This window comes from Nipponia nippon, unplaced genomic scaffold, assembly GCF_047370975.1.
Source record: "Nipponia nippon isolate SJK-2023a ecotype South Korea unplaced genomic scaffold, ASM4737097v1 scaffold_40, whole genome shotgun sequence".
NCBI lineage: Eukaryota > Metazoa > Chordata > Aves > Pelecaniformes > Threskiornithidae > Nipponia > Nipponia nippon.
The window spans coordinates 118,533-182,610 of record NW_028262359.1 but is presented as its reverse complement, the minus strand read 5'-3'; the positions used below and the strand labels follow the sequence as shown (position 1 = coordinate 182,610).

Here is a 64,078-nt window from a genome sequence, read left to right as displayed (position 1 = left end):
CCCGCCGGGGAGAATGGCGGCTCTGTTCGGCCTCCGGCTCGGTGGCGCTGGCGGCGGGGGCCCCCCGGGAGCAGCGTGGGGCTGTGGCAGAGCCCGGTCGCTTCCTCCCCCCCGCCACACACACACCCATTATAGCACGGGGAATGTTTTCAGGGTGCAAATGGACGTTAAAAAATGTTGGATGTTGCTGCTTCCCGCCGCCGAGACCTGCTTGAGGCTCCTGGGACCGCTCTTGGGCAGCCCGGCCTCGGAGCTGGGGACCCCAAAGAGGGGCTGGGGGTCCCCGGGGAGGTGGGGACTCCAAAGAGGGGCCGGGGATCCCCAGTGCAGCACCCCCCGGGGCTCACCCGCAGCGGCCCCCCGGGGATGCCGCGCCTGGCGGAGGGCGAGCGCTGGCACGCGAGGTCAGGGGACGGACGCCTGCCGTCGCGTTTCCTCCTGTGCCAGGTTTATTTTGTCAGCTCCTGAGCGGCCCCGGGGCAGGATGGCGGCCGCAGACCAATGGCGCTGGGCCGGGGCCGGGGGGGAGCGGGGGCCAAAGGCTGTTTTCGTTCTTAAGACTATCGCAAATGACGCAAGTTCCCAAAAGAGCCGGGCAAGGGGGGCGGCGGGGGATGTGTCAGCGACCGGGAGGCAGCCAGATGTGCTCCAGCAGCTCCAGTGCTGCTGCCCCATGGCGATGCCCCATAAGCCACCCCAGGGCGGTTTGCCCCAGGCTGGCATCGCCAGGGTCCCTGTCCCCACACTGTCCTGTCGTGCTTTTAAGTGTCCCTTCAGTGTCCCCCAGGCACCCAGGCTTTTGGCTGCCCCGGGGACCAGCCCGCGTGGGTCTGGTGGGGAATCCGGGGCCGCTCCTGGGAAGAGCACCCTGGGGCGCAAGCTGGGGCAGGTCCCCAGGCTGCCACCCCCCCAGCACAGTCTGGGGTACGGGTACACCCCAGGGGCCAGCCCGGGGCCCGGGGCCGAGCGTGGGGGCACCTCCAGCAGCAGCGGGGCTGTCCTGGCCCCAGCGCCGAGGACCCCCTGGCCGAGCCTGGGCTCCGGGGTCACGTCTCTCCCGCCTCCTCGCAGCTGCGCGGCAGATGGGCCCGGAGGAGCCCCGGCTTGGCGAGGGGCCGAGTGCCCGGCGGGAGGAGCGGTCCCCGTTGGGGGCCCAGGCCGGCCAGAGGCCAGAGGGGCCGGGTACATCCCCGGCCAGGAAAAACAGAGGCCCCAGGGCCGGGCGCACGGCGGCCCCGTCGGCGCACACCGCAGAGCGCTGCAATAACAGCCCCGCCGCCCGCTATCAAAGGGCCCTTCTTCTGCCCGGGAGGCAGGCCGGGGGCCCGGCGAGGGCTGGCGGCGAGGGGAGCTGCTCGGAGCGGGGACCGGCTGCACCCAGCCAGGCGCCGGGCCCGTCCGGCCCCGTCACCCCGGGCCAGGCCCAGATGGCGGCGGGTGGGTGGCTCGGGTCGAGCCACGGGGAGCGCAGGGCACGTCCCGCTGTCCCTGCCCGGGCACGGCGGCGGCCCCGGGGCTGCGGGGCCGGGCTGGGGGGTCCTTCCTCGGGGCTGGGGCCCAGCCCGGGCCCGGCCAGGTTCCCTCAGCGCCTCCTGCCCCGGCCACGCCCACTTGCCCCGCTCACGCCTCTCTCCTTTCGCCCTGGCCACGCCCCCTCCACGCCAATCTTGCCCTTTTGCCCCGCCCCCGTGGGCCGCGCCCCCTCCCCCTCCAGGCTCTCCGCCAATGGGAGGTGCGCACGAAGCCGGCGCCACCAATGAGCTTGCGGCGGTGGGCGGGGCGCGGCTGGTGTTTACTGTCTCCATGGTGACGGAGCGGCCTCACCCCCCCCCCCTCCCGCGCAGGCGCCATGGAGGAGGGAGTGCGGCGGCGGGGGACCGAGAGCCCCCCAGGGTGGGACCGGGCCGGGGGGGCACTAAGGGGGGTAGGGCTTTAGGGTGATCCCCGAGGGAGGCATCTGGGGGGCGGGGGCCGGGGGGGGTGGGGGACAGGGCCTGGGGAGCACTGGGGGGCGATAGAAGATGGGGACACTGCGGGGGGTTGCTGCTGGGCGCGGGGGGAGAGGGGCGTTATGGAGGGGGGACCCCTCCGGAGCACAGACCCAGCAGCAGGCACCGCTGCCGCCCCCCGAAGGGAGGGGAGGCCCCTGTCCCCCGCCCCGGGGTGGGGGTGACACGGTGGGTGTCCCGGGGTCCCCAGCCATGGGGACCCCACACTGGTGGGTGCTGGGGACATGGCGGGCACGGGGGGGGGGTGAAGGATGCGCCCCACCGCCCTTCCTCAGGGACTGTCCCCACCTGCAGGGTGGCTCGGATGGGCCACACGCCCCCCGTGCGCCCAGGGGGGAGGCCACCGTGCGTGGCCGGGGCCCGGAGCGATGTCCTCCTGCCTGAGCTGCCCACAGAGGAGCCCCCGTGCCACGGGGAGACGCTGGCGGCCACGACTGGGATACCCCAGGAGATGGCCGCAGCTGAGGTGCCCCAGGAGATGCCATTGGCCACAGCCGAGGTACCCCAGCAGATGGCTGCAGCCAAGATACCCCAGGAGATGCCATTGGCCATGGCCGAGGTGCCCCAGGAGATGCCATCAGCCACGACCGAAGTGCCCCAGGAGATGTCAGCCACAGCCGAGGTGCCCCAGGAGATGCCGTCAGCCACAGCCGAGCTGCCCACCAAGGCCCTGCCCAGCGTGTTGCCACCCGCCAAGGCTGGGAAGGATCCCTGCCTGGTCAAGCTGCCGCCCTGCCCTGGAAAATGGGGGACTTGCCCCGGTGAGGTGCCCCCCATCGCGGTGCCGGTGCTGCCCGCCTCCCTGCAGATGCCGGCAGAGCAGCCCAGCCGGTTGGTGCCCCGGGGAAGATGCTTGATCCACAACTGGCAGGAGGAGGTAACTCTCCACCACCACCTTGGTGGGCCATAAGGGGCAATGCCCCTCAAAACCCACCCCCTCGCATCCCACATGCTGATCCCGTGAAGCCTCCCGCTCCTGGGCAGCTCCCACTCTTTAAATAGCCGCCTTTGGCCGAGCCAGAGCTCCCTGGATGACCTTGAGCCCAGTGGGATGGAAAGGGGATGAAATTCAATAGCACAAAAGGCATGGGCAGGCAGGTGGGGAGCAACAGCGAGGCTTTGGGAGGAGGGCCGGGAGCTTGCCGGCTGGGGCAGCGGGAGCTGGGTGTCAGCCCATTGCAGGGATGCGGGAACGCCTGCTTGGGTGAGCACGGCTGGGGGGGACATGGGCCAAGGCGTGCCACAGCCGTGGGGACCGCACGGTTTGTTCAAGTGCCGTAAGAGTGCTTGCCTAGCTGTAGGGACAGCCTGAGCACCTAGGGGCCCAAGCCACAGTTGCCCCCACTCCACCTTTCCTGGGGAGCTGGCTGGAAGGACCGTCCCACCTTTTTGCAGCTCGTGCCTCTGCAGCTGCTCCCAGGGCTGGTCTCAGGCAGCTGCCTGCGCAGCATGGCCTTAGGTATGGGGCAGTGCCCCCAATTTGCGAACGCTCAGCATGAGAGGGTTACTCACCGGCACCTCCCAGAGCCCCATGGGACTATCGAAAGCCCAAAGGCTGGGAGCAGGCACGGGGCACTGCAGGGTGGGCTCCTGCCCCCTTCCCACAGCTCCCGCCGTTCGTCCCCAGAGAGCCACGAACCACCTGGACCTTGTGCCGGGGCAGGAGCTGGGCAGCGAGGGTTTTATCCATCGGCACGGCCACCACGGGCTGCTGGCCCACGAGCCCCTCTCCTGGCCCACCGACAGCACCACCATGAAGGACGCCTACCGCCCGCCACACAGGGCCCTGCTGCTGGGGCGAGGTGAGGTTGACCGCCCCCCTCCCCCCAAGCCCTGTGCCCCCCAAAAGGCAGCAAGGAGATCTTAGCTGTGGGGCTGATGGCCCTCTCCCCACCGCAGGGCAGCGGGAGGCCATGCTGGAGGCCATGCTCTACCAGAAATACAGGCAAGCCTGCGCCCCTGCAAGCCACCCACCCCTGGAGCCATGCCTTGGAGGAGGGGACCCTGCTGTGGGGGGCACCCCAGAGCTGAGGGGTGCGGGGTCTGCTCTGCCAGCAGGAAGGAGATGCTGGAGGAGATCTGTCCCCCCCAGACGCCCGTGGAGTCGGTCTCCACCATGCACCAGGACTACCACACCGGCTGCTGCCAGTTCACGCCACTGCCCGCCACCCAGGTACAGGCAGGGGACAGCCCCCCCCACCAGCCTACGGCAGCCCCCAGGGAACCCACAAGGCTCCCGTGTCCCCCCCGGGCATGCCGCCCCCCCTGCCCACTGTCACATTGCTTCCACCCGCAGCCCCACAACTACTGCACGGAGCAGCCCTGCAGCTTCTGGCTGGAGCAAGCCCGCAGCCTGCCTGTAAGCCCCCCGGCACCCTGCCCTGCCGGCACCCGGGGGACTCGGCTGCTGACAGGGACCTCTCCGCTTCCCTCCCCTCCAGGGTGTCACCAGCATCCGCAGCGGGGACAGTCCCTTCCGGAGGAACGCAGCCTTCTCCACTCCCATCACTGAGTACCTAGAGCAGCCCCTGCCCTGTGCCCCCCTGAGCAGCTGGCTCCAACCCCTCAAGCAATAAGGAGCAGGGGGGCACAGGTGGTCCCAGCGTCCTTGTCGCCCCAGGGTTGTTCTCAGGTTGGGCATTTGGAAGGGAAGCGCCGTGTCCCCGGCATCCCGATCCCCATAGGGCTGTGCAGCGCAGGCGTGGGGACACCCTCCAGCCCCTCTGTGAGTCACTGCTGCCCCAAAACATGCTATGGCCCCAAGCCTCCCTCCCTGGGCACGGAGGGAGAGCCCCTGGCACAGCCGCATCCCCTGGGACGTGCCCTCTCCTGGTGACACGCAGCGGGTGACACGTGGCCCCTATCCCGGTCCCCAGGCACAGATGGGTTCCAGTAAGAGGCGGTGGCAGCGCGGCCAGAGCATGAGGTCAGAGGAACGCGCTGCAGCCCTCATGCCAAAGCAAACCCCACCACGGCGGCCCTGCCTTCCCAGCACCACCCCGAGCCCTCGCCAGCCACCACTGCAGCTGCCCTGCAGTGGCTCCCTGTGCCCGGACCCCCACACCGCAGCCAGACCCCCAGGGTACGATGCTCCGGGATGCTCCAGCAGCCATCCCCAGCACAGGCTGAGCTCCATGTTGCTCCTGCTCCGGGGCAGGGCAAAGCAGAGATCAGGGGACAGAGGGATTTGGGGAAGTTTGTATTTCAACAAAATAGTTTGGAGCGACTCCTATATTTACACCTGGGGAGGGGGGGTATTTACATGACCCGGTGGGGCTATATACAGGGGAGGGGGAGACTGGGGAAGGGGGAGCCGCGGCATTGAAGCCTGCCCTGGCCAAGGGGTCAGTCCCAGCAGGAGCCCCCCGTTTCCCCCCGCCCCGGGGAGGGGGTGACATGGGCACCAGGTACTGGTGGGCCGGGGGCCAGGTACTGAAAAGAGACGGCAAAGTGCCCTGCGGGGCAGCCAGGCCCCGGGAGCAGCTCAGAGCCAGCTGAGCCGCGGGGGAGAGGGCAGGGGTGGCAGGACCCCAGAAGGTGGGGGGAGAGGGGGGACCCCCTGGGCTGGATCAGGGCTGGTTCCCGCCCTCCAGCAGAGGCTGCGGCGGGAGGTGGGCTTTGCTGGTGCCGATGGAAGGGGGCAGGCGGTGCCGTGGCCGCTGGCCCCTCCGTGCCCGAGCCCTGCTGAAGCAGGGGGGCTGCGGTGGCAGGAGGCTGAGGTGACGGGGGGTTGGTGCCGGTGCATCCCAGGGGGCCAGGTACTGGGAAGCATGGTGGCCTTATTGGGGTTTTGGGGGCTCCGCCACTGCCACCGGGCTCAGACGACTTTGGGGTCTTTCCTCTCGCCCAGCAGCCAGTACGTCCGCATCTTCCCCTTGCCCTGGGGGGCGAAGGGGGACAGTGAGACCCTCCCTGCCCCCGGTGCTGCTCCTTGGGTGCTGTCCCCAGCACCAAGGGGGACATGGGGTCCCAACCCACCCACCCATTGCATGCCCCCACAGCAGGAAGGGGTTGGCACCCCACTGGGGTCCCCGCACCCTCACCTTCATCTCCACATCCCCGCGCAGCTCCAGCTCGAAGCAGCCAAACTCATCCAGGACTTCCTTGGTAGTGGACGAGACGTGGATCTTCAGGGCTGGGTGGCACAGAGGGGCAAAAGGGACATGTCTGGGTCTGGCAGCGGGGCCACGACCCGTGGCACCGGACCCCAGCTGCCAGCCCCATGGCTCACCCTGTCCGTTGGACTCCATGCGGGATGCGGTGTTCACCGTGTCCCCGAAGAGGCAGTACCGCGGCATCTTCAGACCCACGACTCCGGCGCACACAGGACCTGCGGGCACAGAGATGCCCAGGGCTGCTGCAGGGCGGGCGGGCGAGCATCCCCCAGCCACGGTGCTGGCCGGCGCAGGGGCTCACCGGTGTGTATGCCGATGCGCAGGTGGAGCTGGTCATTGGGCCGGTGCCGGATCTTGAAGGTTTTGACGGCCTCGAGCAGGGCCAGGGCCATGCGGACAATCTCGCGGGCGTGCAGCTTCCCATTGCGCACTGGCAGCCCTGATACCACCATGTAGGCGTCCCCGATGGTCTCCACCTGCAGGGTCAGGGGGAGCGGGTACAGCCGGGCCCCTCGCTGCCCACCTCACTTCGGGGGGCTGTGCTTGCTTACCCCCCCCCCCCCCACCTTGTAGACGTCAAAGTTGTCAATGATGGCATCAAAGCAAGTGTAGAGATCATTCAGCAGCGTCACGACCTGGATGGAGCAAGGGTGCATGTGGGGCTGGGAGCGGGCGCATCCCCCCAGCCCCCAGGATGCCACTGCCAGGGTATAAGCCCCCCCGCCAGCCCCACGGCGGGGCTGCCCCCTTAGCCCTGCTCTCACCTGCATGGGGGTGCTCTCTGCCGAGAGGGCAGTGAAGCCCACGATGTCGCTGAAGTAGATGGTAACACTGTCGAAAGCCTCAGCCTGCACCGTCTCCCCACGCTTCAGCTGCTCCGCCACGGAGCTGGCGAGGACAGGGGGGACAGTGGTGGGTTCCCACCCCAAACTCCCTGTTCTCCCTGCATCCCTTGCCCTACATCAGCATGGAGAGCCGGCAAGGGACCCCATGCTTGCACAGCAGCGGGTACATGTTGACCTCATGCCAACCCCCAGACCCACACGCTCCCATTTCTCCCTGTCTCACTGGGGTAGAATCTGGTAGAGGAGGTTCTCCGCCTTGCGCTTCTCCTCCAGGTAGGCCTGCGTCCGCTCTTCCACCAGCTTCTCCAGGTTGTTGGCGTACTGCTCCATGCGTGACAGCAGGTTGTCCAGGATGCTGGGGCTGCCCTCCCTGCCAGGGTGCAGGCAGCTGGCACCATGGAAAGCAGTGCATCCCCCCAACCACCGCCCCCATGGCTGTCCCCGCTCCCGCCCAGGGCCACCTTCCCTGCTCGCCAGCCACCCACTTGTTGAATCTACGGATGAAGATCTTGATCTGGCTGAAGTCGGGGCGCTCGGCTGGCTCCTGCGCCCAGCAGCGCTCCATCAGCACTGCCAGCTCCTCGCTGTGCACCCCAATGTCGATGGAGGGGCGGAAGAAGGGCTTCTGGCTGTTACGCACCTTCTGCACGATCTCTGCCCGGGGGGGTGGCCGATGGTGAGCACCAGACCTCCCCGGCGGGGATGGGACCACCCCACACCTGCCCCCCACCCTCACCTTTGGGGCTCAGGTCCATGCCCTCGATGTAGAAGGGGCCGTTGCGCAGGGCGACCTCCTGCACGATGATGCCGAAGCTGTAGACGTCGGCTTTCTGCATGCCTGGGGTGGGCAGGCATCCCTTCTGCAGCAGCTCCGGGGCTGTCCACAGCTTCTCTGGTGGGACACGGCCACAGGGTGGTGAGGCAGGGCCACCCTGGCCCCCCAGTCCCCCGGTCCCCGGCAGTGGCACTCACTGGCATAGAGGGCGTGCGTGTCCTCACTGTCGCAGGGCGAGCGGAAGCTGGCCAGCCCGTAGTCAGTGATCTTCAGCACGAAGCGGCTGTCCACCACACAGTTGGATGACTTGAGGCTGCCGTGGTGGCCGATGATGCTGTTGTGCAGGAAGGCCATTCCCTGGGACAGACAGACGTAGTGAAGCTGGCATCCCTCAGGCACTTCCCCAGCCCCTCGTGCCCCTCGCTTGGGTACCTTGACGATGTCGTTGATGAGGGAGTACCGAAACATCCAGTCCAGGTTGATGCTCTCGTTCTCCAGGACATCCTGGGGCAGCACATTGAGTGGACCCCGGCAAGTGCCCCGGTGATGGTGGCACCAGCACCAGCCTCACCAAGCACCCAGCTGCGGGGGGATCCATGGCACCCACCCCCTCCCCTCCACTGGCCTCCGATGCCAGCTCTGCTGTGAGTCTTGTGGGGTTTGGGTGGCCATCAGCATCTACAGCCCTGTCCTCAACACCCGGCCCAGCCGTGTCACCTGGAGTGTCTACATGTCACCCCCGGTGCCCCCAAGCCCCACTACCTGCAGGCTGCCCCGCGGGCAGTACTCGGTGATGATGCAGATGTTGGGGGGGTCAATGCACGCCCCGATGAAGCGGGTCAGGTGGTTGAACTGGATGTCCCGCATCTGGAGGTGAAAGCAGAGCCCAGATGGCACTGAGGTAGGGGGTGATGCGCTGCTGCTCCCGCCAGCCCCCTCCACTGCCACGAGTGGCCCCTGCACCCCCAGGCAGAGTGCCCACCCTGGCTCAGACCCCAAACCTACGTGTTTCAGCTCAAAGAGCACCTGCCGCGTCAGCTCGATGCGCTTCTTGTTGATGTGCTTGATGGCCACCACGTTGCCCTGGGGTCCCAGGGAGGGGAAGAGGTTAGCACCCGCTGGGCAGATTTGGGGAGGGAAGGAAGGCGGCGGCATCCCGTAGGGTGGGGATGCAGCCAAGGGGGAGCACCCCAACAGGGCTGGGGGGCTTCGGGGGGAGGGCTCCGCTCCCCACCTGCCGCACTGACCTTGAAGTGGCCGGTGTTGGCGAAGATCTGGTACTTGCCGTGGGTGGTCATCAGGGAGCCATAGCTGGAGCCACGCTGGGGGGAAGGAGGGGGTTAGGGATGGGGACCCCAGGGCTGGGGGGTGACAGGCACCAACAGAGCAGGGCAGGGACACCCAGAATGAGCTCTGAAGGGTCAGGACAAGCTCTGTAGGGAGGGTGAAGCCTATAGGGTGAGGTATGGTGTGCTGCAGGGGGTGTAGGGGATGGAGGCACAGTGCTCTGTAGGGGACTCAGGGCTGTGCAGGGGATGGATGAAGTGTGGCTGTGCAGGGGATGGAGAGCTATGTAGGGAGGGAGGGAGGGCTGCGCAGGGGATGGATGCAATGGGGCGGTGGCTCCGCAGGGGATCAACAAGGGAGGCAGGGCAGCGCAGGGGCAGGGGCAGGAGGAGGGTGGTGCCCCGGGACTGGCAGCTCTCACCAGGGACAGGGTGAGCCGGCTGCCTGCTGCCTTGTGGTACCGCTCAGGGCTCCCAAATTGCAGCTCGTCCCAGCGGATCCTCCAGAGCATGCTGGCAAGCTCCTTCTCCAGCATCAGCTTCCTGGGGGGCACACTGGGGTCAGGCCCCCAAACCCCCCCACCCTGTCCACTCCCCCGCCAGGCTGAGGGGTGCCCGGTGCCCAGGCAGAGTCTCCCCCAGCCCCAACTGACCTGAAGATGAGGAAGCTGGAAATGCCAAACATGACGAAGGTGAGGCCGGTGCCCAAAGCCACAATGGCCAGCATAGAGAGCGGGGCTGCGGGCAGGAGGGGGTGTCAGTGTGGCCTGGCTGGCCACGGGTACCAGGTTCCTGTGCACCCACAGGGAAGGGTGCTGGGGACTGAGAGACATGGGGACCCGGCACACCCACTTTTATCGCAGGAGGGGTCTTCCACATCGAAGACGCAGGGCGGGTTGTCCAAGGGGGGAGCTCCTTTCACCCAGGGGATGGGTCGTCCTAGCCAGTGGATCTGCTTCTCCACACCCGAGTAGTGTCCCACCACCTACGGCAGAGAGAGCTGAGGCCCCCCCAGCCCCCAGCATCCCATCCCCTAGCCCTGGCTGCCGGCAAGATCCCGGTGCCGGCCCCCACCTCATACTGCCCGCTCTCGGGGTCACCCATGGCCCATAGGTTGAAGTCGGTGTCCCGGTCATTGTTGCTGTCCATGCTCACCAGCCCCGTCACCCCTGTGGGAGAAGGGAGAGACCCAGGTGGGACGGGGACTGGGTCCCACCGCCTCCGCAGCACCCCCGTCCCGGCCACCCCCACCCTATCCTTACCCTGGAACCGGCGGTTCCGCATCTTCTCGATGATGTGGGTGGCGTTTTTCTTGGAACCGCCCTCCCGCAGGGTCTCGTTCAGCACCATGGCGTACAGCAGCATCCCGTCATAGAAACACCCCGCCACCAGGTTCATCTGCCGGGGGGGAACCTCAGCGCACCTGCGGCCACGCACACGGGGGTACCCCGGCCACAAGACCCCCACACCGGGGCCATGCACCCACCCACGGCCCTGTAGCCCCACACCGGGGCCATGTACCCACCCTGCGGGGACGGCACTGCCCACGGCCATTGCCACCAGCGATGGCCCCTCTGGCATTTCCCATGGCCATGTCCCACCCTCTGCACCCTGGCGAGGTGCCGCAGCCCCACGGGGAGGGTGCCCACCGCCCCACCACACAGGGTGACTTGCTCACCAGGGAGTAGTTGAGCTGCACCCCAAATTTCTGCTTGGCTCGCAGGATGAGCTGGGTTTGGAACTGCTGGTACTCAGGGTTTTGGGGCTCATAGTAGGTGATCACCAGCACCATCTGCAACCAAGCACAGCACCCTGCTTCATGCACTGGGGCCAGGATGGGGAGGTCCCTGTCCCCCGGTGGGCACAGCTCACCTGGAAAGCCTCACGCAGCCCCGAGTCCTGGCCTGGGCTCTGCTGCCAGGGCTTGAAGGGGTCACGGGAGGAGTCGCCCCGCAGGCTCTCCCCAAAGACATCCAGGTAGAAGAACACGTAGTCGCCATTGGTGAGGTTCTCCCGCTGTGCCAGCTGCATGATCTGCTGCAGCATCTCCAGCGGCCCGCAGAGATAGACCACTGCCAGCAAGATGCAGGGTGTCAGGGGGACGATGCCACCCCACCCCGGGGCACCCTGCTCAGGCACGGGGTGGGATGCTTTCCTTTGGGGCAATGGGGCGAGCAACCCCAGGGGCACGCTCGGCGGCTGCAGGGAGGATGGAGCAGGCGGATGGGGCAGTGCTCAGCTCACCACCTTCTCATGCCACATGCCCCATGGCTACAGAGCCCGCTCAGCCCCACTGCCCTCACTGGCCCTGACCCACTCTTGCCCCATCAGCCACCTTGGGCTGACGGGGGAAAGGAGAACAGGGGAATTCTTGCTCCAAAATATGAGGCGGACACCCCAGGCACAGACCCCACACACCCTGCTCCAGCAAAAGCCACCCAGGGGATGCTGCCGCCGGCATCAGCTCCTTGGCTGCTCCCCGCCAGCCCCAGCCACGGGAGCGGGGGGGACGGGAAAGGCATCGGGGCCGTGCGCCGGAGGCCCCTGGGGAACAGACAAACCCATGTTTGGGTTCGTGGCCGGCCGGCCGTGCGGCAGGAATGTGCAGGTTCCCGGATTCCAGCACCTTCGGCGGCCGCCCGGCGCTAATTGGAAACAGAGCATCTTGCTGGTGTGACCCACACGGCAAGGGGGTGCCCGGGCCCCGGCCGGCCGCCCTGCGTGCCCCCAACCGCTGCTAGGGGCTCAGCCAGCCCCGACGGGATGCCCACCCAGGTGCTGCCTGGGGGCGGCGTGGGGCTGGCACAGGGCACCACGGGCCGTGGGGACGGGCACTCGAGAGTGTCCGAAACCCCCCCGAGCAGGGGCCCTCCTTGCCCTTGTTGAGGATCCTGCCACTGCCTCCTCCCTCCCCCCGGAAAACCAGGGCCCCCGCTCCAGCCAGCCTGGCTGGGAACCCGGGATTGAGCAACAGAGGAGGCGGCGGCGGCGGGTGCTGGAGGAATGTCACGCTCGCTCCGGCGCTGGCCCCAGCACGCAGCCCTTCTGCATGGGGCCCGGTGCCGCGGCTGGATCCGGAGCACGGGGAGGGCTGGGGACAGCAAGGGAGCCTTGCGCCCTGGGATGGGGTCCCTGCTGCTGGATGGCACCCGGCCGTGCAGGCAGCAGAGCCGATAGGGTCACCCATGGGGGCAGCGAGGCAGCCCATGGGTGGGAGAAGAAAGCCAGCACAGACACCCTGGGCACGGGAAACCCACAGCGATGTGGGGAGCTGCTCCTGGGCATGGGGGAGAGGGAAATCGCAGCAGCTTGGGCTGTGCATGAGCAAAAGCCCGTTTCAGGGTCTGAAATGGTTTCCCTCTGAGTGCTGCAATACCTCAAATAAACACTCTCGGCTTCCCCATTTCGCTAGTCCCACACCCAGAAATGTCCCGTCCCCAAATTTCTTGGCCAGGATGGGCAGCTCAGCATCTCCCTGACATGCAGAGGCTGAGGATCCCCCCACAGGGACACAGCGTGGGACCCTCCCCATCCCATTGCAGGCACCAGGAAAAGGCAGCCTGCGGCACCGCAGGGGCTGGGGAGCCACAACAGCTGCTGGCAGATGGTGGGACACCCTGGGCAGCCGGCCCCCGTGCCGGCGGCGGCAAAAGCCTGCCTGGTCAAAGGCCACCGAGTGAGGGGATTGATGGCGCCTGGACGGCTCCCCAGGGACAGGTTGCAGGAGCCATGCAGAAGGGAAGGGTCAAGGCTCGGGGCTTTCCGTGACGCTGGCAGCTGCCTCCAGCTGGCAGCCTCCTGCCTGGCCAGCAGCACCCTCCCGGGGGTCAGAGAGTGGCCAAAGGCAGCCTCAGCATCACCGAGGACAAGGGGTAATGGGGTCCTGCAAGCCTGGGGTGCATGCAGCCCCCAGGCATTTATTTAGGGCATGCCCATGATGCAGGAGGCAGAGTGCACAGTCCCGGGGGACGGGCAGGACCTCGAGCATGCAGACAAGGTGGCAGGACGCTGCCTGACCCCTGCATGATGGAAGATAACCCTAAAGTGAGGGCAAATCCCAGTTTCGGGCAGCAAATCCCAGTTTTGAGCAGCCCCACCAGCACAGGGCACTGCAGCGCAGAGACTCTCACCCTGGCCAAGTGGCCATCCCACACCCAGGGGGATTGCAGGGGCGAGGACCAAATGCACTCCCCTCCCGGCGGCAGCGCCCAGCCATCTCCCCAGGCAGGGGACCTGGGCTTTGCAGGCAGATGCTCTGGTAATTCCCTCAACCACAGCTCTAATTATATCAGCGCTTTTGCAAGTGGCAGGAGAGACGTGGGCCCCTGCACGTCGCCCAGGCACTAGTGAGAGGGGCAGTGGAAAGCGCGAGGTGGCCATACACGGGACAGGGCGATGCACCCACATCCCCCCATGCCCGCTATTTAGAGCCTCAGGCATCAGCAGCTTCAGGACACACGGTGGGGCAGGGAAGTGGTTTTCCCCAAGAAACGTTCATCAAACTCCTGCCCACCACCTGGGAGAAGGAAGGTGACGCCAAGAGGGATGACATGGGGTGTCTTTGAAGGGCATGGACATGGATGTGGCTGCGGCCAAAGCTCCTGCTTCCCTCTCCATGCTATGCCAGGCTGGGATGGGCACTCCTGGGACAGCCTTGCAGGGTCCCCGCTCCCTGCCCCACATTCCCAGGTTAGGAAAGCACCTAACATCAGCATCGCACCCTTCTCTGTGGGGCTGAGCACTCAGCCCCACACCCTGCTCCCATCTCTGGGCTGTGGCCAGAGGGGCCCAGACCCCCCCCCCCGCATCCCGGCTCAGAGGGCCCCCAGGTCTCTGCCCACGCCTGGCCTCCTCCCCCGGCCCCCAGCAGCCGCAACCCCCTGCCTGCACCAGGAGGGATTGATTCCCATCAGGGTGATTTACGGCACCAAGCCGGAAACGCTGATGGGAATCGTTGATTTTAGCCAAGCAAATGAGAGGGGCAGCCACAAGCTGCCCAGCTCCCGCAGCCCACCATGGGATGCCCAGCCCCATGGACCCAGCCCCACCAGCCTCAGTTCCAGGGGAACCCGGTCCAGCACCCCAAAGCACCCCAGCCGCGAGCCCCCAGCCTGGTCCCACGCAGCCTTGGCCATGTCTTCTGCTGGCCCATCTGGCTCCACTCATCCCAGCTCAATGTCCTTCTTAATGACACAGCATCTCAGGATCCATTAAGAAGCATCACGGTGCGGCTGGCTCCGGGATCGATACACCCCGCTCATCAATAATGAAAGACCATCAGGCTGCCCTTGCTCTCCAGCTGCCTCCGTAAGCCCCTCCATTTCCTCCCGCTCCCAATATAGCTGCTCTCTTGGGGCACTCGCAAGGCACCAAATTGATTTATCCCTCCATCAGCAGGGTGGGGCCGTCCCCAGCCCCGTCCCCGGGGCGCAGCGGGGACGGGCACAGCCCAGGGCACCCAGATACCAGGCCGGGGGGCTCTGCCCGAGCACGGCACAGCCACCTCAGCATGTCTGCACCAGGTTGCTCTGGGCACGTAACCGCAGCCGGCACTGCCCTTCAGACGGCCACGTCTGCACCATCACCTTCAGCCTCCGAGGAGGTGGCTGGGTCCCGCCTGCCCCCAGGGACACCCTGATCCTGCTAACGCAGAGGGTAGGGGTGGCCCCAGCACCCCTCACACCACGCGTCCCACCGAGGCGAGGGTCCACCCCAGCTCTCCCCTGGCCCAGAGTGACCGGGCTGGGGGGCAGGGAGGGGGACCCCCTGGCCCCCCACCCTGCCCTGGACCCCCCCACTGACACCGGGGTGGCCCAGGGGTCTCAGGTCTTGCCTTGTCCCCTGTGCATGCACCTCCCCGTGCAGGTCCCACTGCTCCCCCAGCCCCACCGTGACAAAATGTGCCCAGCCCTTGCTGTGCCCTACATACACCCCCCTTTGCCCACCCCTCCTCGTGCCCCACACAGGCCCCACTGTGCCCTCAGCCCATCCTCATGCCTGACATGGGTCCGACTGCACTCCCAGCCCCTCCCTGGGCCCCACACGGGTCCCACTGTGCCCCTGGCCCCTTGCCGTGCCCCACACGGGTCTCACTCTGCCCACCCTTTGCTGCACCCCACATGGGTCCCACCATGTCTTTGGCCCCTTGCTGTGCCCCACACGGGTCCCAGTATGTCCTCGGCCCCTCACCGCACCCCACACAGGTCCTGCTGTGTCCTCAGACCCTCACAGTGCCCCACAAAGGTGCCACTGTCTCCTTGGCCGGTTGCTGCACCCTGTATGGATCCCGCTGCGTCCCCGGCCCATTGCTGTGCCCCACACGGATCCCAGCAGCCCCCCTAATCCCTTGCTATACCCCAGATGGGTCCCACTGCCCCCCTGACCCCCTGCTGTACCCGATTCCCACTGTGCTCCCGGTTCCTCACTGTATCCTACACGGGTCCTGTTGCGTCCCCGTCCCCTTGCTGTGCCCCAGATGGGTCCCACCACACCCTTAATCCCTTGCCGTGTGCTCTGCAGCACCCCCGTCCCCTCGCTGCACCCCAGACAGGTCCCACCGCACCCCTGTCCCCCCCTGCCCCGTCCCCCCACGGATCCCACCACATCCTCAGCCCCTTGCTGGCACCCCACGAAGAATTTTGCCTCCTCCCCGAGCCCTGCGTGCTTCCCCCGTGGGGACCCCCCTCCGCTCCCCTCCCCAGGGAGCCCAGCCCTGTCCCCCCACGGGGTCCCCCCATGCCCTCCCCCCCTCCCCACGCCACACAGCCCCACGCACCGCGCCCATTGCTCTTGATGAAGTGGATGGCGGTGTCAGGGCCGCCTTCATCGGGGGAGTAGATGTGATGTCGCACGGTGAGGTTGCTGCCGTCCTGCAGCTCCTGGTAGACACCCTCGACGGTGAAGTAGTATGGTCGGTCGTCGGTTTTGCGGTCCACGTAGAGGAGGACGGCGCGGGTGCTCCAGTTGAAGTGGGCGTGGAGGTGGGAAACGAAGGCACCCAGTTTAGGCGCCGAGGGCCCGGTACGCACCGTCGTGCTGTAATGCTCCCGTTTGCGACTAAAACCGGCCGCCACCGCCCCGCCGGTGATGAGCGGCAGCCGCCAGTGCGAGGCGAAGCGACCCACGGAAGCGGCGGGGTAGACACAGCCCGGCCCGAAAAGGACGTCGGGGTCGTGGTAGAGCTTCAGGTCCACGGCGTTGAGCGGTGCCACGTACTCGGAGCAAGCGCCCTCCAGCTCCGAGCTCATGAACTCGACGCGCACCGAGAAGGGCCGCGGCAGGAGCGGCGGGTCGCCCCGCTCCAAGGCTTCCAGCGCCAGGCTGAGCGCCGGCCCCACGCGTGGCCAAGCCCACGCGTAGCTCACGTTGCGTTCCGGCAACACCACCGCCACCGTCAAGTTGGCGACCGTCCCGTCGGGGGTCACCGCCCGCCGTCCCCCTCCCGCCGCCGCCGCCGGTACCGGCAGCAGCAGCAGCAGCAGCAGCAGCAGCCGCGGCAGCCGCCGAGCCATGGGCCGCGCTGCCTCCTCCGCCCCGGCCACCGCCCGCGGCTCCTGCGCCCCGCCGGGCCCCCGCCCCGCCGCCTGCGCCCTCCCCCGGGCGGCACCGCCCCGGGCCGGCCAGCGCCCTCTGCCGCCCGGCCGGACGGGACGGGGATGGGCGGCACCGCGGCGGGGGCGGGGGGGTCCCCCGAGAGGGAGGGCCGGCGAGGGGGCTAGTGGGGGCGGGGGGGGCGCTCGCCCCCCGAGGGCGAGGTTGAGGAAGGGGTACCTCGGTGCTGGGGGGGGGTCCAGTGAGGAAGTGTTGGGGGGAGGATGTGGGTTCTGGGGGGGACCCCGTCCTGAGGGTCTCGCCAAGGGTTGGGAAGGGCCTGGGGAATGGGGTGCAGGGGGGAAGGGGTCCCTGGGGAGGGGTGTCCCCACTGGGGGTGGGGGGTGAGGGGGTACCCGGCCGTGGGGTGCAGCCAGCTGATCCAGGGCTGGGGGGGGAGGTTGGGGAGGTCCCTGGGGATTTGGGGTGCAGGGGTGTACTGGGGAGTCAGGCCTTGAGAAGCAGGACGCCCTGGGGATCCAGATGTCCCTGGCACTCAGGACGTCCCCCCCAGCAGTGCAGGGTGCGAGTGGGGAGCTGTGGCACGGGGATCTGGTGTCCCTGCTGCTGGTCCCACAGGCTGGCAAGAAGGAGGGGGCTGAGGGCAAGGGACGTTGTGGGGCCGGAGGCAGCAGGCATGTCACCACTGCAGGCTTTAGGGCTCCAACCCCTGTGCTGTGGGGCACAGGCCTGTGAGGGACGTGGGGGGCTGCGGGGGGAACAGAGGGTCCGGGACGCAGCCCGTGGAGCACAGGGGCCGAGGGCTGGCTATGGGGCAGGGAGCCCTGGGCAACCCCCCCAGGATGCCGTGGGGCTGGGACAACCCAGGCAGAGCCTGGCTGCCGGTCCTCCCCGGGGATCTGGGGAAGGACCCGAGGGGATGCCAGCCCCGGCTGCCATGGGGGGGCTGCCCCAGCTGGGGGGGGGACACAGAGGTGCCCTGTGTTTGCAGAGGGGGGCCTCGGTGGGGCGGGGGGGCTCGGCGGGGCAGCGTGCCTGCGGTGCATTCCTCGCATTCCCAGCTGGCTGCCTGCTCCCATCGGACAGGGAGGGGGGTATGGGGGTGTGGGGGGTGTTGCCAGCCCCCTGCCCCACGGCTCAAAGCTATGGGGGGTGGCATTCGTGTTTGGGGCACAGTGGGGAGCGCAGGGAGAGCCCAGTGGCTGCACAGGGACCCCGCAGCTCTTGCTGATACCGCCGGTCCCGCGAGGTCCGGCAGGGATCAGATGCGTGAGGGATGCTGCGCTGAGCGGCGGGCAGGGGGTCCCTGTCCCCTCCTGGGATTTGGGGCAGGCCACCAGAGCCGCCTGCGCAGGGCTGCAGGCATGGCACCCCCGGGCGCCCCGGCACGGGTCCCTCCGCAGCAGGGGCTGCCGGGAACCACGGCCCCGCTCGCTGTCCCTGCCGGTGCTGCTGCAGGTGTCCCCACCACAAGTGACACGTCCTTCCCGTCGCCACGGGGTCGTGGAGCTCAGCTCACCCAGCCTGGCACAACCTGAGCTGGGGGGATTGGGTTGCTGGCTATAAATACCCCGGTCTGGTCACGGCACGGAGCTGACAGCGGTGCCTGAGCTGAAGGACAGCACTGCCGCAGGACGGTGAAATCCAGCCGGCAGCGAATACAGGCAAGGAAGGAGAAGCTGGGAAGGTCTGGAAGAGCTTCCCCATGGGGCATGAGGCTGGGCATGGTGACGGTCCCACCAGGGACCACAGCCTCCACAAAATCACCCCTGCTGCTGGGGGTTCACGGGGTGCCCCCCGTGTGCCCCCATATCGGGCAGTCCAGCCCCGGGGCTTGTGTCCTGAGCCCCAGTGGCATCTCCGAGCCTTGGGCTGGGCTCACTTGGTGGCACGGGCCAGGGTACACCGTGGGGCAAAGGGGCTGGCAGCGCCCTGCATGGGAAAAGCCTGCTCCGACCTGTGTCATCTCCCTGCCTGCAGCGGGCAGGGAGCAGGCAGGGTGTCACTGGTCTGGGAGGTGATGATGCTCTCGCAGGACCCGCCGTGGGCAGGATGCAGCCAGCAGAGGCGACGACCCTGGTGAATTAAAAAAAAAAAAAGGAGAGAGATGGGGGAAAAAAGCAGAGGGGGGTGGAGGGAGTATGGGAGCAGCCTGGGGGGCCTCACACCAGGTGGGATGGGGTGCATGGGGTGCCCTGGGGGGCGGTGTGTGGGTGCCAGGGCACCCCGTGTTTGCATGTGCATGCCAGCAGAGGGGGCCCGGTCACCACCGCCTGTACACTGTACACCCCTACGACCGGGGACACCGGCTACAACCTACCTGCTGTGCCCACCGCTGGACACCCAGGCAGCTGGAAGGTACATGGGGTGGCTGCCCCAGCTCTGCATCCCTTCTGCAACCAGGGCATCCCCCCACAAGTGCACATGGGGGAGAGGAGCCGAGGTGGGGATAGGGTCTTGCAGGGCTTGGTATGCTCGCTGTCCCCCGGTCCACTCCCTGGGGCACACAGGGCTGGGGCTCACCATACTTCAGGGTTTCTGTAACTCCATCTTGCCTTCTCCGTCTCTTGGTCTCATAATGAGTTTTAGTCTTGCTGCAGTTGGCATCCCAGGTCTCGGAGCTGACGAGTGTTCTTTCCACAGGGCTGTGCTCAGCACCCTGGTCCTGGTGGTCTGTGGTGGTCCATGGCAGTCTGTGGCAGTCTATGGTGGTCCATGGAATTCCATGGTGTTCTATGGTCATCCATGGTGGTCCATGACAGTCCATTGTGGTCCATGACAGGCTGTGGCAGTCTGTGGTGGTCCATGGAAGTCTATGGTAGTCCATGGTAGTCTATGACAGTTTGTGGTGGTCCATGGTGGTCTGTGGCAGTGGTCCGTGGCAGTGGTCCATGGCAGTCCATCGAGCTCCATGATGGTCTACAGTGAACCATGGTGGTCTGTGGTGGCCCATGGTGATCCATGATAGTCCATGGTGATCCATGGTGGACTGTGGTGGTCCATGGCATTCCATGGAGGTCCATGATGGTCTATGGTCAACAGTGGTAGTCCATGGTGGTCCATGGTGGTCTGTGACAGTCCACGGCAGTCCATGATGGCCCATGGTAGTCTGTGGCGATCCTCACACTGCACCAGAGCATGGTGGGCACCAAGGGCACAGCCGTGCCCACCTGCCCCGGGGAGCTCATGCCTATGAGGCTCCCAGCTTGTTTTCCAGGTTCCCATCAGGCAAAACGAAGCCCCAGGTCCCCAAAGCTGATGACTGTTTAATGGCTAAAAAGTGTTTTTCCACCTCCTGGAGTGCAGCAACGTGAACTAGCGGGCTGCAGGGCCCTGCCAAGTGCCTTCACCTCTGCACCAAAAGCAGGGCCAGAAACCTGTCAGCCTCGGGAGGTGGCTGTAAAGAGCATGGCCGGCGCAAATGGGTGCCTGTGGCAGAGTCGGCTCCACCGGGGCCGAGTGGAGGAACCATGCAGGCACCACTGTGCCGTGGCATGTACGTCCCTGGGACGTCCCTGGTGGTGCAGGAGCCCAGCACCTCCAAAGGCCACCCCATCCCAAATGGGAGAGGAACATCTCCCGGTCGGGGAGGCTTTGTCCAGGTAGGCACGAGACACAGGGATGGGTGCAGGCACGCAGGGTGACCTTTGCATGCATGGGCGTCCTGGTCTCGTGCTGTCCGGGGAACCTGAAGGGCTCCTTGCCTGGGTTTGGGGTTAGTGTGCCGACAGTGGAAAAAATGGAGCAGCAGCAAACGTTTTAAAGGGAAAAATGTGGGCAACGCAGCAGCTATGTTGTCCCCCCCAGTTCAGGGCAGGGGCTGTCTGAGTGTGTCCATGGGTTCAGTCCTCAGCGCCCGTGCCCCTCTGTGCCCCAGACCCACGGCAGGGCCCTATGAGTGTCCTTGCAGGCCACCAGGACAGGACGTGTCACCCGCGTCCCCCCCCCAGGCGGACGCTGCCCATGCTGAGCTGGGCGCACCAGCTGCATTTCTTTCCCCTCCATCTACTTCAGGACCCCCAGTCCAGGTACGAGGGGTCCCAGCCCCATGCCCAGGTGGTCTCTCCCACCATGAAGCCACCAGCCACCCATGGCTTTTTCAGCAGGGTGTCCCTAAAGCAGGGCAGCACCCCAGGGTGCTCCCATGGGTGACAGCCATCAGCTCGTGATGCACCAGGGCGATGCGAGGTGCAGGGGGGTTTATGGCTGCAGATCTGTCTTTCTGATCCCAGAGAGAGGCCAGAGAAGATCTGTGGGATCCATCCAGGACCCAGAAAGCCCCAGTGTGTCCTGGGGCTCTCCCTGTCCCTGCATCCCACTGAAGCACGGTGCCCAGGACAGGTCTAGGAATCCCCAGCACATCCCAGAGCAGTTCTAGGCCAGGGTCAGTGCCGGTGGCACGGCACTGCTCTGGAAAGTCCCCTCCGTTGGGGACCTGCCCTGGACGGCTTCTCTATCACGGGGTGCCCAGACCCCTGACCTCCCCAGCGGTCCCCGGGCCTGACAGGCGTGTGGCACTTTTTTGGCCAGCGCAGCTCCTGCGTGGCCCAGGAATGATCTCCCAGGGTTATTTCTGACTCACAGGACAGGAAACGTTTCGGGGTTTAAGCCGAGCTGAATAATGTGCTCATTTCCTTGTGCCAACTACAAAGCACCTGCTCCAGGGGATTTATGGAGTGCCAGCCTCTCGCACTCGCTGCACGGCTGCCCGCCCGGATGTTTTTATTTTCCCGGGATGGCCAGCAAGTGCCAAGGCCTGTTTTCCTAAACACACCGCACCCTCCCGGCACGTTTCCCTCGGGGGGAGCCCCGGCAGACCCACGGGCAGCAGCACACCTAGGGTGCTGGGGTACCTGGGGTGCCAGGGTGCTGGGGCCCCAGGGTGGGTGCCAGCACCCTGCCAGGGCTGAGGCCAGTGGAGATGCATGGCTAATCCACCAGTGCCAAAACCTGGCCTGGCACAGAGCAGCCACAGCTGGGATAAATGGCCCAGGAGAGTGCCAAAGGATGATGGAAAGGGATGGAGAGTGGGGGCAAGCAAGGGAGGATGAGACCATGCGAGAGAGGGCAAGAGGGCAAGGGAGCCCAAGGGAGCCATGGCGTGGGGCTGCCCAGACCATGGAGCCCTGCCTGCCACCAGCTGCTGGGAGGAGGCACCCAGCCTGGGGTGGGCACAGCCCGTCCCACAGCTGGGGACCCACAGACACCATCCCATTTAGAGACCCCATCCCACAGCTGGGGACCCACAAACACCACCCCACAGAAGACCCCATCCCACGTCTGGGGACCCATGGACACCATCCCACGATGGACACCATCCCACGGCTGGGGACCCAAAGAAACCATCCCACAGGAGCCCCTGTCCGACAGCTGGGGACACACAGACAGACACCATCCAACCTGGGCCTGTAGAGCCCCTGCAAAACACTGCGCCCAACCCGCGGGGTGGAAATGTCTCTCCCCTGTGAGGAGGGTTGGGGTGTGAGTGCTGAGGCCGGGGACACCCAAGGGACACACAGGGCATGCCAGCACACCTCCCAGCCCACGCTCCATCCAGCGGGCAGCCAGCCTGCAGAGTAAGGTGACATCAAGGTTTTCATCCTGTCCCCTCCGCTTTGTCCCCTTTCTGGAGCAACAGCCTCATTGCTTTAGTCCTGGTGGGGTCAGCTCTGATGGCACCCATAGTTCCAGCCTCGGGGAGCTATCCCGTCTCACTTACCAGCTGCGGGACGAAGGATGGAGTGCGCCGGCTGTCATTCCCTGGGTAGCTGTTTGTTCCCTCCTGTCCCTGTTCCCGTCTCCTGGTTGCCCAGCTCTCTCTGACCCCCCTGCTCAGCTCTTCCTGGGGTCCGGCTGCTCCAGTGCGCATCAAGTGTTCAGGTGAGCGGACATGGCTCAGAGCTGGCATCTGCCGGCACGCTGCCTGCACCCTGCCTGCACCCTGCTCCGGTGCCCTGGGGGCTCTGTGACTTGAAGCATCCTCAAGGCGCTGGGCAAGGAGAGGTGCCCACGTCCCGCAGCCGCCCCAGGGCCTGAGGCAGCACCAGGATCCAGCTGGGGCAGCTCGGCCCAGCGATAAGTTGGGGTTGTGTTTTTTTTGTTTTTGGTGTTTAGAGAGAAAATAAAGCGCTTGTGGGGAGCAGGAGCCAAGCTCCCCAGTGCCTAAAACAGCAATCGCAGCACTTCCTCGGATTTATGGTGTTTGCTTTCACAATGCCAGCCGGGATCCTGTTTGCTTCCTGCTCTGCAGCTGCAGTCCCAGCTGAAGGCTCAGGAGATTCAGGTTTTATAACACTCCTGGATCCTGCTGATGGCAACTTGTCCAGCATCATTTATTACCCCCGTGCCTCCTGTGGGGCGGGGGTGGGCCGTTGTCCCCCCCATCCCAGCACCCACCGGCTGGGGTGCTCGCCCCTGCCCGTCCACAGGGTCCCATCCTCCGGCACTGGGGGCTTGAACAGCAGCTTTGCAGAGGGAGCACCCAACCTTTGCTGGGAGAGGAGGCCAGAAATGCTGTGCCCTCGGTGGGGTGCAGCACCCAGCTCTTCTCGGGCACAGCTACAATCCAAGAGCCAGGCTAGCCAAGAGCAGCTGGGTCCTGCTGGGGGGATTGTGAGACATGAATGTGACCTTCTGCGGGGTCCCGGGATGCTCAAGGGTGGTGACTGCTCCCCACCGGCATGCCTGGACATGCAGTCAGTCCCTGCTGTTGGCCTCTGCCTGATAAAGCAAAGTGACTGAACCTACAGCGAGGCACTTCTTCCAGACCCTTCATCCCTTCTGTGGCTCTTCCCCAGGTCTCAGCTGTCCCCCTGAGAGGTGAGCACCAAAACCGGCTGCCCCCTTCCACTCTCTGGGGCAAAACCTCCTCTGGGATGCACCAGCTAGTGCAGCCGGAGAGGGTGGCAGCTCCTCCAGCCACAGGACCCCTTGGGTACCCGAGCTGAAGCTCTCGAGCACCGAGTCCAACTCCAGCTGCTGCTTTCCAAGCTACAAGCCCCTCCTGTACGACCGGACCGAAATGCTGTGGATCCCCCATGGGGGTGTGTGCTGGGGCCAGGTTGGTGCCCAGTGATGCAAAATCGGGGGAAGAAGAGCCGCCAGGAGGGGGAAGAGCGGGACTGACAGGCTGTGGGGGATCACCAGCCCCGTTCCCCAATGCGCAGCCACGGTGTGGAGGGTGCTTTGCTGCCCAGGTCCCCCTGCAACGTGCCAAGGGGTGTCCTGGCCCCCTTTCCTCCTCCTCTGCATTTACCCAGTGAACCACTTTGATGAAATACCCAAAGGCCATGAGTGGGCTGGTAGCCTTAACCCTCTCTTTGGGAAACCAGAATGGCTACAGACATCCTGGGTATTTCTCCCTGTGTCCCCAACAGAGCAGGACTGGTGCCCCTCCACACAGCCAAGAGATGCTCTCGCCCCAGATTTTCAGCGCCCTTCTGGAAGCCTGGCCAAACCATGTGGGCCTCCGAATGAAACCCACCGCTTTTGTTTAATATTTGCTGTACTCGGTGATGAAACGATGATGGATTATTTCATTGTGGTTACTAGCGTGCCAGACTTCTTTTTCCAAACACACAATAGGAATATTCATTTACTGCGCCGCCGACGAACGCTTTTATCCTCCTTATATAGTAACAACTCTGCACCAAAGGGCGAGTTTCATTTGTCACTGATACACTTCACCATCCCAGCTCACGGCCCCACGGTTGGCAGGTTATTCACGGGTGCCCCAAGCTTCTCTGATTTATTATTAGCCTTTTCCAATCAATACGACCCTCGTTGCTGTCCGGCCACCCCACCCTGAAGGGCACAGCACCATTCGGGGCACTACGAGAGGGCTGGGGTAATTCTCTGAGGGAAAGAGGGGATGCAAAGCTGGGGCTGCTCCCTCAGAGGTGAGAGCATGAGGTGCAGGATGGGGATGCAACGGGACGGCGAGGGGGCCCGGAGCAGCAGCGTGAAGGGACTATGCCTTCAAATCCGAAGGTGGCGAATCCAAAGCGGATAAAAGGAAGCGTTTTCTTTTTCACTCCGTGCTTAATTAGGCTGCCACAGGAAAATGCTGAGGCCAAAATTTAGCAGGATTCAAGGAGGGATTGGGCATTTACGGGGATAACAAAAATATCCAGCTATAATAGCGGATGCCAACACAAATTCTGGAAGGGATATTAAGCCTCACGCGTCAGGGTGTAAACCTACTCCAAACTCTCAGAAAGCAGGGAGCTTAATGCAGGGGCAGATGACCCACACATGCTACCACTCCCGCCGCCTCGCTGCCGGCATGGCCCCGTGCTGGCTGCGCCGCTGGCCGGACCGTCCCCGGAGCCCTGTTTCCTGCTGCCGGCAGTGCCGCTGAAGAGGGCTGAGAATTTCTCTTGGCAATTCAGCCCTTCGCTTGTAGCTCCCTGGGGCCACGTGGCTCCCAGGGCTCTGATCTCCTCCACCTCGCCCGTCCCCTTGCTTTGCCGGCTGATAACAGCCTTGTTGTTTCAACCCAGAGGCAGCCCCTCTGGGTAAGGGTCTGTGAGGACCACAGGCACGTCCCCAGGTGGTGTGGCATCTTCCCACGGCTTCTTGCTTCCAGCCAAGACCCTCGTTTCCCACTCAGGTCACTTGTTGCCCAAATGCACCTTCAACTCCTGATTTCATCCCTCCTGTTCCCTGTTTCTGCTGCGGCTGATCTCCAGCCTCTGAAAGGGGCTGCTCAGCTCTGGCGTCTCGTGGGTGCTGCACGTACGCAGGCACGGCCCTGCTTTCATGGGCCCTGGGTCATGCCTTGCGCAGAGCCTTCCTCGCCCACTCTGCAGCCGTGGCAATCGCTGTGCTGCCTGCTCTTGGCCAAAAATCCCACTGTCATCCCCAGCCCGTGCGTGGCCACAAGTTTCACCCAGGCTGGGGTGAGACTGACGTGCTGTGGTACCTGGGAGCTGGGTGCAAGCATCTCCATCCCCACTGAGGATGGTGCCATTGCATCCTGCACTGGCTGTCAACAGGATGCCTGTGCTGCTCCAGTCCCTGCGAGATGGGATGCTCCCAAAAACCTTGGCCGCTGTGAAGGATCAGAGACGGCTCAGCACGACTGGAGGGGAGCCTGGATCTCTCCTGGTTGGGGGCCAGGGTCTCCTGCGCTCGCCGCTTGCGTGCTCACCACCCTGCCGAGGCCAACCCCACTGTGGTCCCTTGGATCTCCCCTCACTGCGGAGCCTTGCACCCACAGGGGCTTCCAACTGGAGACATTTCTGGAGGGCATGAATCAGCTTTTCACAGCTTGTTAAAAATCTTGATCCTACCTCTTGTTTTCATGCCTTTCAAATCAGGAAATGAGTTTTACAACTTTTCCAGTGGGGCACAGCTGGTGGCCAGGGTCGTAAAGCTGAACTTTATAAATATCTCTTGTTGGGATCAGGGGAAGAGCATTAAAAAGGCAGAGAGAGAGAGAGAGAGAGAGAGAGAGAAAAGGGAAGGGAGCAAAGGCAATAGAGAAGCAAGGCAACCTCGGTGAAGAAGCCCAGCTCAACATCGGCCATGGCCATGCGAGTGCAGAAGATGGGGTGTGCTTGGGGCAGGCTTTGCCTGCTGCTCTCCCTCCTCCTCCAGCTGCCGGGCTCCCAGGCCAAATGCTACTTCCAGGCTAAAGGTAAGCGGGGAGGTGAGCTGGGAAGATGCCGATGGGAAGAGGAGACCTCAGCTTTCCCCAGGGCAGCAGGGCTCTGCCCTGCATGCCTGTGAAGCACGGAAAGGACTGTGCTGAGCTCAGGAGCACGATCGTGGGCCAGTGATGAGTGGAAGGAGCAGTCTATAAACCACAGAACAGCTCCCCAGGGCTCTGGCTGAGAAACAGCTCACTGGGCCATGGAGAGCTCCTGGCAGGAGCCCGGCTGGGGCCGAGCATGCAGGACCAGCAGCAAAGGGAGGAGGGCTGCCTGTCTTTGCTCTGCTGTCTCCTTCCAGGGCAGCAGAGATGCTCAGACCCCAAGGGGCACTGGATATGCCCTCTGCAGGGAAGCAAGAGCCACTTGCCTCTGCCCCAGGCCCTGGGGTGGTGGGGAGAGCCGCAGGGCATGGCCAGGGGAGGATGGATGGGAGCATCACCCTTGGCAGACGCCTGGGCATCCCATACCTGCAGGGTGGCGGAGAGGTCACCAAGCATCTTCTTGTACCATGGGGCGGGTGGGAGGTCATGACGTCCCCCCTGTCCCCTCTTTGAGGGCAGAGGGGTGCAAAGGGGGCTCCCAGGCGTCCTGGTGTGGTGTGCTCATCGCCGCCGTCTCCTTTGCAGCTCCCTGCGAGTACGAGGGGAAGCAGTTCTCCCTCGGGGAGTCGTGGCTGAGCACCAACTGCCTGCTCTGCACCTGCCTGCACCCCATCGGCGTGGGCTGCTGTGAGATGTGAGTGAAGGGCTGTGGGGTGCCGGGGGTGGGCTACTGCTGGCGATGCTGCCCTGGTGGCTGCAGACGCAGTGGAGAAAATGTCACAGCCCTGGGGGGCTGCGGGGTGCCAGGCCCTGGGGGACAAGGGGCAGAGGTGAGGGCAGGAGCCCAGCAGGGTGTGGAGGGTGGTGGGGTGAGTCAGAAACCAAAGCAGGGCCAGGGGTGTCTCAGCGCAGCAAGATGCCAGGAAGCCACCCGGCCCTGCCAGCAGCCCCCTGGCACGGACCAGGGGGAGCTGACGGTGCCGTGCCCTCTTCCCACAGCACCCAGCACCCCATCGACTTCCCCGACTGGTGCGAGGCCCACTACGACTCGCAGACCTGCCAGATCTCGGTGGTGCAGAAGGCAAACCCCAGCCTGCCCTGTGTGAAGAGCATGGAGCACGAGTGGGGCTCAGCCAGCACTCCCGAGCCGCTGAGCAACAAGGTGCTGGGCGCGGGGCTGAGCAGATAGAGGCTTGGCAGCACCCCACACCCCACCAGCATCGTCCTCCCTCCTCCAGAGCGTACCCCCCGCATGCTCCAGACCTGCTCCGTCCCGTAGAGATGTCACGGCCGCCACCTTCGAGGGAAACCACTATCCACACACCATGGTTCTGAGCTAACATTTACACCCTAGCGCTGCCACGGTACGGCTTTGCTTCCACCTTCAGCTTCCTGAACCGAACTGGGGCCCCCTCCCCGCGAGACGCCCTGCGCACTGTGGGAAGGCGGATCCGACGGGATCTCTTCCCAGGTGGGCAGGAAACCTCCAGCTACTAAAGAAAGGGGTACGGGACCAAATTAGGCTGTGTCGCGGCAGTCTTGCACTCCCGCATCCAGCCTGAAGCTAAGCAGCTCCCTCCGAGACCCCCATCCCCCTGCACGGCAGCCGCTGGGAGCTCGCTGGGGAGCACCACGGCCCTTCCTGCAGGACCCGCACTCCCTGGCCAGCCCCTCCTCTGCCCCGGAGCGCAAGGGGCACAACCCACCTCTGGAACCACTAACGCCCCTGCTCCCGCGGCTCCTGGGGCCGGAGGGGGTCCCTGGCACTGCAGGCCAGCCCCGGGCAACACTGCAACAGAGCCAGCCCGGGGCGGGCAGCAGAGGGGGGGGGAATCACTAAAAGATGTCCCCAGGGGAGACCCCCATCCCAGCTGCAGGGGAGCGGGGACGGGAGCCGGGTGCCCTGCTAGGATTCAGAGAGCTGAAGCAATCCGCATGTGCCAGGGTGGAGCCAGCCGCCCTGGCAGAGCCTGCCCCAGCTGGTGCCACGCCTGTGTTGTGCAGAGCCTTGTGTAGATGTTTCTGTTCTTGCAATAAAGATATTGAACAAAGAGGAGGTCTCCAGTTTGTGACTGTCATGCAAGGTGGGCTGTGTCCGCCATCGGGAACAGGGTAGGAATGAGGCTCCTGGAAGGCTGAGTTTTGCACATTCAGACGTTTATTAGATTTCCATGCAAAGAGGAAAACTCTTTGAAAAGGTGTGGTAGAAATGGGGAGCTGGCTGTTGAGCAGGGACACCTCCATCCCAGCTCCTGAATGCACAGCAGGCATTCACTCCAGCTCCCCAAGGATCCCGAGACCAGCAGGATGCCTTCGCGCCCAGCAGCGCAGGCAGAGAACAGCCCAGGTGCTCAGTGCCTCTCAGTTTTGGATCATCACTATTGTGCTGCCACAACACGCGGCCAGGACATCAGCACGTGCCGGCAGCACGGGGCCCGTCTGCCAGGACCTGCCTCCTCTGGGCGAGGGTAACGGCGGCACTGGGCAAGAGACACCCCCGCCAAGAGGCAAGACGCATGCCAGGACAGGCTCCCAGCCAGCCCAGGTGGCCAGCGTGCCTCACCTGGATGCCAGACCGCTGCTCATGGGGTCTCTCTGTAATGAGGACGGCGTTCACCCAAGGCTGGCACGCGGCTTCACTGGAAGACCTCCCCTCTCCTTTCCCTGGGCTGGGCCTTTCCCTCTTGGAAGGCCCTCACGGGGTAAAGGCACGTGGGGCTGCTCCCGAGGAGGCAGACTTCTTTTTGGTGAGTGCTGAGACTCGCACCTTCACCCAGGCAGGAGGGGTCCGGCTCCCAGCCGAGGGCTGCAGCACAAGACACCGCAGCAAGCACAGTGCTCCTCCACCCGCAGGCGGGACAGACTCGCCCACCTGGGCGTCGTGGATGAACCTAAGGGGACATTGGGATGCGCGCCCCACAGCACGCCAGCGACAGTCCTGCCTGCCATTCCCACCGGCAGCACACACCCACAGCACCACAGGACCCTACCAGCTCTCCCCACTTCAGATGGTGATGGAGTTTGTGCTGGAGAACTGAGATACGTAGGAAGCCAGGATGGGGTTGGTGGGAAGGACTTTGATCGGCAAGTCCCAGCTGAAAGTGTCCACTTCCATCTGCTCCACCCCAGTCCAGGTGACGGCCTCTGACTGGCTCCCACGAACGAAGCAAGTCCCCGCCGACTCCCCGGAGGTCACAAACTCAAAGTGCAGCCTCCACTTCAGGGACACTGTGGGCAAGAGGGGGGTCAGCAGCCTACACCACAAGGGACGGGGACAGCAGCTGTCTCAGCGCTGGCTGTCCTGGCAAGGGGACATGCAAATAAGCCCACTCACACAGGCCAGCTCCCTCCCACAGGACACAGCCCTGCTGAGCATCCTCCTGTGGAGACAAGCAGGGGCAGGTCCCTTCCCTGGTGGTCACTAACCGATGTTGGTGGTGAATCCCGGAGTAGAGCTGAGCGGGATGGGCAGGCTGAAGCTGCTCTGGGCCGTGTGCAGGCAGGCTTCCTGATGGCGGGCGTGCGTGCTGAAGGAGACGGGTTGCCCCCGCCGGCGCTGGAACTCCTCCTGGATGCTCTCCTCCGTCTGCAGGCTCACAGAGAACTGCAGGGCAATGGGCAGGGTGCTCGCTCTCACAACCTCACACAGCCCCCGTTTCGCAAATGAACTCAGAACTGGAGCCTTCCCCCACCTCACACCCCAAAGGGACCTCATCGGGGTCCCACCAGAAACCCTCCCTAGAAAGCCCACAGCAGCCCACTGCAACCCAAATCCCTTCTTCCTCATCCCCACCCGAAACCTCTGCCTCTCCCCACAGTGACCCCAAAGCCAGCACTGACCTGCAGACACGGGATGTCTCCTTCTGAGAAGTTAAAGGTCCCAATGACATCCTCTCCGATCTTATACACGGTCTTAAAGATGCAGAACGTCCCCACCTTCCCACGAGTGTTGCTTATGTTATACAGGTCTGAGGAGCAAGAAGAGGGGGGGGAAAGGGTTGCAGCAGGATGAGAGGATGAGGATTAATCACAGAGCCCAGCAGACATGACCCCACGCCTGCTGCTTGGGCGGGAAGGACAGGCCCTGGAGGCAGCATTCCCTTTGGGAAAGGCCTGCAGCGAGCAAGAGCAAACCACGCGCTGGCTGCGATATGCCGGGGAGAGGGTCTCTCTGGCTGAATTAGGAAGAGCCCGAGACTGGCAGGGAGGAGCCCACGGGAAACTCCGACCCAAGCGGGCCCCGATGGAGCTGCTCCACAGCCCCAGTCAGAGCTTCGCTTTGCCAGTGACAGATTTTTGCAGCAAGCCCCAAGCTATGTTTCACGCCCAGGTTAGGACAGCAGGTTCAAGCAGGGGATATGACCTACGCAGGCTGCGTCGAGAGGTGGCCACCATGAGCAGTTCTGTCGCCAGGTCCGCCAGGCGAGAGTCTTTCTTCAAGCCCTCCTCCTCCTCCAGGAAGGGGTTTGAGGGCGCAACAGCCTCATCCTGTGGGAACTGGTAATCCTTGAGCCCTGGGGAGAAGGCGAGAGCGTCAATGGGGCAAGGAGCAGCCAGGCCCGTGTCTGCAGGGAGGGCGGCGCGTGGCCTTACCATGCAGCACAAGGACACGGAAGGGAACACGCAGGAGCTTGATGGGGGAGTTGACACGCTGGCAGCCGATGGTCAGCTTGTATACGTACTTCACCGACTGTCCTCGGAAAGAGGGAGGGCCGTCTATGGGCAGCGTCTCACAGTACGAATCTGCAGGGAGCGCAGAAAAGATTGCTTTCCAAGGCCAAAAGGAAGCTCCTGGAACTGTCGCTCGCAGGCTCCCTGCACCGAGGGTTAGAAAGAGCAGCAGGGCTGAGCTAGGGACAGTGCCCGGTGCTTTCTGCCGTCTCCTCTTTCCCACATCAGGCCAAGCACGCCCCGGGCTTCCCTGCACCAGCACGCTGCTCCTCACATCACACACGCCGTCATCCAGATGTTGCTTCCAGCACATACAACCACACACACAAACTCTGCCTCAAAAGAATGCGAAAGATGTAAAATCCAGGAACACAAACACATGAGAGCTAAACTTACTCATCACGAGTTCAACCTGAATTTGCCTCTGCGCACTTCCTTCGCATGCCGCGTTCACGATGCAGTCACATGCCGCAGTCTCCTCAGGGCTCTGCCCCACGCGGCGGAGAGGTGCTGATCAATACCTCATGCTTCTTTTGATACTCGCTTTACACAAACCCCAAACTCAGCAACAAAAATTAGTTTCTTCCTGTGTTTTCCCCTGAAGCACCGGGTCTAAATGGCCAAGAAACAATTAAGAGACCTTCACAACAACCTGTGGCGTATCCCCCTTGACATAGTGATGACTTAGACCACAAAGCCTCTGACTCCGAGACCTGTGAGATGCCGGGGCTTGGCTCCACACCACACTCAGCCCTCTCAAAGCCCCTTGGCAACCACACAAACCCCAACGCTTCTCAACGCAGCGTGAACACTTCTGCAGCTTTCCCAAACTGCACGCTGTATAATAAGAAAGGCGCAAACAGTGAACTGTGGAAAGTCTCCACCTCTCTGGCTTGCCCACCATGACGCAGATACACCCTGCCAGAGGAAGGGCAGCATCCTGCCGTGAAACCACAGATCCTTCCCCACGTCTGGCACATCCTAAACACTGAGGCTTAGATTAAAAGCTAGGGTTACATTTTAAATAGAACTTCGAGATTTAAAATAACAGAACTGGAAGGAAGAAAAAAGCCCATGCTAGTGCATGGCACCCACAGGCTGTCACACCTTAAAATACAAGGCTGTCCTGCTGGATCAGGGTGCAGGTAAAGCTGAGAACTGTCCTGAGAGGGAGGAAAATCAGGTATTTCCAAGGAAGGAAGCAGACTGCTGTGACCCCCTGTACCAGGCTTAACAAGAGGGCTCACAAAGACCTCTGTGCCCAGTGAGGATAATCTGAGCAGAGACCACCCCTGTCTGAGGAGGATGGGCTGTTTGCTGTCTGGCACAGGAATGCCGAGACTCGGGAAGTCCCAGCTTCCCCGCATATCCCAGAAAGAAGCACATTCCTGGTGCTACAGATGCCTTCCGTACCCACCCGCTGTACGCTCTGGCTGGGCTCCCGGCCCGTGTCCAGGCTGCCTCCATTTCCTCCCCTCTCTGTGATCTACCAAATATTTAAAGGTATTACAAAACCGGAGAGGAGGCAAAAACAGCCACAGAAATGACTTGAGGGCTTGAAAAAATGTTTTATGGTGACAAATTTAAAGAGCTCAGTCTGGGCAGTGTGTCAAAGGGATGGGAGGTGAGTCAACTTCAACATATAGGCACCATAACAAGGAGAAGATATTGGGGAATGAGCTGGTCGGCAACTGAAAACAAGGCCTTTTATCAAGAGACAGCCTGACACAACCTCAGCTATACGTGCCAGCTCTGGCTACAGTTTAATAACATAGTACTTTGCTGAAGCAGAATTAAGATTTCTTGGGGCCTTTTTTTGCCTTTCCAAACTGTGCAGCAGAACTCAAAACTTCTGAAAAACAGGAAATGAAGAATTAAGATACACACCCACACAGCCTTAACTCTGCCTCCACAGAGCTGGCAGGAGACCCCAGGAATGATGTGCACGCGTGCCAGCTTGCAGTCTCGCGTGAGAGGAGCAGCACCGCAGGCCGACGGGATCGGTGTGAGCAGGCTAGCAGAACTGTAGCTGTGAAATGGGGGTTTCAGTGCTAAAAAGCCCAGTGCCACACGCAGCGGCATCGCACGCGACACGTGCAATGGATGCGGTGCATCACACAACCAAGGGGAAAGGCTGTAACATACAGCCAAGGAACCTCAAATTGTAGTTTGTGTCCTTCCTACGGAGCTGCATCCAACCATACAGCAGATGCAGGCTGCTCGCACCAGTGTCACCCAGTGACAGAGCGGACACACACACACACACAATACAACATCACTGGGAGGGACAGACTATCGCTAGCTTAGCTGGGGGCTGAATAGCTTCTGCCTGCAAAGCCAGTGCAGAAGGAAATCCTCTCAATCCATCCCAGCCACCTGGGGGCTGGACTGTCGTCACTGATCTGCTCTCCCAGAGACTGCCCAGCCTGCCTGAGACGCTCCAGGAAAAGGGGCTTCCCCCTGCTCCCAGGAAATGGATGCTCCAGCTCCACAACAGCCAGCAGCGAGGAGCAGAGGAGAACGGAGGTGAGCCTCAGGCCAGCTGAGATTTCTGCCTCCTCCTCCTCCCTGGCACAGCGGCTTGCAGAAAGCACAGGGGACCTCGGCTCCGATGTGGCAGGGCCAGCTCCTTTCCCTGGCATGCTGCTGTAGAATAGTAAGTAAATAACTAAATGTGCTCAAGACGATAGGCTTTGCAGTTTAGGAGACACAGCCCCAGACAGCACTGCCACACCCCACTAACCAGCTAGCCAAGCCAGTCTGGCTTCACCCTGTCCGCTTTTCCCTCCAGTCAGGCCCCTCCAAGCCTAGAAAGGCAGGAGGTCCCAGCTTCAAAACCACCATGTCACAGCCTGCGGCCTCTTGGTCTCACTTGCAGCTCTGCTCTCACCACCCCAGAGCTCAAGGCTCCAGCGGAGCCCCCTCCAGCACAGGCACTGCCTCTCCGCTCCCTTTGCTGTGTGACTTGAGAGGTCGCCGTCAACCATTCCCAGCGGATCCCAAGGACAACCGGAGGAAGCTGTCCACGTGCAGCCTGCAATGCCTAACATTACACCACCGCTGGACCACGGGCCGCTGGAACGCAAAGGAGATCTGACACAAGCTGACAGGCTGGGTCATGCAGCCACCGACCAAGAGACAACAGCACATACTCATATTTTCACAGCTGTCTACTCAGGTAGAAGAAGCTGCCTGGAACAATGGAAACAAGTTGCTGTGAATGCCTTGTGAAAAGGATGAAAATTTCTCTAAACAGCCAAAGGGAAAGTAGTGATGAAGGAGAGCTTAAAGGGGATGCACTGGAAGGATACCATTTGAAGGCTCTGGAGACATGGAGAGCTTTGAGCAGAGAAGGTGAGAAGCGCTCACTTTTACAGCAGGAAAACTAGAACAGGCAGAAGACTCTGTGATCTCCAGGACAGCCACAACCCGAAAAGGAAGCACAGACCTTCGCAGGACGCCAGCCTAAATCCCAAGAATAGTCCAGCGTGGCTGAAGAAATAAAGGCAAGGAAATGCAGGTGCGTGTAACCGTTCCTTCAGCTGCAGCCAGGTGTTTCAAAACATTTTATGCCTCGCAGCTACACAATGGACGTGCGGCAAAGGACACGGGCCAGGGGCAGGACTGAGGGAGACGTTGCAGTACGCAGCCCTCATACGGTGGAGAACAGACTCTGGACGATGCAGCAGTTCCTTAGCACTCATGCTCCCACCAAAGCACCTCGCCTTCCGTGAGCACCAGGGTCTCCCACTTGCAGCACTCTGGTCTGCAAAGCCAGCCTGGAGAGCGGGGCTCCCCAGAGGCGAGCTCTCTGAGCAGGGGAACAGAAGACAGGACTCACAGGACTTTGACTCCCCAGGATCCAGGCGCAAGTCGCAGAAGAGAATCTTTGGTGGAGTGGACAGGATACACTGACCCCGCTCTCCTGGAAGAGAAGAAGAACCACGTGAACGCTGCCCAGCCTCGGGGGGCACTCATTGCACCCAGGCCACCCGGGCCTTATCCTCACGGGAAGGACTGGGGAGGAGAAGGGGTCAAGGAGCAAATATCTCATGCCCTGGTCAGATCATGAGACATTCCCAGAACAGCTGGACAGACAACCGTCACGTTTCGCTCCACACTAGCGCCATTTTGACCTCAGTATTAACAAGGTCCTGCAGCAGCCATCACGAGGGAATCACACAACAAGAGCAACACGGACTTCCCGCTCGCTTCTACGCGTGCTGCCCTCAAGACACACGTTATCGTCTGCTTGACTCCTCGCTGTGCTCTCACCATCCCTACCCGGGGTTACAGGAGTAGCACTCACCTCTGTTGGGGACGAAGACTGTCTCGTTCTCTGCCTGCACGTCGTGCTTGCTGCCATCAGAGGGAGGGAGTGCTACCCGGTTCTCGCTGGCGTGAAACTGGCAGTGGATCTGGGCGCTGGCCCACGCCAGCATCTCACTGAGAGCAAAGAAGAGCGACACTCGTGTCTATGCTTTAAACCTGGATTACAGCAAGCATGAAGCGACATGCAGAGCAGCATTCCGAGGCGCCTCCGGTGATAACGCGACCATCAGAGAAGTGGGCAGACTCAAAAGCAATAAATACCTGCAGCCTGGGTTCAGCTGCCCCTGCCCACAGCACCTGGCTGCCCCACGCTTGACACTCCCGAGGGCAGGCAGGGCACAGCCGTGCTCCCTCCCCACAGCACCGTCCCCCTCAGGAACATCAACTTCTTGTTGTGTCAGACCAGAGAAGGATGCTCCTGGGTCCTTCACAAGGACCGATTTTCTCCTCATGATGCAAGGGATTCGCTGACGGCTACACGGGAGGCGAAGGTGTCATTTTGCCCCCTCTCTGTACAGCCACCAGAACTGGTTCCATCAAGCATGAAAAATAGTCTCATGGTTTGGACTCTGCTACGACCTCAGCCATTCCACAGGACATTTCTCATGGCATTACGGACAGCTTTCAGTTTCCAAAACAGTCATCTATTTTTATTTCAATAGCAGTCTCATTAATTTAGCCAGTGTATGGTTCCCCTGGTGTTTTCTATCACGATCTGATTAGTAAGCGCTGCCACCAGAGTTTTAGACGGCACAGGGATTTTTTGTGGCACACAGATCTCTCTCGATGTGACACATCAAAGCAGTTAAACATCTAGACAAACCAGAGAAAAAGGCGTGCTGCATTCGCTTCAGCTGAGTAATAATGTGCTATTTGATCTTTTCTATGTGCTGGATGCCTTTACCCAAATATGCGTTGCTTATTCTACCCAGTTATCTCTAACCCCACAATCGTAATTCTGTATCTTCAAAAGTACCAGCACGCCTTTTCCATAAGGGCTGCCATAAGGCATCTGCTATATGGAAACAGAGAAATGCTCTTGCTTAAGAGACAATGTTTACTAATTTTATATAAGCTTAGCATGACTACAGTACCTTCAAACACTGTATTTTGAATCTTTTTTTCCCCTCCCATTTATTTTCAGATTGCGCAACAATAGGCCATGGGATTGTTTTCTTTTTTTTAACCAGACGCTCAAAACAAAATTTGCACGTGCCTTCCTACCAGCAGACCCGGCTCGTCCAGCTGGCAGGGCGCAGAAGGATCCTGCACTGGTGCTGAGGTCGCTTCCCTCCTCTCTCACCTCCCCCTACAACTCCTGCAGCCCACAAGGGCCGCGCTCCACGCAGCCTTGGGGCAGAAGAGCTTTGTTTCCTGTACGCCTCCTACGCCACAATCAAATTCACTTTCTGCCATTTACTTACTGTCCTTCAGTTCCGTCCCTATGCTTGAAATGCGTGCCTCTCGGTTCCTCCACCGGCACCGCAGCTGTTGCTAGCCCTGAAATCTTCCAGTCCCCGACAGGTCTATCTGCCTGTTGCAGTGACTGTGCTTTGATCTGGCTCCTGCCTTTACGCAACCCACAACTTCAGTTTCCAAACCACCAATCTATTTGGCATTGCCACTCGTATGACTTAGCCAGGTCCCGTCAGTTTGGTCACCTGCTTTTTTACTTTAAAAACCTTCCTTTTTCCAAGAGGCAGTTTTCTACGGACCACAACACACCTGAAGTTCCCAAATGAAGCTCCCGTAACTGCGCTGCAAACCTCCAAAACTGTTCCACCTGGTACCTTTGCAGTCCCATGTTTTGGAACCAGGAAAAACAGTGCTGTCACCGCACAAGAGAAAACTCTGGAAAGCTAGATGCTTACGCCACAGCTGAATTTGAAAGCTGAATTCAGCAGGAAAGAGGAACCAGGAAGAAAAGGTGGAAAGTTAAGGAAAGCAATAAACAAAGAAGCCCTACAGCGGTAATACAAGAGACTGGTTTGCTGCTGCTGAGACTGCAAGCGCTGGAAAACCAAAACAATCCCGTGTGAAATGAGTACTGGTGATGAAAAGATGCTGAACCTGACAGGGCTGGAAATGGACACTTCCCAGGAAGGGCTGAAGATGAGAAAGCACTCTCCACCCCATGGAGAGTCAGACAACGCCACACACTCAGCAGACATGGAAGCTTTGCGTGACTGCTTATGATGTGGAGTCATTCCCTGTGAGCCAATATAGGAAGCTCCCATCTTCTCACATTTCCTCAACACCTATTTCAGGCACAGTAATGATAAGGGGAGATGCAGCACTCAAAAGCTGGGGCACAGAAAATGCTGCCACAGAAGGCTGCCTCTTCCTGACTGTAGGCAGTGCTCACCCCTTGGCCTGCCAGCTCTGGAGGCAGAGATCACACTGATATGTCAGCACTCTGCTGGACAGAGAGCGCTCCTTCCATAAACGTAGGAAACAATGACGTTTCCTGGATGTTGCCCTGTGAGTGTGTCACCCTGGTATAACTAGATATCCCGCTCTGACAGCCAGTTTGGCTTCATTTTCTGCCAGTAACCCTGTTGCTGAGGGCTCACCTGAGGGGCAGTTAAGAGCATCTTGAACTGCATACTTTTTTTCTCGTCTCTTTCTTGGGGGCAGAAAACCAGAATAATTACCTCAGTTTCAGCCCCGAAATAGCAATGGTGCAAAGCACCCTTAAGGGAGTACCTCAGGCAGGGAAGTCACCAGTGGCTGAGCTGGCACCATTGCCCCACAACCCAACCATGACTACATCTGGCTGCTCAGGAGGGAGGGAGGGCTATTCCCTCTGGAAGGACCCAGAGAGCTCTGCCACTTCGGGGCTTCGTGCACCGAAGGGCCCACCGGCACAGGCTGCCGTACCTGCTGGCGGAGGTAGACGAGGCCGATAATGGGTTGGTGAAAGTGATCACGCACTCCAGCACCTCCCCTGCCAGGAAGACAGGCCCGCGGCCCAGCTTGGCCAACACCTCGATCATGGCTTGGAATGGCCCTGCTGCACACCTGCCAAAAGAAAAAAAACAAACATCACTGGGCATGGAGAGAGGGCTGGGTGCTGTAATGGAGGGAGAATGGCAACAGCCAGGCTGGGAACATGCACACGGGGAGGTCGGGGGGGGCCCGGGGAGGTCGGGGGGCGCCCCAGCTCTGGACACAGCACACAGACAGGTAGAGTGGTCAGGGGCAGCCCTGGCCTTGCACACACACATGGGGAGGGCAGAGACAGCCCTGGTCTTGCACACACAGATGAGGGGGGGCAAAGACAGCCCTGGCCTTGCACACACACGTGGCGGGGGGGGGGCAGAGACAGCCCTGGCCTTGCACACACGCACGGGGGGCAGAGACAGCCCTGGCCTTGCACACACACGTGGCGGGGGGGGGGGGCAGAGACAGCCCTGGCCTTGCACACACGCACGGGGGGGGCAGAGACAGCCCTGGCCTTGCACACACACGCACGTATATACAAGGGTGTGCAGGGGAAACACGCACAGCCCTGGCCATACACACACATAATCCCCTCCCTCAGCCCCACAGAGAGGTGGGGGGGCCAGGACCTACCGCGGGGGGTGAGGGACAGCCCCGCCACCCCCAACCCGGGGGGCCCAGGAGGCGGCCTCGACCGCAAACACACAAACGTAAACGCCCAGCAGAGGGGCCAGGGACACAGGACCGCACACCCCGCGCAACCCCAGCCCCACTCACCGCCCCGCAGACGCCCTGCTCGCCACTCCGCTCCGCGCTCCGGGCCCGGCTTCCCCTCAGCCGCTCAGCGACTTTTCCGACCTGCTCAGCAGCGCTCGGGCGCCGCTCGGAGCTCGCTCGGCCGCGCTCGGGCGCCGCTCGGCCGCGCTCGGGCGCCGCTCGGCAGCGCTCGGACAGCGTTCCGGGTTCGCTCGGGAACTCTCGGGCGGCGCTCGGGAACTCTCGGGCGGCGCTCGGGAACTCTCGGGCGGCGCTCGGGACGCGCTTGGCAAGGCTCGGGAGCTCTCGGTCTCTGCTCGGCAGCGCTCGGGCGCCGCTCGGGAGCTCTCGGGCGCCGCTCGGCAGCGCTCGGTCGGTCCGCCTTGGGATCGCAGGTCGCGGCGGCGGCGGCGGGGCGGGGACCGGGTTTCCGGAGGCTTTCGGCGGGGCGCCGTGCCCCGGGGGCGCGGGCGGGGCGTGGCGGGGCGTGGCGCGGCGGCGCGCGCGGTGAAGAGGGCGCGCGCGGGGCGGGGGGCGGCGATGGCGGCGGCGGCGGGCCCGCTGGTGCGGCGGTACGAGGGGAAGGCGGGGGGCCGCGGCGTGGCGGCGGCCGGTTGGCGCGTCTGCCTGGCGCACCGCTTCGAGGAGCCGCGGCAGCCCTACGGCACCGCCGACCTGCCGCTCCGCGACGTCCTGCGGCACATCGGCCTCGCCTTGCGGTACGGGGCGGGGGGGGAACCGGGACCGGGACCCGGGGGGCGGGGCGGGTGTGGGAGCCCCTCGGTGCTCCCGGCGGTGCCCCGGTGGACGGAGGGCGAAGTGTGGCGGCCCCGGGAAGGCCCCGGGCTGGAGGGAGCCGCTCTGCTCCCGCAACCGAGCTGCCGGCACCCGGCTGCCTGCCTGGCGCCAGCACTGGGAGCACTGGTGTAAACTGGCCGAAGCTGGCTTAGGGGCAGCGCCCAAAACCCAGCAGGAGCCGGGAGGGCTCGGGGCATCGCTTGTGGGGGGGAGACCCCCATCTCCCACCCCCGTCTGCGGCTTGCTGCCGGTGCCCATCACCGCCGCATCTTGCCTGGCCCCTCGCGTAAGGCACCTCTCAGTGGATGGGGATGAAGCTCGAGGTTAATTGGGAGGATTTTTGGAATGCCGTGCACTATAGCAGGTTTGGGAATGGGGACTTTTCCTGACTTTGCCTTAGCGTGAGCTGGAAGTAAGCAGGAAAAACGCATGTGGGAAACAACAGTGTTATTTTAACCTTTAAAACTGCTGCCTGGCTGCTGGCGGTGTTTGCCTACCCGTCAGGCTGAACGTTGAAACCCATGACGGTGTGATTTATTTCCTTGTGCTTGCTTTATATCTCCTGCCTCCATTTTCTGAGCCTTTTCCTGCTCGATGTCCTTGGACCTTGCTGCTTGCAAAGCTGGTTCCTGCAAAGCCTGATGAAGGGGCAGATAATGGACCGCTTCAAGGTGCACGGCGTGCCGGTCTGACCTGAGACATCCCCGGCACGAGCCTGGGCATCAGGGAAGGGAGAGCGTGGATCATGTGCAGGCTGCTGGAAAAGCCGCCGTGGCAGGTTGGGAATGAGCTGAGCAAGTGGGAAAGCGTGAAGTTCTGGTGGGGTGAGCAGGGAGGAGAGGCGATCGCCTCCGTGCCAGCCTGGGGAGCCGGCACGTTCTCACTGGGGTCTCAGAATGGAGGTGGCTTGCATCAGTCCTAGAAAAAGGTTTTAAGGGCTTTTCAGCTAGAAGCTAATAGTCAAACCACTGCGTCTTCCCCCAGGAAGGCAAATTAGGAGGTCATTTGGTTGTCGTATCAAAATACTTGTGCAGGGCAAAGCTTCATTGCAAGGAGACTCCAGCCTAGAGAGTGGAGGAGAGGAAGGGCCAGAGCGGTGAGAAATACCTGCTCGGGTTTGAATTAAAACCCAGGGCAGCGGCGCTGGCTGGCGAAGGGCAGCTGATGCGGGGATGTGAGGATGTGTGGGAGGCTGTGTGCTGCTGGTGTTGGTGGGCACCCACGCGTCTGCCCGGTGCAGGCAGCCAGCTGATGGCAACCCAGGTGCTGGTGCTGCAAGAGGAGCCTGGACCTCGGTCCCACGGCACAGCACATGGGTGTGAACCTCTGGAGCCCTGCAGGTTGGCGTGCCCTCTCCCAAATGACCCGTGAGGAGCAACAGCCCCTCTCTTAGGGGCACCTGTGCCAAGGGTGCTCTCAAAATCTGGCGTGGCTGGGTGCATCAAGTGCAAGGTCAGCCGGTGCAGGTGCTCATACCTCCCGAGACGGCTGGGAGCACCTTGGGGTTGCTGCATGTCTTTGGCTGAGGAAGCCTAGGACTGGCAGAGGAGCCACCGCATCCTGGGTTGATGTGGTGTTGTGCTGAGTTAAACCTCTGGATGGTGGCTGCATGCTCCTGCAGCCCCAGCCCCTGCTGCAGGTGGCATGGCAGGGGTGTCGACCACCCTGGGGTGGGATTTTTGTGAACTGGGGCTCATCGGGGTAGCTCCTTGTTGGGGACACCCACAACTGCAGATGTGGCTGTGGCGGGCGCTGGGGCCGGTGGGGCAGGAGAAGAGGTGGTGGCAGGGTGGGCTGGTGTGCCCTGGGAGGGCGGCACGGCACAGATCCGAAACAGCTGGGTGATGTCTGGACAGGTTTTAATTGTGCTGCCAACTCTAAGAGAAAGAAATGCCCTCCAGCCCTGGCAGGGCTTTTGGTGCTGCAGAACATGAAGACTTTCTCCCAGTTATTCTGCAGCCCTGGGAGAGCTGTTAATAGCCAGCAGCTGGGCATTGACCGCCTTTTCCTCTTGCCCCGCACCACGCGGGGAGAAGCTGGCAGGGGAAGAGTTTGCTATTGAGATGGCAAAACGGCTTGGGCAGCGGCAAGCTGTAAATCCCAAACCTTTCCTGCTGCACGTTCCTGGAAAACCTGCTTTTTGAAATCCCTCCATCACCTCCTTTCCAAGGAGCCAGGATGCACCGCCATGCCATGCTGCAGCCGCTCTGCCTGGGCACCTTATTTCCCATCGCCAGGAACCTGCTGGGGAAGCAGCTGGGTTGGTTCTCTGATGCTGGGTTAAAAAAAAATAAAATCATTTCCGAGAGAGGGAGAGCACGCTGCCAAAAACCTCGCCTCAGCAGCGTGAAGCCGGGGCTGTCTCAGCTGGGAGAAGAGCAGTTGCAGCAGATGTAGCTTGAAGATAGCGGCAGGCCCTGATTTGGGGCAGTTGTGCAGGCCAAGCTGGTTCTCGCGGTGCCCTGGACCTCTGCAGGCAAAATGTCCTTAAACAGTCAGACATGAAGGTGAGTCCGTAGGAATGGAGAGCAGGCTGCAATCAAGTCCTGTGAGACTGCAACCTGGAAATGGTCACCCTGAGAGGGATTTGAGGACCTTAGATGTTGGTGAATAAAGGTGAATGTCCAGTGACCATGCAGCTGAAGAGGCAAGTTTATTTGCTGCGGAGGAGTGTGTAGGAGCAGGAGGAGTTGTGGAAGAGCCTCTCCCCCTTGGTACCACCGTTCCTGTGAAGCTGGGGGTACGTGTCCCAGGGGATTAGTGCTCGCCCATTGCCCATCGCCTGGGCTCTGCATCCTGTGAGCCATCGGAGCAGGACAGGCGCTGTGCTCCCGGCTGTGGTGGCTTTCTCGTCTTGGCAGTACAGCATCGGTGCTTGCAGGTAGCTCAGGAACATTGCCCACCTGGCAGCCAGGGCCGTGGAGCTGCTGGTTGGGTCTTGCTTGTCTGTTTGCTGGGGGAAGTTCAGCAGCTTCTTCTGGTCTGGTGGCTGGTTTCTGTATGCTAATTGTCTCTGTATGGAAGATTTAACTTGGGGCGGTTCATTAGCAGAAGCCGGTTCTTTACGAGCGCCGACTCGAAGCCCAGCCCTGCTCCTCTTGCCCGGAGTGGTGCCAGCACACCCAGGTACAGGTGTGCCCCTGTTTGGGTGTCTCTCGATTCCCAGGCCTTTGGGTGAGAAATTATCTGATGGGCAGTGCCTGGATGTGCAGCTGGTGTGTGAGCAGAGGTGAGTCCCCGGGATCCTGCCAGCTGCGGACGGCAAGCATCACTGCCTCCAGGGCAAGGCTGCCCCGTGCCGTCTACCCCCGGGGATGTGGCACTGGGATGCGGCAGGGCTGTGTGTGACAACGGGGACCTGGAGGTGGAAGAGCAAGGCTCACATCCCCGGAGCAGCTTATGCCTTCCCTGGGCTTGTGCCTCCACTCTTAGACCTTCTTTAGCAGGATGTGCCCTACCAGGCATGGAGGTGGTGGTGGTGGTCCTTGCGTGTATTCCCATTTCTCTGTGGGCATCTGGGAAAGCATCCTGCCCTTGCACAAGCTAGGAGCCCTGCTCTCAGGTATTGGAGCGCTCTGGTTTTGTGCTCTGCCTGCTGACCGATATGGACCGCAGATGGATGGCAGGGGCTGGGACACGGGTTCACGTTGTACATCTCTACAAGAGGGGCAGCTGCAACGCGTGCTGGTCGTGTCCTGCCCAGTGACACCGAAGGGAGAGTGATGCCTGCTCCCGTCTTCTTTCATACCTCTCTTTCCCTTGCAGGTACTTCAGGTGGTGGTACAAGAAGACCCGCATAGAGAAAAAACCTGCCTTCATTGACCTCTTGTGTGCTGTTCCTCTGCAGCAGATCTACGGTCAGCCTCCAGTTTGGGCACTGGTGCAGTGCCCAGTGTGCTGGGTGGGCAGGGATTCACGTGTGGCCATCAAGGTGCTAGAGAGGGGGAGTGGGTCAAGGAGGTTCTGGGGTGCGGGCAGTGCCGAGCAGCCCCCGGAGCTGCACAGGGGGGGTCCTTGGGCCAGACCCCACCACGGGGAGGAATGGGGGTGCTAATTCCAGCTGTCTTTGCCAGGGTGCCCGCTGGGCGGGATCGGGGGAGGCACCATCACCCGTGGCTGGCGGGGTGAGTTCTGCCGCTGGCAGCTGAACCCGGGCATTTATCACTATGAAACGGTCATCGCCGACCAGGTAGGTGTGGCGGGGTCTGCGAGGGGTGCAAGCAGCACTGAAGCCGCCTGGGCAGCTGGGCTGTCTGCTCTTGGGCTCATCTCATCCCCTCTGTGTGCTCCTCTCCTCCCCAGTTCACAGTGTGCCTGCGTTGCAAGGGGCAGACAGTTTACCAGCAGGTTCTGTCTGTGGAGAGACCCAGCACTCTGCAGGGCTGGAACTGGGGCTACTGCGGCCACTACGCCTTCTACCATGCCCTGTACCCCCGTGCCTGGATGGTCTACGAGCTCCCGGGGCAAAACGTGGTGCTCACTTGCCGCCAGGTCTCTCCCGTCATCCCCCATGACTATAAGGTAAGGAGGCGATGGCCCCACGCTGGTTGCAGCCTGTCCCACGGGAGCGCCGGGCCGCATCGTGCTGCAGCAGCACGGCTTGTATGGAGCAGGTTGGCAGGGATTTAGCAGAGCTGCCTGCATGGTGGGGGGGAAGGCATTGGCACAGCAGAGACGGGGCTGAGATGCTCCCAGGACAGGCGCCCAGCTCAGTGCATCCCATTTGGGTAGCAGAGGCTTGGAGCTGGTGCGTTTTTTGACCCCCGAGCATCACCCATGCATCCAGGGATGCTGCAGTAGAGGAGTTCCTTGTTCTGCCCACCTCAGCATTGCCTGAAGATAACCAGGCTGGCCACCTTGTTAATTTTCTTTCCAAGCCTGGTCTCTTCTGTCCTAAGACCCTGTCCCTAGTGCCAGCTGCCAGGTGTGTAGCAGCTGGACCCTGGAAGGCTTTGCCCCTCTTGGGGCAGTTGGTGCTGGAAGGGTTATCCCTTTTTCCTTGTGCTTAGCTCTGGCAGCTGCTCCTTTCCCCTCTGACCTGTGCTTTGACTCTTTGTACTGCTTGTTCCCTGCCTTTGGTTTTGTCCTGTGATCATCACAGCTCCCGTCCACCTGGAATGACAGGTCCAGAGCCATGGCCTTACTGCATGGAGGATCTGGTGGTAGGGTTTTGGGAAATCCTCAGCCTGTACTTGTGGGTTAGTTTGTCAGCTGGGTGTTCCTGAGAATGTTTTAGCTGCCTTTTGCCTGCCATCCTCAAGGGAAGAGCTACTTACTAGCTGGGCTTTCCCAGCTGGGCTTTCCCAAAATTCCCCCGTGTCTCCACTCAGCAATGCTCCCAGGCAGGAGTAACCCCCGCAGCAGGGGGATGCTTTCCCAGATGCCCCCAGAGAAATGGGAATGCGGAAGCTTGGGACAGCAGCAAGGGATGCCTCGCTGCTCCCGCATGCTGCTCCTCTCTCCCAGCCCTGGGCGAGGGCGGCAGGCTGCGCTGCCGACATGCCTGACCTTCCTCTTACCCCAGCGAAGCACGTGAACCTGTATCAACCTGTTGAGCAGATGGGTGGTGAGACACCCGTCTGAGCCTTAAACACTGCTTTCCATCTGCGTATTGCCTGGTGTGGGGTTTGCTAGCCCAGGGCTTGTGATCTGAATTTTGTATTGCCTGCCCCCAAAATTCCTCTGCTGCTGCTCCCCAGCTTGGCAATGGACTCTGATACCGAGTTGTTCCTGATGCTCTTGCTCCCACTGCATCCTGCGTGGTCTCCCCAGCAGTGGGAGAAGTGATTCTCTGACAGCTAACCGTGGAGCACCATCCCTAAACTCAGCGTTGTCTTTCTCTGCCAGGACTCCAGCCTGCCGGTGGGAGTGTTCGTCTGGGAGGTGGAGAACGGGAGGGATGAGGACGTGGACGTCTCCATCATGTTCAGCCTGCAGAACGGCACGGGAACGAAGGATGACAGGAGTGGAGGGCACTGGAACGAGCCCTTCGCCTTCGAGAAGGAGGGCGAGCAGGTTGCGGGAGTCCTGCTGCACCACTGCACACGCGTGAACCCCTTCACCCTCGCCATCTCTGCCCGGGAGAAGGTAAAGGGCTGTCACTGGTGGTGTGGCTCCCGCTGGGGGGTTGTACAGCCCTGCTGAATGGGGGGGAGCTGCTTCCAGGCAGCTGGTAAAGGATGGGTGTGCGATGGGTTGGGGTTGGTGCTGGTCCTCAGCTCTTGCCTGACTGCCAGAGCAGGTGTGGGGACGTGAATTCCCTGAGGACACCCTCTTTGGGGGTGGGTGCCAGGAGAGAAGCTATGGGTGAAGCTTGCAGGACAGCAGGTCAGTAGGTTTGGAGTTAGCATTGCTAGGCAGCATGCAGGGAGTGAGTGTGGGGTCCCAGAGTTGTTGGGAGTGGGTGGGGTACCCCTTAAAAATACCAGCCCCTGATGATCCTCTTCCCTTCCCCAGGCTGGCACAGGAGTCACCCACTTCACGGCGTTCAATCCCGCGGGATCGGGTAGAGAGGTGTGGCAGGACCTCCTGCAGGACGGCAGGCTGGATTCCCCCGCTGGTGAGTCCCTCCGTCCCCTGTGGGACGGGTGGCGGGGGAGCAGGGGTAACGGGTGGCCATGCTGGTCACCGGGCGCAGGGCACCCAAGCAAGGGTGGGTTTTCCTTCCTCGGCCACCTTGGTGCCATCACAAAAAGCTCTCGGTGATGCTGTGGCTCATTCCCAGCTTTAGGCTGTATCTGAGTTTCCTATTGTTTGTCACGCTGTCCTTGTTGTGATTCTCCAAAAGCTGTTCACACCACTTTGGGGCTGTTCTCGGCTATATTAATTGCACATGCCAGTATCTTGTTAGTCTGTGTAGGGTTGTACACTGAGTTGAGATTTTGGGTGAGTAGCCAGGGCGATGCCCGGCCACGTTCCCTGAGTTCCCACTGGCAGTTGTGCAAGCTGGGCCCCATCAGATTCGTTCCAGCGGGCGTTTAGCAGCCCTTGGGGTTTGGTGCTGCCATCGCTTGCTGTCCACTTGTTACTACATCGGTTTCCTGAAGGTCTCTGGTATTCCTGTGATACCTGCATCATCCTCAGTTGTCTGCTCCCTTGGCAGAAGACTTGAAGCAGGGTGGCATCTCCCAGCCCTTGCTGCTAACCTGTTATTGCGATAAAAGGTGACCATTTGCCTAATGTCTCTGCCAGCTTTTGAACAAGGATGACGCTGACAAACTAGTGATGCTGGCACTGGGCCTTTGCAAGGTTTCTTGAAGCTTAAATTATGTAAATAAAGCGTTTACATAAATATTTCCGGAAAACTAAGTTTCCTGCCTAGGTGCACTCAGAGCTTTCCAGGCTATTGGGATGTGGTTTTCCTTCGTGCATGCCAAGCATTATCGTAGTCAGGATCTGTTAAAATTGTTGCTTTAATGAGTTTACCTGGCATGCATGTCAGAACCAGCGTATAATTATTCAGCCACCTCAGGGCTTTTCTTAAATACAGGCACAGTTCAAGCACCCTGCAAAAAGCTGGAAATGATGACTGTCACTAGAAAGTCACAATGCCTCTGACTGCAGTGCAGTTACGAAGTCATGGGGTGCTCTGTCCCTTCCACTCACGCCTGGTGGCTTTTCCTGCCTGATTTGTTCCTCTGCTTTGATGACTTATTTTTTTTACCGCCCTTCCGCCCATGGCAGGTATTTTTTTCCTGCTTGCAAAAAGCGGTTACTCACATGCGGTAATGTCATCCCTTAAAACCCTGGGGATGTACCCTCCAGGTTGCAAGGGAGCTGGGGCATGCTCAAATAGTCTCGTCCCCCTTGAGGTGTGTGGGCGCATCAGTCACCCCCCCATAGGGTTTCCTTGGTCACTTGTGAATATTTTTTTTTTTTTTTTTTTTTTCCCCGGCAGATAAAAGCAGCCCGACAGAGAAGGGGGAGGTGACGGCGGCAGCGGTGTGTGCCAGCTGCAGGGTGCCTGCCCGGGGTCACAGGACGCTGGAGCTGGCCCTGGCATGGGACATGCCCCGTGTTCATTTTGGCTCCAAGGAGAAGCTGCACCTCAGGTGGGTGGGTTGTCTCCAGTGGGGCTTGGCTCATGTCCCCGAAGCCCCTTCTCCCTGCCTCTGGGCTTGAGTGCCACCTGGGGAGCCTTGTGCCACCCACTCCCTGCGGCTGTGGCCCTGCCAGCTCATGGAGGAGACCCTCCCCCCAGCCCCTCAACACCCCTGCACTAGCAGTCGCGTTATTCTGGTGTTCATTATAGCCCAGCCCCTTTCCCGTGGCCAGGTGGGCTTCCCAGCCTGAGCCCGCAGTGTACTCACCAAACCCCCGCTCGGCAGGCGGTACACCCGTTTTTTTGGCAGCGGAGGTGATGCCGCTCCTGCCCTGTCGCATCACGCACTGACGCACTACAAGGAGTGGGAGAGGAAGATCGAAGCATGGCAGAAGCCCATCCTGGACAACAGGTAGGGTAGACGGGAGCACCCTCCCGGTGGCCTCCTGGGGCTGGTCAGAGCAGGAGCATCACCACCTCAGCTTCTGCGGTTGATTTTTTTTTTTTTTTTTTTTCTTTCCCCTCTTGCCCGCAGCCAGCTGCCGTCCTGGTACAAGTCGGCCCTCTTCAACGAGCTGTACTTCATGACGGATGGGGGGACCATCTGGGTGGAGCTGCCCCCAGACAGCTGCACCGAGGACCTGCAGGGGCCGGCGGGGGCTGGCCTCTCCCACCTCCTCCCTGTCCTGCGGGAGTACGGAAGGTTTGCTTATTTGGAAGGTAACTTGCAGGGACGTGATGGATGGTCCCAACTCAACCCCTCCCCGTTGCTGTCACCAGGTGTTTTTAACCTGCCAGGGGGATGCTTTTCACACCCTGATGGGTAGGGAGCAGCGCTGTTCCCAGCAAAACCCCTTGCAGGACCAAGCCCTGTAGGACATGGCATGAGGTCTTCTCCAGACCCCTGCGTGCTATATATAGAGAATAAAAAACACTTCTAATGGGAGCCCCTGCCTGTGCTGGGAAAGAGCCCACCCTCCTGGGCCATGTGGGAGGGAGGACCTGCCCCTCCTTTCCCTTCCCTGTGGCCCTGTGGCAGGTCTGCCATCCCTCACCGTCTCCCTGGTCCTTCCAGGCCAGGAGTACCGGATGTACAACACCTACGATGTCCACTTCTACGCCTCCTTTGCTCTCGTCATGCTGTGGCCCAAGCTGCAGATCAGCCTGCAGTATGACATTGGTGAGTGACCCAGGAGACCCTGGCTTAATGCCTGCTGATGTCTTCACTTAAAGAAGAGATGGGGGATTTGGGACAGCATCTGCCATAGAAATCTGTGCTGTGGAACCAGCAGCCCCCTTCAGCTCCTCTGCTGGGCCCAGGACTTGCAAACCCACAACGTTGCTGCCTCTCAGCATCTCTCTGCCCAGCACTGGAATGCTTTCTTGCTGCACTGGGCTTGCACAGCTGGCTCTGCTTCCCCTGGGGGATTCCCTGGTCTTACAGCTCTCTCCGTGCCCCTTGCAGAGGAGAAGCGTGGAGCTGTTTGCAGACTCTGATCCTTTGGGTGGGCTTGGAGGCTGCTCAGTGGTGGCCTGACCAGTGGTGGAGCATAGCCCTTTGCTGGGCTGTGGGAGGGCTGAACCCACTGGGTTTCCCTCCAGCCCTGGGTGCTGCTACCACCTTGCTTAAGGAGGTGGTGGCAGTTGCACGTTCCCTGCTGAGGGGAGACTGGGAGCAGCCCGGTGTCCCCCCAGGCCTTTGCAGAGGGCTGTGATCTTGCAGCCGGAGCCCCAAAAGGCAGCCTGGCATGCTGGTGCCGGTGGCCCCTGCCTGTGCCTGTGCTCGGAGCTTGCTGCTGCAGTGCCTGCTGCCTTTCTAATGTCTCTTGCTCTGTGTCGTCTTCAGCTGTAACAGTGGTGAACGAGGATGTCCAGCCTCGGCAGTACTTGATGTGTGGTCAGACAGCCCAGGTGAAGCTGAAGAACGTGGTGCCGCACGACATTGGGGACCCAGGTGAGGGGTCTGGCCAGGCCTGCTGGGGGGCAGAGGGGGTGCAGGGCTGCTCACACAATTTTCTCAGGGTAGTTAACTCCCAAGCTGTGGGAAAGAGGTATGCTGCATGGAATATGCTGTTTGTTTTCTGGGAATGAAAAGCTTGGATGTTTTGGAGTAGTGATGAAGACCACACTGCATGGATCTTGTAGAAGGGAGATGGAGGGAAGCTGAGCAGTAGCGGGAAAGCTGCTCTCACTAGAGATAGCACAGGGTGCAACGTGTTATTTTAGTGCCGTTTGGTCACAGCACCCTTTGGACCTTGCTCCTGGGTAGGAGGGGGGACGTCCGTTGCTTGCTGCCCTGCTGCATCTGCTCTGTCCTTGCTTAGCTGACGAGCCGTGGCAGCGTGTCAATGCCTACCTGATGCACGACACGGCCGACTGGAAGGACCTCAACCTGAAGTTTGTGCTGCAGGTGTACCGCGACTACTACCTGACACGCGACTCCCTGTACTTGCGGGACATGTGGCCAGTCTGCCAGGTACTGAGAGGAGATCAGACCATGGGGCATCCCCCCCTTCTCACTTCCCTTGGGAGCCGTGTGACATCCCAAGAGGATGGATGCTCCCGAGCAGAGTGTGGGGCGCAGCCAGGACACAGGGGCTGCATGACCATCTCCTGCCTCTCCCGCAGGCTGTGATGGAGTCAGAGCTGAAGTTTGATACAGATAACGATGGGCTTATCGAAAATGGTGGCTTTGCTGACCAGACATACGACGCGTGGGTGGTAAATGGAGCCAGGTGAGCAAGAGAGGCAGGTGGGGGTTGGAGATGGGGAGTGTGGGGAGGTAGCTCAGAGCTGGGACCGTGGTCCCCATAGCTTGTGGAAGCTCCGTGCAAGCTGTGGGGTGTCCCATGTTGCCGACGCTGCTCTCCTTTTGCTCCGGCAGCGCGTACTGTGGCGGGCTGTGGCTGGCAGCCGTCTGCATGATGTGCAAGATGGCAGAGGTGCTCGGGGATGCTGAGATCCAGCAGAAGTACACGGACATCCTGAGCAAGGGCAAGGAGGCATTTGAGAGGATGCTCTGGAATGGTGGGTGCTCGCTCGCTGGCTGTATGTCCCTTGGGAGGGAGACAGCTCCAACTTGGGTCACGGAGCCTTGCAGGGGATGGGGGAAGGAGGGGAGATGCCATCCCTCCAAGTGGAGGGGAAGGAGCAGGTACCAGGGAGGGAACAGAAAAGGTATGGTGGTTTGGGAAAGGAAAGAGAGGAGAGCCTTCTGGAAAAAGCTGCCATGCTCCTGCCTCATGGGGTGGAGTGTAGGGACAGCACATGTGAGCTGGGGTCCTAAGCTACGGATTTAAAACTCTTTCCTGCCTTTTTTCCAGGAAAATACTACAACTATGACAGCAGTGGGAGTGACACCTCCAGCAGCATCATGTCAGACCAGTGTGCCGGGCAGTGGTTTCTTGGGGCTTGTGGTCTGGACCAAGGGGAGTTTGAGGTAAGAAGGGGCAGCCTGGTGCACGGTGGGGTGAGATGGGACCTGTGCCTGGAGGAGAGCAGCAGGGCTGGCACACGGTGTGGGTTAAGCATTAAGGGCTGTTGCAGGGGCTTCAGCCTGCTCCCCTGCAGTGGTGCATGCTCAGGTGGAGGCTGTTAGATGCACATCAGTGCAACCTGCCTTAAACCAAGATCTGCTCATGGAGAGGCCATGCAACAGGGGTGTGTAACTGCAGTCAGCTCTGGCACATGTGGAGGAAGGTCACACTGGGGTTTGCTCTTGGCAGGGCACTATTTGTTTAAAAATAGGACAAAACAGTGCATGAAACTTTCCATGTGTTATTTGCTGCCCAGTTTAAAGTCCTAAATGAATATCCAAGGGAACTAAGGCTTGTTCGGGGCCCTAAAGTCTGTTGGTCTTCAGTTGCAAGAAAAGAACTTGCTGAAGACTCCCCTTGTCTGATGGGATGGTAAGAGCAGCTGCTGATGGTGCAATACCTGGAACAGAGCTGGGAAGCAGAGAGCCATCATATGGATTATTTATGACCCATAGACAGTTGTCAGACCAAAGCTGTCTGTGGTGGTAATGGACAGGCAAACGCTTCAGCTGACTGAAGGAAGGAGTGACTCTTGGCTGTGTGAGGGTGATGGACCATTTCACTGTCTGTTGGTACCAGAGGGGAGCTTCAGGTGACCTTTCTTGGGAGCAGCTTGCACTGAACACTGGGATTTAATGAGAAATGGGTGCTTGGTTGTGCCCTCCTGCATTTATCCCAGTGTGGGGACTGGGGCTGTGCCTGGGGCTCCAGGCAGCACCTCATGCAGGAATACCCGAACATCCCTTTTGGGGGGAAACAGTAAATCTGGTGCAGTCCAAAAATCTCGCTTGCCTTGGACTTTTCTTGCTGAAGGTGGCAGTCTTCTCTGCTGACTGGTGAGCTTTGAGCTCAATGGAGATGGGACTGGTGAACTTCTCTCTTCTGTTACTACAGCCATCAAGGGTTTTTTTCCCCATGTATTGTGATCCCTTGCCTGGCTGGCAGCATTCCTGTTTGTAACCTCATTAAGGCACTCCTGCTGTGTGCACAGGTCAGTAATGAAATACAAAGCCTGTGACCCCAGTCCTGAAGAAACTGTGCCCCAAAACCTTCTGCCAGAGACATCTGCTTCACACCACCCTTCTGCTGACTCCTGCTCCCTAACAGCACTGGGGCTTACCTCCAGAGCCATACCAGGAAAAACGACTGTGTCAGATGCTTGGTTTTAGTGCAGATAAAAGGGATCTGCTGCCTTTCCTTTGAGTCTACCAAAGCCGTCTGGTTGGGCTGCCCAGCCTACCTTGGCAAGCTCCCGTCTGGTGTCATCACACCTCCCACTTCCCCTGACTCTGGTGGCACCAGACTGGCAGGAAAGGTCTGGCACATCCCTGGGCTGTGCCCGTGAGCCAGGAGCTGCTGGGCTTTTCCCTTCCTTGCAAGTAGATGTCATGGCTGCTCCATGGCATTGCTCCTGATCTTGGTCACCCTGCAAAGTTCTTGTTCTGGCTTCCTCACCATTAGGTAGGCGTGGGGTGGAGAGGAGCCAGCCGTCCCCTTGCAACATCAGAGTCTTGAGCTTTCCTTTTCTGAGGCAGGGACTTCTGCTGCGCTGACACTTCCTAGTTTTATTGCCAATAATGAAAGCAGGGCAAAAGCTTTATTTACTTTCAGCTGTGCACAGAGGCTTTTCATCTTAACGGAGCCCTTGCTGTGTTGCTGCTCCACTGCTTTTTGCTTGTCTGGCAGGTGTTTTCGTGCTCAGGTGGGGTTGATTGGTTTTTGTTGGGTTTTGTTTGGGGCTTTTTTGGTTTTTTTTTTGTTTTTTTTTGGTTTTTTTTTTTTTGGCAAGAGCCTACTCAGCATGGTACTTCAGTCTGTTCTCATAACTGTGTTGAGCTCTTGGCCTTAATTTGTTGAACACCTTTTTTTTTCCACCTTATCAGAGGGGGGAAGGTTTTTAATTCCTTCTGATAAACTCCTGAAATGGTTGTTTATCCAGCGAGCACTATTGACCTTTTGTGGGACTTTTTAACTTCCACTTGGGATAAAAGTTTCAAATCTCTCCTACCAGACACAGAAAACTATCAGATATCTCAGGCATGACAGTATGACCTCTTCATCCTCAGGCTGCCCCTTCTCTAGCCTCAAACTCCCCTTGGTCCAGGCCATGAACTCTTGCATCACCACCCAGTTACAAAATTGGAAGGATTAACATCATTTTGAAGTCGTTCAAAACTAAGCCCTGTTTGTTTTTCTTTTTTTTTTTCTTCCCCTGAGCTGAAGCTGAATCTTGCCCCGCTGCCCAGGATTACCAGCATTTACCCAAACAAACCTACTGGTATCCACAACATTCACTTTGCAGCTGCAAGATGCATTCTGATGTCATCAGATTGGCTTTGCTATAATCTTTCCCTTTAGCAGAAAGGCACCTCCAGCCTCACTGATCCCAGACCATCCTTTGGCCACCTCTGGCCAGTGTCCCATCTCTTGTAGGCATTGCAGTGCCTCCTGTAGCTGTGGCAGATGGGCTGAGAGAACAGCACAGCGGTTTTACTGGGAGAAAGTCTGGCCCTCAAATAGTTGTTAGCCTGAGAAATGAGCAGTGGTGAATGTAAACCAAAATGAGGATGGTGTGATTGGCTAGGTCTCCAAAGCAAGCTCCCAAGAGATGTAGGGGGGTTTGGCCAGTGACTAATGGTGAGAGGCTGTTTATGGAGACACACTAGTTGGATGAGCTGTCAGCCTCCCTCGTAGGAAGGTGGAATGAAATTCAGCATTTCTTCTGTTGAGCAACTGCTTTTTTTTGTTTTGTTTTGTCTTTTTGGGAAAGAGATTTTTCACTTCCTCCTGTTATTTTCCTGATGTGGCTGTTTACCCGGCAAAGAGTGTTGACCTCTTTCTAATGGAAGACTTAACCCAGCCTGAGGGGTCTGTGTGAGTGCCGAGGCCAAAGCCCTCTCTCTCTCTCCCCCCGCAGGTCTTCCCCAAGAGTCATGTTGTCAGTGCACTCAAGACCATCTTTGAAAAGAACGTCATGAGCTTTGCTGGTGGCACCATGGGAGCGGTGAATGGCATGAGACCTGACGGGGTGCCCGACACCTCCAGCGTGCAGTCCAATGAGGTCTGGATCGGTGTGGTCTACGCCTTGGCTGCCACCATGATCCAGGAGGTGAGTGGTGATGCTGCACCCCTCGGTATGTGCCATCTCCTTGCATGCTGTGGATGGGCTGATGGTTGTCTTCCCTCTGCTGCAGGGGCTGGTGGAGGAAGGCTTTCATACAGCGGAGGGCTGTTACCGGACAGTTTGGGAACAGCTGGGCATGGCTTTCCAGACACCGGAGGCCTATCGGGAGAAGAAAGTCTACCGTTCGCTGGCTTACATGCGGCCCCTTAGCATCTGGAGCATGCAGCTGGCCCTGGAGCGCAGAGCTGGCCAGGCACCAGCACCCGCGGAGCCCCCCCAGGTCCCCCTCCACCCTTGAGCCCGGTGGCACTGAGCAGGGCAGTGGGTGCAGCAATGGGCTGGGGGGCCCTCAGCTGGTGGGTAGGGACCCTTCCCTCCCCTTCTTTGATAATACTCACATTGCTGTTTTCCTTCCCTACCTCCACTACATGCCCTTCACCTCAGGGGGCTTCTGGCCACCGATGCTGAGCATGAGGGGGACCAGAGGTGTGGGTGATCTCTCCTTAGAGAGGAGAGGGGTGGGATGAGGAGGTGCTGCTGGAGTCTGTGCCTCCCCTTCACCATTGCTCAGGGCTCTGACAGCCTGCAGGCCCCCCAGCCATCCTCCACCAGAGCTTGTACCTTGCCCAGGAGCAAGGAGCCCTCTCTCCTGCAGTCAGTGGGCTGGATAAGGTGGGAGCTGACCTGCAGGGCAAGAAAAACGTGTGGGTGTATGTGTGTGTGAGGACATGGGACTGGTGCATGCAAGCACGTGGATGCTGTAGTTGTCCCTCCGTTGTGTGACACTGCAAACAGACTGGCTCTGCCTGAAGGCACCAGCCCCAGGAGAGCCTGTGGCAGAAACAATCCCTGGGGGAGCCCCGGCCCCCCAGCCCCTGACAATCTGAGCCCAAGCAGCAGGTCCTGGTCTGGTACTGTAGCACCCCTCCCTGCTGGTGCCGGGGGTGGGCAGCGGAGCACATTTTAGGGGATGAATCATTTTAAGTTCTTAATAAATTTCTCTGGCTGTCTCTCCTTCTTCTTGTGTGCCTTCTCTGCCATGGGGACAAGCTGTAGGAGGGAGTCCCTGTTCCTTCCCCTCTTCTTCCTGGGCTGGGGATGTAGCAGGGGCAAGCCCTAATTGCAGGCTGGCTATTATGGGGTTTTGCTAATGGCAGCAGGATGTGCCTCCCCCCAGACGTGATAGCAGAACAGACCTGTCCCTTGCTCTCTCTTGCTTCCTTGGAAGGCAAGGAGCCTAGCATTCCTCCTGAAAATGGCTCTGTGGGGAGCAGTGGTGCCAAACGGTGTCCCCTCCTGCCCGGGCTGGGTGCCTTGGTTTATTTTCCTCCTTTCTCTGCCAGCGTGGCATTTGAAGGCTGCACCTGCCCAGTTTCGAGGGGGTGGGGAGAGGCTCTGCCCCCAGGTTTAGCGACATGGTCTTTCTGCCCGCGTCAGAGCTTTTTGCTCTAAAGCCCTCCCTTAATCCTGAAGTGCCATCAGGCTGGGGTGGGAAGTGGCCTGTCCTCCCCGCTGCCACTGTCCCGTTCCCCCCCCCCCCCCCCCCCCCATAGCCCTTGCCTGCCCTGTGGTGGCCCGATACTGCCAGTGGGTGATAAATGGCCTTTTCTTTGCTTCCCCAAGGGAGTTGTCCCTACATCCGCCTGGGCAGAGGAATAATGTTATCTGGGAAAGGCAGGGTGTTGCGGATGCGGCCCCCCTGCACCGGCCGGTGTTGTCCTCCCATGGCAGAGCCCATCACTGAGGCTGTGGACCAAGGCTATGGAGAGGGACCAAGATGGTCTCCCTTGGGGTCACCATGGCGAGGCTGGAGGGGCATAGGAATGCCAGGACATGGGCACAACTCACCTGGGCTGCCTGCCTCCATTTGTCTTGTGCTGGCAGCCACCAGTAACGTCCTGATCCAGCTGGCAAGGAACAAAAGCAGGTACCGAAGCCAGCATAGCTTCTGACCGGGCAGGATTTTATTACTGCAATCCATCAGCATTGCTCCTTAACCCCAGGCGATAGGCTGCCCACAGACCTTCTTCAAAGGTCAGGGCGTTCAGTCTGTATCAAGGGATATTCTGCTCTTTCCTCCTCTTTTCACTGTATCACCTCAGTAATTAACTCGCATCTCATCGGCTCAGCTTTCAGCAACTTCTGCACGGGCACAGCTGTGGCCTGGGAGGACAATCCTTGGTTACAGATATGATTTTCTCTAACAATTGCCTGTACTACTATTTTTCACAGCTCGCTCAATCCCAGCTTGAGCAGCAAATGTAATTATTCATTAACCCTTTCTCCTTATTATTCACTAACTCTTTCTTGACCCCTAACATTACAGGGGTTTAAACCTCAGCCCTGCCAACGAATAACTTCTTCAGCACTTTCTGCTGTGGACTTCTTCCCTGCCTGCCTGCTCCCCCTTGCCCTCTCCCTGTTGTGCTAGGGCTCAGGCGTTAGCACCGCAGGATTTAGCTGTGGTAATGATTGCCAGACCCAAGCCGCTTCACTGGCTGCCCTTTGGAGGGTACAAACCTCACGGAGGTCCCCCAGCTCTTGGCTTGTTTTACTGTTGACTTGGCTGAGGCTGGTCAAGAAATCTACCTCCTGCAGCACTGAGCTGGTCCCTGCACCTGCAGGATACGCCGCTGGGATGGGGATTGTTAAATACAGGAAAAATAAAGGTTATGGGCAGATAGCACCAATATTGTTTGTGTGACGCTAAAATAAACCTACGGCTGTAAATGAGCTGTGGGTTGCCATCAGCAGCGGTGCCAGCACGGAGACCTTGTGTTACCCATCCCCGTGCCCACCGGTAGCCATGGGATCCCTCCGTGAGCTCCCTCAACCCAGGTGATGGCAAGGGGATGGTGGCAAGGCGGTGATGGCGAGGGGGTGATGGCTGCCCCTCTTGTCCCCTGCAGCCTTCCCAGAGCAACCGTGCTCTTCATCAGGAACCACGGCCATGCTCTCGGTAGTGCCTGCCTGCTGAAAAAACAGCCAAAGCAAAGAGCAGCTGTGTGGGAAAAACATACCTGGTCGTGCAGTTGATTTCTAAGACAGAGGAAGGCCAACACTGGGGCAGGAGTTTCCCGCGGGCAGGCAGCTTTCTGGCCAGGGAGCTCCTGCGGGCAGGGGTGCGAGAGGGCTGTGGGTCTCCTGCAGAGAGGAGAGCGGGGCCTTGAGATGCCGGCAGCCTAAATGCAATGCTCCCCAGCCTGGGTAGCGATGAATTCTACTGTTGGAGAGCAATGGGGGTCAAATGGGAGATTAAAGGGAAAGCAAAATTTGGGAAGGATTTCTGAGGTGTTGCAAAGAGTTGCCTTGCTTCCATTTTAAGAAAAGGAGCACTTTTGGGTGAACAGGGCTCCATCAGCCCTTGCTGTGATGTCTGTGCAGTTAAAATACACATCTTTTAGGAGACTGCCTTGAAACTCACGGAGGAATGGGTGGGAAAATCTGGTGTGAACCGAGCCACTTCAGCCTCCCTGGCCAGCAACAACTATAACGTAAAGGGAATGATATAAGTACATACTTCAAGTTATTTAAGAATCCCTGTGTGAATACAATTTTTGTCAGCATTTAAAAGTGCCGTACAAGATATGCAGGCAATGTTCGTTTTTCATAAACAACATAATTTCCTTCCAACAAAAACCAGTTTGTCAAAAGAGCAGCAAGGCTTCATGCCAGCCCCAGGCGAGAGGAGACGGGGCGCTGTGTAGCCTGATCTGCGGCCACTTCAGTACCAGGGAGGGGAATGAAGCAAAGCCCCAGAAGGAGCCCGGTGCTGGCGGGGTTTGCAGGAGGATACCTGGTGAGGAGAAGCAGGGTGAGGCCGTGTGCTGTGGCTGATCCTGGGGCGCATTGGGTGGCAGAAGAGACAACAGCCCCCGAGAGGGGTTTTCCCTGGCTAAGCATCCATCCTGGCAGTCACTGACCTGCAGGGGCCAGGGCCTCCCCTGAGGTGCCAGGGAGGAGTGAGCAAAGAGGGACGGTTTCAGCAGGCTCTTCTGGCAATATCTGCCTCTCTAACGGCCGGGAACTGCAAATTGGGAAACACCCCGATTGCACAATGCTCTGGCCAGAGCTGCCACCTGCAGCCCTGGCAGCAATAAAAAGGCGGGAGAGCAGGCACATTGGCAGAGCCCTGCAAGGAGCACATCCCCGGGTACGCCAGCTGTCTGCCCGCTGCAGAGATGGTGCAAGTGACTCCCTTGCTCCTGATGCTCAGCCTGGCCCTGGTGACTCCCAGTCTCTCCTCAAGACAGGTAACGGCAGGGCTGGGGTGCACGGGGCAGGGTGGGCAGGAGGGCTGCGGCTCCGGCGGGTGCCCGCTCCTGCCTCCCTGCCCGCACCCGGGCTGTGCTGTGGCACCAACGCCGAGTCCCCTCCGCTCCAGTGCGTGCTGACCGGGAAGTGGACCAACGACCTGGGCTCCAGCATGACCATCGGGGCCGTGAATGGAAAAGGCGAGTTCACTGGCTCCTACCATACAGCTGTGACAGCCACCACAAACGAGCCCACGGTGTCACCACTGCAGGGGTCCCAGCACCGTACGAACCAGAAGGGCCAGCCCACCTTCGGCTTCACCGTCAACTGGAACTTTTCAGGTGCTTCTCCTTTCCCAGCCTCCTTGCAGCATCCCCAGACCTCCCCTGCCCTCCCTGGGATGTCTCTGATGCTTTTCTGCCCTCTCTGCAGCATCCTTGATGATCGCCCACCTTCCTCTGTGGTGTCCCCAATGCTTCCCCATCTCTGCAGCGTCCCCAGACCTCCCCTGCCCTCCCTGGGATGTCTCTGATGCTTTTCTGCCCTCCCTGCAGCATCCTTGATGATCCCCTGCCTTCCTCTGTGGTGTCCCCAATGCTTCCCCATCTCTGCAGTGTCCCCAGAGCTCCCCTGCCCTCCCTGTGGTGTCCTTGATGGTCCCCTCTCCTCCCCTGCAGTGTTCTTGATGGTCCCCTGCCTTCCCCTGCAGTGTCCCCAGTGCTGTCCCGTCCCCTGTGGTGTCCCTCATGCTCCCCCGCCCTTGACCCCAGGGCTCCTTGGCTGGTGTCATCTCCCAGTCCCAGCGCGCAGAGGGTGCGCTGGGGGCTGAAGCCCGCCACTGTCTGCCCATCTCCACATGAGACCCCCAGCCCTCTGACCCCCTCCTGCCTGCTTTCCCCATCACCGCTGTCCCCAAGGGCAGGGACAGCCTGGGTCTACTGCCCCCTGTGCTGGGGCAGGCTGCAGGGCCACATCTCGGCACTGACCCCCTCCCCGTCCCCTCAGACTCCATCACCGTCTTCACGGGCCAGTGCTTTGTGGACAAGAATGGAAAGGAGGTTTTGAAGACCATGTGGCTCCTGCGCTCACGTGTGGAGAACATGAAGGACGACTGGAAAGCCACCAGGTGAGCCCCCTGTCCCTGCCCCAGGCAGGTCCCCTGCGCATCCCTGGGGGGTCGGGGCTCTCCCACCCCGCAGTGCTCAGCGCCCGTCGGAGCTGCTGCCAGCGTGGGGGTGACGGGGGATGGGGTACTTGTGCACGGCCTCCCTGGGGGTCCTGCCACGGTGTAAATGCTGCTGGCGGGTGGGAGGGGGCGTTCAGCACGGGGAGGGTGCATTTGCCCTGTGCAAGGCTGCATGTCCCACCCTTATGTCTCCTCCCGCTCTGTCCCTGCAGGGTCGGCACCAACGTCTTCGTCCGCCTGCAGCCGCAGAAGGAGTGAGGGCGGCAGCGCGGGGTGTTCCCTGGCCGGCAGCGGTGCCGGAGATGCAGACCCCCCTCCTCCTGCCCCACCACCTGCTTCTCCCAATAAAGCTTTGCTGTAAACAACCACCTGGCTCCTGTTGTGTCGTGGCTCAGTGCCCACATTCCCCCGTCCCCGCCACGGCATCCCATGGCCTCTCCTGTCACCGTTCCCAATGCCCGGTGTGTGTCCCCTGCCGTGAATCCCCCCTTAGCCCGACCTCCTCTGTCGCAGCCCCCACTGCCCCGCCGTGCTCCCTCGGGATCCCTGCCTCGCCTGAGGGAGCAGGACCCCGCTCAGTCCGACACGGTGGCTGGTGGCCCGTCTCCCACCAGGGTGGCCTTTGGCAGGAGGCCCTGTGTGGGTGGCCGCTGCCCAGCCGCAGCTCCCTCCACTAGAAAAGGGGCCGAGCGGGTGCAGGGCAGCAGCACAGGCAGAGCCCGGGCACCACGCACGGCCGCCCCTGCCGCCGCTGCTGCCATGGGGAGCCTCAGCTGCTGCCTCCTGCTCGCCCTGGCCCTGCTCGGCCCCCGCGCCACTGCTGCCAGGAAGGTAAGGGCAGCCTGGGGGCAGCTCCCGGCCGGGGGGCTGCCCGCTCCTGCTCTGCCATGCCGTGACATGCCGTGCTGTCCTTAGGGTGCAGGGTGACTGGCCGAGGGGCTGCACACCCTGGCTCTGCCGTGCCGTGCCATGCCGTGCCATCCCTGGGGTGCAGCGTGAACCGCCAAGGGGCTGCCTGCTCTTGCTGTGCCATCTGGTGCCCTGACGTGCCATGCTGCGCTGTGCCTCCCTGTGCTTTGGCACAGTGTGTCATGCCATGCTGTGCTGGGCTGTGCCGTGCTATGCTGTGCCGTGCCATGCTATGCTGTGCCGTGCTGTGCTGTGCAGTGCTGTGCTGTGCCACCCCTGGAGCCCAGTGTGCACGGCTGAGTGTGTTGCACGCTTCCACTCCGCCGTGCCATGCTGTGCTGTGCCATCGCAGCACACAGCGTTTGTGTCCTCGGGGCTGCCTGCTCTCGCTGTGCTCTGCTGTGCCGTGCCATGCCAGGCTGTGCCATCCCAGGGTGCAGTGTGCACGACCGAGGGGGCTGCCAGCTCTGGCTGTGCTGTCCCCAGGGGGAGTGTTGGTCACCTCCCCCTGCTATAGGGGGTACCCGGCATCCCCAGCTCTGCACTGCCCTGCCACAGGAGGCAGAGGTGCTGGCCCGGGTTGTGCCCGTGCCACCGGTCCCAGCTGCCGTGCAGAGGGGCCGTGCCAGCCCCAGATACACGGGGCACATGTCCCACTGCCCGGGCAAGCTGGAGGGGGGCCATGGCTCGGCACTGCCCAAGGCACCGGCACAACCCCCGGTCCCCAGTGCAACCTGCAGGGCCTGTGGAGGAACGAGCTGGGCTCCAACATGACCCTCTCAGCCCTGGGCACGGCTGGGACCTTCTCGGGCTCCTATCACACTGCCGTGACGGCCACCAACAAGCAGATCCTGGTGTCACCTCTGCAAGGGGCCCAGCAGCACCCCGGTGACAAGGGGCACCCCACCTTCGGCTTCACCGTGCAGTGGCAGTTCGCAGGTACAGCAGCACCCGGCACAGCATCCCAGGGCAGCCATGGATCCCCTGCCCGTGACGGGAGCAGGGTGCCCCCCAGCTGGTCCCACATACCCGCCGTGGCACCCAGAGAAACCCTGGCTGTGGTCACAGACCAGCCATGCACATCGCTCCTGACATGGGACAGGGCGGGGGGAGGGCTGTCTGTCCAGGGTGGAAGGCAGGGATGTCTGTCTGTCTGTCTATCTGTCCGAGGGACACAGCAGGTATGGTGCCCATCTCTCTGTCCAGGCAAGGTGGAAGCCACCCATCTGGGCAATGAGGCAGGGAGGTCCATCTGTCTGTCCAGGGCATGTGTGGGGGGGGGTGTGTCTGTCTGTCTGTCTGTCTGTCTGTCTGTCTGTCTGTCTGCCAGGATCAGGTGCCCGAGGTTGCCCAGTCTGGAGGTGCAGGCTCTGAGCCCCTTCTGCCCCACTTGAACCCCACCAGACTCCACCACCGCCTTTGTGGGCCAGTGCTTCGTGGACCGCCGTGGGAAGGAGATGCTGGAGACCGTGTGGCTCCTGCGGGAAGAGGTCCCATCCCACAGGGATGCCTGGAAAGCCACCAGGTGAGTGCTGACCCTGCCCTCCTGCCCCACAGCCCTGCCTGCCCTGCTGCTGACACAGCTTCCCCGCAGGGTCGGCACCTCCGTCTTCACCCGCGTCAAGTGATGGGGATGGGGACGGGAGCTGCCTGCACCCTGCCTGCATGACCGAGGCTCTCTGCTGCCCTGCTCCCGAGCTGCGCTCCCGCCTGCTCCCAGCATCCTGGCTGGGAAACACACCCTCACCCTGCCCTGCTTCCTCCCAGTGCCTCCCAGCGCCTCCCAGCAGCCTACTGGTGGGCTCCCCCTTCCCAGAGCTTGCTGCCGCCACACCTGGAGCTGAATAAACCTTGCTCTGCCTGGCAGAGAGCCGTGCCCCGTCTGTCCCTGGGGTGCAAGAAGCCACTCTGTGGCCGTGGGCAGGGCAAGGTGGGGGGCGGGCGGTGTCTCGGGGAGGGCAGGGTGGTGTTTTGGGGGATGGGGAGGGACGGGGCTGGGGGACAAGGGGAGGACAGCAGCTGGGTAATCCCGCTTCCCAGGCATGGCTTCGGGCCTCGGCAGGTGCCTTCTTGACCGTGCGCCCATTCGGGGCCCCCGCAGGGGCTCTGCGGTGGGTGGCCCCAGGCAGCATCCCTGGCGTGGAGCAGCGGGACACCACACAGCCAGGGGTCGGGGTGAAGGCTGCGTGCAGGCAAGCCAGCACACTTGCCTGGCCTCATCCTGCATCTCTGCACCCCAGGCACCAGCGGGGAGAAGCTGTGCAGGCAGGGGGAGGCATGAAGGGCTTGAAGGAGGGTGCTGCCTGGGGCTGCAGGGCTGCTGGGGGAAGAGGCTGTTGGATGGGGCAGGGACTTTGGGGCAGCGAGCACACAGCAGCCTGGGAAAGTGTCAGGGCCTGTCCACCATCCTCTTGCTCTTCTGGTGTGCCCGCACTTCCCCAGCCTTCCTCAGCCTCTGCTCCGCTCCCTCCTCCCCTGCTGGGCTCTGGGGCTGCTCTCAGCCCCCACGGCTCCTGGAGAGGTCACGGAGCAGAGCCTATCCTGGGCATGCCTGTACCAGCCGAGCCCAACGGGCTGACACGCCCGGTGGTTCAGCTTTCAACGGGAAGCCACCCCTGCATCCTCATCCTCAACCCTGCACCCTCATCCTCACCCCTGCCTTCCACACGCAGCCCCGCAGTTCAGCCCCGCTGCACACTGCCATCCTTAGCACTGCCCTGACTACCCCGTGCTCTTTCTCACCCTCCCCAAACTCCCGCTGTGGCTGTCACCAGCAGCACGAGTGGGTCCCCAAACACTTCTCCAAACAGGCTGTAAGGTTAAAACCTTGGGACGCCCGCGGGAGTGGGAGGATGAGGCTGGGAGCCCTGGTGGGGGAAGGGGACGTGGGGCCATCGAGAGCCGTATGGGACCCCCGGGGAGCAAGACTTCCTTTCTGTCCTTTCATCACCCCCACGGCTGCAAATTCCCTGCCTCTTGGGGTCTCCTAAGAAGGCAGCCCACGCGACAGGAGACGATGGAAGCCTCCTGCCTGCTGAACAGGGGAAGGGAAACAGAAAGCAAAACCATAAGGTCTGCAGAAAGCCGGCACCGACAGTGTCACCGCCACCGCCCCCCACGCCACGCTGCCAGCTGTCCCAACCGTTCCCCATCCTGGCCCTGCTTCCCATCCGGCCCCGTCCCTGTTCCTTCAGGGGCTGTCCTGCTTCCCCACTCCGACAGCCCACCCTGGCCCGATCCTGCCCCGACC

General features: G+C 61.2%; 7 protein-coding genes across 9 annotated transcripts; 5 read left to right on the top strand and 2 right to left on the bottom strand.

Annotated features, from left to right (window-relative positions):
* Nucleotides 1-1,841: 1,841 nt before the first annotated feature.
* On the top strand, nucleotides 1,842-4,585 carry SPAG8 (sperm associated antigen 8). The gene is made up of 7 exons (XM_087777583.1): nucleotides 1,842-1,893; nucleotides 2,304-2,886; nucleotides 3,637-3,811; nucleotides 3,909-3,970; nucleotides 4,072-4,182; nucleotides 4,306-4,368; nucleotides 4,451-4,585. Exons 1-7 carry the CDS (start codon nucleotides 1,850-1,852, stop codon nucleotides 4,583-4,585), a joined length of 1,173 nt encoding a protein of 390 aa, XP_087633709.1. The 5' UTR covers nucleotides 1,842-1,849.
* Nucleotides 4,586-5,256: 671 nt separating this feature from the next.
* On the bottom strand, nucleotides 5,257-16,577 carry NPR2 (natriuretic peptide receptor 2). Its single transcript, XM_087777598.1, has 22 exons — nucleotides 15,806-16,577; nucleotides 10,903-11,102; nucleotides 10,709-10,822; nucleotides 10,293-10,428; nucleotides 10,105-10,199; nucleotides 9,883-10,015; nucleotides 9,684-9,768; nucleotides 9,453-9,573; nucleotides 8,992-9,066; nucleotides 8,750-8,827; nucleotides 8,507-8,611; nucleotides 8,177-8,248; nucleotides 7,942-8,101; nucleotides 7,706-7,861; nucleotides 7,455-7,623; nucleotides 7,193-7,339; nucleotides 6,889-7,012; nucleotides 6,691-6,759; nucleotides 6,426-6,600; nucleotides 6,241-6,339; nucleotides 6,053-6,144; nucleotides 5,257-5,889 (listed from the first exon to the last, which is right to left on the bottom strand). Exons 1-22 carry the CDS (start codon nucleotides 16,539-16,541, stop codon nucleotides 5,827-5,829), a joined length of 3,204 nt encoding a protein of 1,067 aa, XP_087633724.1. The 5' UTR covers nucleotides 16,542-16,577; the 3' UTR covers nucleotides 5,257-5,826.
* A 9,532-nt stretch (nucleotides 16,578-26,109) lies between these two features.
* MSMP (microseminoprotein, prostate associated) lies at nucleotides 26,110-27,467 on the top strand. The gene is made up of 3 exons (XM_009465137.1): nucleotides 26,110-26,221; nucleotides 26,864-26,972; nucleotides 27,278-27,467. The coding sequence occupies exons 1-3, from the start codon at nucleotides 26,110-26,112 to the stop codon at nucleotides 27,465-27,467; spliced, it is 411 nt and encodes a 136-aa protein (XP_009463412.1).
* A 951-nt stretch (nucleotides 27,468-28,418) lies between these two features.
* RGP1 (RGP1 partner of RAB6A GEF complex) lies at nucleotides 28,419-39,138 on the bottom strand. Of its 2 annotated transcripts, none has more exons than XM_087777611.1 (9): nucleotides 39,002-39,138; nucleotides 38,162-38,302; nucleotides 35,259-35,395; nucleotides 34,791-34,874; nucleotides 30,872-31,093; nucleotides 30,646-30,792; nucleotides 30,119-30,246; nucleotides 29,705-29,882; nucleotides 28,419-29,506 (listed from the first exon to the last, which is right to left on the bottom strand). In XM_087777611.1, exons 2-9 carry the CDS (start codon nucleotides 38,275-38,277, stop codon nucleotides 29,283-29,285), a joined length of 1,236 nt encoding a protein of 411 aa, XP_087633737.1. In that variant the 5' UTR covers nucleotides 38,278-38,302; nucleotides 39,002-39,138; the 3' UTR covers nucleotides 28,419-29,282. The 2 variants fall into 2 exon arrangements, with proteins under 2 accessions (XP_087633737.1, XP_087633738.1); XM_087777612.1 differs by having other exon boundaries at nucleotides 30,872-31,021.
* Nucleotides 39,139-39,514: 376 nt separating this feature from the next.
* On the top strand, nucleotides 39,515-55,491 carry GBA2 (glucosylceramidase beta 2). 2 transcript variants are annotated; one of them, XM_087777610.1, is made up of 17 exons: nucleotides 39,515-39,699; nucleotides 43,544-43,635; nucleotides 43,852-43,967; nucleotides 44,081-44,299; nucleotides 45,626-45,865; nucleotides 46,235-46,337; nucleotides 47,676-47,829; nucleotides 48,106-48,231; nucleotides 48,355-48,539; nucleotides 48,895-48,999; nucleotides 49,666-49,773; nucleotides 50,144-50,295; nucleotides 50,448-50,554; nucleotides 50,704-50,846; nucleotides 51,143-51,258; nucleotides 54,273-54,464; nucleotides 54,550-55,491. In XM_087777610.1, exons 1-17 carry the CDS (start codon nucleotides 39,521-39,523, stop codon nucleotides 54,775-54,777), a joined length of 2,565 nt encoding a protein of 854 aa, XP_087633736.1. In that variant the 5' UTR covers nucleotides 39,515-39,520; the 3' UTR covers nucleotides 54,778-55,491. The 2 variants fall into 2 exon arrangements, with proteins under 2 accessions (XP_087633736.1, XP_087633735.1); XM_087777609.1 differs by lacking the exon at nucleotides 39,515-39,699 and adding an exon at nucleotides 41,635-43,007.
* Nucleotides 55,492-58,591: 3,100 nt separating this feature from the next.
* Nucleotides 58,592-60,287, top strand: LOC104018464 (avidin). The gene is made up of 4 exons (XM_009471606.2): nucleotides 58,592-58,732; nucleotides 58,864-59,074; nucleotides 59,739-59,859; nucleotides 60,132-60,287. The coding sequence occupies exons 1-4, from the start codon at nucleotides 58,661-58,663 to the stop codon at nucleotides 60,175-60,177; spliced, it is 450 nt and encodes a 149-aa protein (XP_009469881.1). The 5' UTR covers nucleotides 58,592-58,660; the 3' UTR covers nucleotides 60,178-60,287.
* A 326-nt stretch (nucleotides 60,288-60,613) lies between these two features.
* On the top strand, nucleotides 60,614-62,694 carry LOC104018463 (avidin). The gene is made up of 4 exons (XM_009471604.2): nucleotides 60,614-60,750; nucleotides 61,557-61,767; nucleotides 62,233-62,353; nucleotides 62,423-62,694. Exons 1-4 carry the CDS (start codon nucleotides 60,679-60,681, stop codon nucleotides 62,454-62,456), a joined length of 438 nt encoding a protein of 145 aa, XP_009469879.1. The 5' UTR covers nucleotides 60,614-60,678; the 3' UTR covers nucleotides 62,457-62,694.
* Nucleotides 62,695-64,078: the final 1,384 nt, after the last annotated feature.

Bases quoted from the DNA above. Each gene is read 5' to 3' on its own strand.
- MSMP (XM_009465137.1), top strand. From the start codon at position 26,110: ATGGCCATGCGAGTGCAGAAGATGGGGTGTGCTTGGGGCAGGCTTTGC. The intron at 26,222-26,863 runs GTAAGCGGGGAG...TCTCCTTTGCAG, and splicing joins ATGCTACTTCCAGGCTAAAG to CTCCCTGCGAGTACGAGGGG. The intron at 26,973-27,277 runs GTGAGTGAAGGG...CTCTTCCCACAG, and splicing joins GGCGTGGGCTGCTGTGAGAT to CACCCAGCACCCCATCGACT.
- LOC104018464 (XM_009471606.2), top strand. From the start codon at position 58,661: ATGGTGCAAGTGACTCCCTTGCTCCTGATGCTCAGCCTGGCCCTGGTG. The intron at 59,075-59,738 runs GTGCTTCTCCTT...CCGTCCCCTCAG, and splicing joins CGTCAACTGGAACTTTTCAG to ACTCCATCACCGTCTTCACG. The intron at 59,860-60,131 runs GTGAGCCCCCTG...CTGTCCCTGCAG, and splicing joins GACGACTGGAAAGCCACCAG to GGTCGGCACCAACGTCTTCG.
- NPR2 (XM_087777598.1), bottom strand. From the start codon at position 16,541: ATGGCTCGGCGGCTGCCGCGGCTGCTGCTGCTGCTGCTGCTGCTGCTG. The intron at 8,612-8,749 runs GTAGGTTTGGGG...TTTCACCTCCAG, and splicing joins TGCTCTTTGAGCTGAAACAC to ATGCGGGACATCCAGTTCAA. The intron at 8,249-8,506 runs GTAGTGGGGCTT...GTGCTGCCCCAG, and splicing joins GCCCGCGGGGCAGCCTGCAG to GATGTCCTGGAGAACGAGAG.
- LOC104018463 (XM_009471604.2), top strand. From the start codon at position 60,679: ATGGGGAGCCTCAGCTGCTGCCTCCTGCTCGCCCTGGCCCTGCTCGGC. The intron at 60,751-61,556 runs GTAAGGGCAGCC...CCCGGTCCCCAG, and splicing joins GCGCCACTGCTGCCAGGAAG to TGCAACCTGCAGGGCCTGTG. The intron at 62,354-62,422 runs GTGAGTGCTGAC...GCTTCCCCGCAG, and splicing joins GATGCCTGGAAAGCCACCAG to GGTCGGCACCTCCGTCTTCA.
- RGP1 (XM_087777611.1), bottom strand. From the start codon at position 38,277: ATGATCGAGGTGTTGGCCAAGCTGGGCCGCGGGCCTGTCTTCCTGGCA. The intron at 34,875-35,258 runs GTGAGTGCTACT...CTTCTCTTCCAG, and splicing joins AGTCTTCGTCCCCAACAGAG to GAGAGCGGGGTCAGTGTATC. The intron at 29,883-30,118 runs GTCAGTGCTGGC...ATTGCCCTGCAG, and splicing joins GAGACATCCCGTGTCTGCAG to TTCTCTGTGAGCCTGCAGAC.
- SPAG8 (XM_087777583.1), top strand. From the start codon at position 1,850: ATGGAGGAGGGAGTGCGGCGGCGGGGGACCGAGAGCCCCCCAGG. The intron at 3,812-3,908 runs GTGAGGTTGACC...TCCCCACCGCAG, and splicing joins GGCCCTGCTGCTGGGGCGAG to GGCAGCGGGAGGCCATGCTG. The intron at 3,971-4,071 runs GCAAGCCACCCA...GCCAGCAGGAAG, and splicing joins ACAGGCAAGCCTGCGCCCCT to GAGATGCTGGAGGAGATCTG.
- GBA2 (XM_087777609.1), top strand. From the start codon at position 42,796: ATGGAAGATTTAACTTGGGGCGGTTCATTAGCAGAAGCCGGTTCTTTA. The intron at 45,866-46,234 runs GTAAAGGGCTGT...TCCCTTCCCCAG, and splicing joins CCATCTCTGCCCGGGAGAAG to GCTGGCACAGGAGTCACCCA. The intron at 49,000-49,665 runs GTGAGTGACCCA...TGTCGTCTTCAG, and splicing joins CAGCCTGCAGTATGACATTG to CTGTAACAGTGGTGAACGAG.